Source organism: Lycium barbarum, chromosome 8 (genome assembly GCF_019175385.1).
Source record: "Lycium barbarum isolate Lr01 chromosome 8, ASM1917538v2, whole genome shotgun sequence".
Lineage (NCBI taxonomy): Eukaryota > Viridiplantae > Streptophyta > Magnoliopsida > Solanales > Solanaceae > Lycium > Lycium barbarum.
The window spans coordinates 115655936-115728024 of NC_083344.1; the positions used below are offsets into that span (position 1 = coordinate 115655936).

At 37.1% G+C, this 72089-nt stretch overlaps 1 protein-coding gene across 3 annotated transcripts; it reads right to left on the reverse strand.

Annotated features, from left to right (window-relative positions):
- Positions 1-42936: 42936 nt before the first annotated feature.
- On the reverse strand, positions 42937-47714 carry LOC132606814 (uncharacterized). 3 transcript variants are annotated; one of them, XM_060320451.1, is made up of 3 exons: positions 47246-47714; positions 46302-46637; positions 42937-45611 (listed from the first exon to the last, which is right to left on the reverse strand). In XM_060320451.1, exons 2-3 carry the CDS (start codon positions 46596-46598, stop codon positions 43197-43199), a joined length of 2712 nt encoding a protein of 903 aa, XP_060176434.1. In that variant the 5' UTR covers positions 46599-46637; positions 47246-47714; the 3' UTR covers positions 42937-43196. The 3 variants fall into 3 exon arrangements, with proteins under 3 accessions (XP_060176434.1, XP_060176436.1, XP_060176435.1); XM_060320453.1 differs by having other exon boundaries at positions 42937-45351; positions 46302-46480; positions 47246-47712; XM_060320452.1 differs by having other exon boundaries at positions 46302-46480; positions 47246-47711.
- Between the last annotated feature and the right edge of the window lie 24375 nt (positions 47715-72089).

A 72089-nucleotide genomic window follows, 5' to 3' on the forward strand; every position in this document is an offset into this window, starting at 1 on the left:
GGATGAAGAGCCTGATGGAGAACCTTGGTACTACGACATTAAGAAATATCTTAAGACAGGAGACTATCCAGAAGGCATAACCAGTGTTCAGAAGAAAACACTTCGGAGATTAGCAAACCATTTCTTCCTAAGTGGAGAAATCTTGTATAGGAGGACTCCAGATTTAGGGCTATTAAGATGTATTGATGCTAAAGAAGCGGCCCGGTTGATTGAAGAAGTGCATGGCGGTACATGTGGGCCTCATATGAATGACTTTACTCTGGCCAAGAAAATCCTTCGCGCAGGCTATTTCTGGATGACTATGGAATCAGATTGTATCCGTTTTGTGCAGAAATGTCACCGATGTCAGATTTATGGTGATTTGATTCGAGTTCTGCCAAATGAATTAAATGTGACGAGTTCTCCGTGGCCTTTCGCAGCTTGGGGTATGGATGTCATTGGTCCTATCGAGCCAGCCGCGTCGAATGGACACAGGTTCATTTTGGTAGCCATTGATTATTTCACAAAGTGGGTGGAAGCATCTTCGCACAAGTCGGTAACAAAGAAAGTGGAGCAACATTATTTGCCGATTCGGAATCCCGGAATCAATTATAATAGATAATGGAGCTAATCTTAACAGTGATCTAATGCGGGAGATTTGCGAGACATTTAAGATTACTCATCGCAATTCCACTCCTTATCGCCCTCAGATGAATGGAGCAGTTGAAGCAGCCAACAAAAATATCAAGAGAATATTGAGGAAGATGATCGACAATTACAGGCATTGGCACGAAAAACTGCCATTAGCTCTTCTCGGTTATCGCACTACTGTGAGGACTTCAACTGGGGCAACACCTTATCTTTTGGTCTATGGTACAGAGGCGGTGTTACCTGTTGAGGTAGAGATACCGTCTTTGAGAATTATCCAAGAAGCTGAGCTAAGTGACGCTAAGTGGATACAGAATCGATACGAACAGTTGATGCTCATTGATGGAAAGAGAATGAATGCGATTTGTCATGGGCAGCTTTATCAGAACAGAATGGCCAAAGCTTTCAACAAGAAGGTAAAACCAAGGCAATTCAAACCGGGGCAATTGGTACTGAAACGCATATTCCCGTGCCAAGATGAAGCTAAAGGAAAATTTGCACCTAACTGGCAAGGACCTTATATGGTTCATCGAGTATTAACAGGAGGAGTGTTAGTCCTAGCAGAAATGGAAGGCGAAATTTGGCCGAAAGCTATCAACGCAGATGCCGTCAAGAAGTATTATATTTAGGAGCCTTCTTTTATTTGTATGTAATATTCCGCGATACTTTTTCATGTAATAGCACTACTCTCCCGTGGCGGGATGCATAACAAACCTATATCGGGTTGGGTCTTTTAAGATAAGATTTCCATCTTTTCTGTTTGTAATTTGAACTACGCCTGACCTGATTCCCATGGTGGGATACGTAGGCGGCCCGCATAGGCCTCGGTCACATCACTTCAAAATCTCAATTTTATTTCTGCTTGTAATTTGAACTACGCCTGACCTGATTCCCATGGTGGGATACGTAGGCGGCCCGCATAGGCCTCGGTCACATCACTTCAAAATCTCAATTTTATTTCTGCTTGTAATTTGAACTACGCCTGACCTGATTCCCATGGTGGGATACGTAGGCGGCCCGCATAGGCCTCGGTCACATCACTTCAAAATCTCAATTTTATTTCTGCTTGTAATTTGAACTACGCTTGACCTGACTCCCTTAGTGGGATACGTAGGCAGCCTATGTCAGGCTCGGTCTCGTCATTGTTAAAGTCCCACATCGTACTATGCTAGAAACTGGGACAATTTTTTTTAGGGGCATCATCGCAGGCGACATCGAGAAATGTGAAGAGTTGGTCAGCAAACAGAGGAAAACTTCGGAAAAGGGGCATTCGCTTTGTTTCACAATGTGTCACGGTTCCGAGTTCAGCAGAAATCATTTATCACTACACACATATTTTACTATGTCTATTTTTACTTTGAAATAATGTGATTGTAGTCAGACTGTTGACTAGTTGGCCAAGACTTAAAATGAGCGGAGGTTACAAGTTCAGACGAAGTTGGAGGCGTAAAGCGCCAAGAGCCAGATCCTCAAAGTCAACGCGAATCAACCCCCTCCCAAAACTTACAAAAAATTCTTTGGATGCAGATTTCCGAGTTGCAGAAGCTAAAACATGTACAGCCTTGTAAGGATGGCGCGTCGAACGGTTTGAGCGTTCTTCTATCAATTATGCCCTCAAGTATCAATAACTTTCGACAATCACAATAAGCTAATCTTGCAAATGATTTTTTTTAAATGTATCAACGCACAAATATTTTTCTATTGCTTTCGAATGCATTGCTTTATTTATTTTCAAATGCCCCTGCGTATGCTCGCAGCCGCATTGCACTGCACCTGCATAAGGCTGAGCACCGCCTTTCATATGTTGCCTGGGCTGCGCACCGCCCTTGAAAATTTCTGCATAAGGCTGAGCACCGCCTTTCATATGTCGCATGGGCTGCGCACCGCCCTTTTAAAATTTCTGCATAAGGCTGAGCACCGCCTTTCATATGTTGCCTGGGCTGCGCACCGCCCTTGAAAATTTCTGCATAAGGCTGAGCACCGCCTTTCATATGTTGCATGGGCTGCGCACCGCCCCTTTGAAATCCCTGCATAAGGCTGAGCACCGCCTTTCATATGTTGCATGGGCTGCGCACCGCCCCTTTGAAATCCCTGCATAAGGCTGAGCACCGCCTTTCATATGTTGCATGGGCTATGCACCGCCCTTTGCAATTCCTTCATAAGGCTGAGCACCGCCTTTCATGTTGCATGGGCTGCGCACCGCCCTTTGTAATCTCTGCATAAAGCTGCGCACCGCCTTTCATATGTTGCATGGGCTGTGCACCGCCCTTTGGGAAATTCCTGCATAAGGCTGAGCACCGGGTTTCATGTTGTATGGGCTGCGTACCGCCCTTTGTAATCTCTGCATAAGGCTGCGCACCGCCTTTCATATGTTGCATGGGCTGTGCACCGCCCTTTGGAAATTCCTGCATAAGGCTGAGCACCGCCTTTCATGTTGCATGGGCTGCGCACCGCCCTTTGAAATTTCTGCATAAGGCTGAGCACCGCCTTTCATATGTTGCCTGGGCTGCGCACCGCCCTTGAAAATTTCTGCATAAGGCTGAGCACCGCCTTTCATATGTCGCATGGGCTGCGCACCGCCCTTTGAAAATTTTTGCATAAGGCTGAGCACCGCCTTTCATGTGTTGCATGGGCTGCGCACCGCCCTTTAAAAATTTCTGCATAAGGCTGAGCACCGCCTTTCATATGTTGCATGGGCTGCGCACCGCCCTTTGAAATCTCTGCATAAGGCTGAGCACCGCCTTTCATATGTTCCATGGGCTGTGCACCGCCCTTTAAAAATTTCTGCATAAGGCTGAGTACCGCCTTTCATATGTTCCATGGGCTGTGCACCGCCCTTTGGAAATTTCTGCATAAGGCTGAGCACCGCCTTTCATATGTTGCATGGGCTGCGCACCGCCCTTTGAAAATTTCTGCATAAGGCTGAGCATCGCCTTTCATATGTTGCATGGGCTGTGCACCGCCCCCTTGAAAATTTCCGCATAAGGCATCATACTGCATCTGCATTGCTTTGTTATTTTTTTTCAAATGCCCTTGCGTATGGTCGCAGCCGCATTGCACCGTACTTGCATCGCTTTATTTCAATATTTATTTACTGACTATTTTTTTATCAAGTTCAAAGTTTCGCAGAAGCTTTAGCGCAACGTGGAACTATTTCTTCTGCAGTGAACTGGGGCAATACGTCGGGAAGGATAAGCAGACTTCCCGACAAGGGTCAAAGATCTACCTCGAACACTCGGCTCCAATTTCAAATTTCCCGTTCGCGTTCCAGCACACTCAATTTTCAGAATTTCTATCACAATATCCAGTGTCATCATAATTCGACACTGGGACAATATTTTGCAAAATTTCGCACCAAATCGTGAGTTGCCAGTCATAGGTGTCGTAGCCATCCCAGAACTACACACGGCCTGATTCTCGTGCAACCCGAGATATGTAGGCGATTCAGAGACCAGAGTTCGGCCGTAATTTTCTTTACCCTTAGTCCTCCACAATCCTTTAGCCGAGACAGAATAGGCTACTAAGTCAACGTCTTTGCCCGAAAATTCTTTCATCATTACCAGGCAAAGAGGGACAAGTTGTTGACACCCAATTTTGTCCCGCCTCTCCTCCGAAATACCTATTTTTCGCCTCCAATATTTTGGCAACTTTTTTAAAATAAATAAATAAATAATAATTATTATTTGCATTTTTTCCTATAATTATTAGCTTTTATTAATACCGGCATTTCATTTTTTTTGTCATTATCTTACTACCATTATATCATTATTATTAGTAATTATTATTATTATTATTATTATTATTATTATTATTAATTATTACTAATTATTAGTATTATTGTTATCATTATTATTATTATCGTTTATATTATTACCATTATTATCATTATCATCATTATCATTATTATCATTATTATCATTATCATTATTATTGTTATTATTATTATTATTATTATTATTATTATTATTATTATTTGTTTGCGTTTCAGAATTTTTACCACCTTATGCACACGCATCGCATTCATTTCGCACAATTAAATGATAGCATTTATTTATTTGCAAAATATTATTGCACGGCTATTACAACGTCATATGATTTTATTACCTGAGCACTAATAATCACACATTTTTTATATTTTTTTAGCACCACTTAGTACATAATTAATTAAAATGGGTCTTTTATTTAAATTTAGAAGCCAAACTATTTCTTGCACTCAGCCCCGTATTTTTTTATTTATCTGACCCAAATCAAAGTCGATCGACTCATAAACATTTTTGGACCAGCCCATATTTTGATTCAATTTTTCAGACCAGTCCATGTTTAATTTACCAGCCCAAATTTTAGCCAACCCGGTCCATTAAATCAGTTGGACCCGACCCGATTTCCTTTCATTCTCTTCTTCTCCTCCGCCGCTTACCCCTCCCCTCTCTTTTCTTTCCCTTCTCCCTTTCTTTTCCTCTTTCATCGTCATCTTCAGCCCCACCACGCCGCACTCAACCCCACCGCCGCTCCCTTTTCGTCACCTCTTCAGTCCCACCACCGCCGTTCTCTCCCTGTTCCCCGCTGTCCCCCACTTCCCTTGTCCCCCCGCTCCTCTCTCCTTTTTCTTTGACTCAAACGAGCCAAAACCCTACAAATGGTGGCGGCTTGAAATCGTTTAGGGCAGGGCTAGAATCGCAGGAAATCACATAAGAATCACAGTTCTTGAACTGTAAAAACCCCCCTATTTTGTAGTTTTTTTTCGGGTCGCAAGAATCCGCTGAAGACAAAAGTTCTGAAATAAGATTCTTTGGAAATCCCGTTTATTCTCTGAGAAAAAGTTGGGAAAAGCCCTGGAACCCCAAAAAAAAAAAAACAGAGCTTGAATCCCAGAAATCCCCCTAAAAATGAGTTTGCAGTCGCCATTTTCTAAAAAATATTAAGTTTCTTCAACAGCCTAAATCCCCGACAGGCTTTTAGCCGCAGAAATCCCCTAGAAATTAAAGTTGAAAACCCCAAAGTTTCCAAAATATCAAGTTTGCAGTGATCATATAATTTGGGTTGTCGATTAAAATACACTAAGTCATTTTCTGTTTTCTCCTTGAGTATTTGTTTGTGTTCGCGCATATATAATTTCGGGTTTTGTGGTGTTTCGAGGCAGATCGGAGATTCGAGGCCTCACTTCGCTGCACCCAAAGAAGGTAATTCTCCATTCCCCTTTTGTTATTTCTGTTGCACTTTTGTTGTTTTTGCGTTATTTTAGTTTATTGTTCCATAATTCAAGTATGTTAATTTTAGTTAAGTTATTCTAGTTCGATAGATAAGTCCGTTTCTGTGTTAGTCTGTTTATGTGTTAAAACATGTTTATGTATGATAATTTAGTTTTGGTCTATTTAAGTATGTAAACAACTCTTCTTTATTTAGTTAATTTCTGTTTTAGCAGTCAAGATGTGTTCTTGTGTTTATATGCCAAGTTCGATTCAGGTTTAGTTAAATATGTATCTGTGTTGGCTTCTTATCCCAATATTTCTAGTAAGCTTATATTAATGCTCCCAGTGTTTATGCCTGTTTTATCTTTGGCTGAGTTTTATTTGTGTAGCTTATTTGCATACTATCTAGTTGGTTCATGGCTAGTGTTCTTGATAAAAGTTTAGACTAGTTTGAATTTGCTTTACCCTTGTTGTAAAATATATTTTGATGTATGCCTCTTCATTTATTTATCTCAGCCCATGTCATTTTGTTCATATGATTCAGTCTGCATCTGATCTAGCCTGATGTGATTAGGTTCATACAGCCCAATCGTGACTTATTCCAATTAAGATTGTCTGAACAATACTGTGGGAGCTGCTGATCAGTCTTGTACTAGTTTAAAATGTTGGTTGCAAATCATATAGGTTGGATTTATAACATACAGAATTTAAAGGGGTCAAGTATGCTTATTGATGGGTTCAGTGCACTGTTGATTCTGAGTTTGGTTTTAAGTGTATGTTAGCCCAGCTCTGTCTGCTTGTGTTTAATGTCCAAATGCCAACCATTGGCTTAAGCATAAATTTCACATGTCAAGAAGCTAGCTTGATTCACAATGTGGTTTGTTGCTTCTGGTTCCATCCCAATCAGTTCTGTTTTCTCTACATAATGTTAAGTTAGTGGCAGGCTTTATTTATGTGTTCTTGTTTGATTATGTGGCCGGTTGTATGTGCGATATAAAATAAAAATAGATCAACCATGTTTGCATGCTTAAGTCTTATATGGATCAGTTTAGTTGTGCAGTCTATTATTCTATAGCTAGGATCAAATCTGTGTTAATCCTCGTTTACAGTTGAGTTGGTTTAATCTCGATAGTCATGAACCCTGTTGGGGTCGAATCTGTATGGACCAGTTTAGTCTTATTGCACCTTAAGAGTGTTCGTGAACTGTTGCATTTGGGAAATTGGTTGCTGCCTCGCTAAAAAAAGAAAAGAAAAGGAAAACTGATAGTGCATTCGTTCCGAAACACTGACCTTAACTGAAATTTATTTCATGCCATCACTATGCTTAGGAAAATTTCACGAATGTGATGTTGATTTTGGAAAGTTAGTTGCTGCCTCCTTGTTTTCTTTTTAAAAAAATAGATACTTTACTTGCTTGACTGCTTTGCTGTTGCATCCTCCCATGCTTGTGGCATTTTGAGATTGGACTTGTTACATTCTAAAGGACTGGTGGCTGTGGGTAGATAAGCAATCGATGGCTACACTTGCCCCCCTTAAAAAATGGATACTAGGATTGTTGTAGTTCTGAGTCAAGTTACTATAATACTATTGGGCTGCCATCTTGTTGTTAGGTTTGCCACAACAGCTACTGCTTAGGGCTACCTACAGTGCTCTTTGTTACTTCATTTTTTTTTTGCTGCTATCTGAATTCACTATCTTCTTTCAAACTGAATATATTCTTTCATGATATAATCCTTGTTTGTTATTCTTTTCCTGTCATTTGGTTTAAGAGATTTTAAAATACAAGCATGAATTGGTTTAGTTCATCCCCCAACTTTGTTTTTTTCAATTCTGTTCAAGTTCAGTATAAAATCTTAGTTTAGTTTTGTTTTGAATTGGATACATGAGGTACAATTAAATATACATAGTATATACATAATCTACTGAGGTACACTTAAATATACATAGTACATACATAATCTACTGATTTGTTTTGAACTTATATTTTACATGTTTAATCTTGTTCGTTGAGCGGATACTAATCCTTTTCTTTCTTTTATGCATGATCATCGCATACGAGTCCGAGGGACTCATTCTTCTTCCGCATTCGGTGTTGGGCTAAAAGCCCAACGCAATCTTTTCGAGTCAACCCCATCAGACGTATAAAATGATGCTGGGCCGAAGCCCAATAAGCAGCAACAGCCCGTAGCAGCAACATATAAAATTTATTGGGCCTTAAGATGGACCAGATCCATTGCATCTTCTCTTTCTCTCTCTTCCTTATTTTTATTGTTGTATATTTTTATTTGCTTTGTAAGACTAACCTTATCTTATTTTTTTTATTAACTTAGATGAATCCTAATGAATTAGTAGATTAGTTTTTTTAGTAACGGGTAGTTAGTTTAAGGAAGACTAACCATAAATTCCATAAATCTTATTATCTTCTTTTTATGTTAAAACTATTTATAACGTCTAATATTTATATTTTATTCGGAATGATTGATTCGCAAAAATGGCATGACTATATATTTTTATCATAAACGTTTCAAGACGTCATTAATATGTCACTATAAACTCAAATATATTTTATAGGAAACTCATTCAAGTTGAAACAACATGCATATTTTTAGCTAAGCATAATTAATATAACATATTTGGAATCCTATTTATAAGTCTAGATTTTTCTATATTGCTACATTCATGTAACATAATTTATTCAAAGTTCAAAATTGCTAAATCTTTTTCTCAAAAGCTATTATTTATGGGCAAAATATCATAATTTCATGCAAGTCTTATCTTGAATAGCATTTATTATATTTTTCATATAAAGTCTTAGTAATATTTAAGCTTTATTTTAAATAGCATTTAAAATCCTCTTTTATGCAAGCTATTATATTTTCTACAAGTATTATTTTAAATAGTATTATTGTTGCTTTCATTTAAAAATCCAAGCAGCATTTATAAGTCTTATTTTAAAATAGCGTTTAAAGTCCTCTCTTGTGAAAAAAATATTTTATTTTTTTCGTAAATCTTAACTAACATTACTTTCCTTTAAAATCTAAGCAATATTTGTAAGTCGTTGTTTTTAAAATTTAAACATTATATTGAGCCCTAATTAATTAACCTAAGTTTGGCCGGATAACCGTAAGTTAACGGATTCTAAAGGATGCCTAACCCCTTCCCTTTAGGATAATATAGAACCCTTACCTAGAATCACATTGATTAAGCAAACTATTAACGGAGGTTTAGTTAAGCTTTACCTTAGTTAATAAATTAGGTGTCCTAATTCACCGTTAAATTAATTAGGTGGCGACTCCTTAAAACAAAACAATTTAGGAATCTCCAATATGTTGTACTCTACTTTAACTCCGGTTAAAATGGGGTATAACACAAGACAATCATAGGTCAGAGTTATTATGGGCCGGTATTATAGGGATATCTATTAGGCTTCGTCCCCATAGGCTGCAGAGAGTGTGGGCTCTTTTACGCGAGCACCCCTCACATCCTCGCGTGTTGGAGATATTGTTTCGGGGCGGCATCTACCGTTGCGTGTCCGTTGGTCGGGTACAGCATGATTGGGCGCTCATCACGGCCATGGTTGAGCGGTGGAGGCCAGAGACACATACCTTCCATCTTCGCACTGGTGAAGCCACGATTACACTTCAGGATGTCGAGATCCTCTTTGGATTGGGGGTTGATGGAGAACCACTGTACACTCGGGACGATCCTCCTCCTGGTCAGACGTGGGTGACAGAGTTGACTAGGCTCACCCACTTCGTGCCTGATGTCGCGGCCCAGATATCGGGACAGAGTCGGGTTCAGCTTAGTGCACTCTGCACTTATTTGGAGGGTCTGGATCCGGTTGATGACGGCACCCCGCAGGACGATGTTGATCGTCATGCCCATTTGTACCTGCTTATTATATTCGGGGGCATCTTGTTCCCGAATTCATCGGGTGCCTTTGTCAATTTACGTTACTTGGTTTTCTTGGAGCATCTGGACCGCTTGGGAGACTACAGCTAGGGCGGTGCTGTTTTGGCGTATCTTTACAGATGTCTGTGCCGAGCGTCTATTGGTGCTGTCAGAGATGTGTGTGGATTTTTTGCTCTTCTCCAGGTAATATTTAAGTGTGCGTTCCTTTAATGTCAACAAACCTCTTGAAAGGACGACTAAAAAATCGTATTTTCTAATATCGCTTACAGTTATGGGCGTGGGAGAGGATGCTGCCTTTTCAGCCCGTACCTAGACATCACCTCGAGATTGACATGCCTTATGCGAGGAGGTGGACAACGGGTTTTGACCGGGATGTCGATACACACCACAGTATTCTTCCATTCTGGGACCAGCTTGATCACATGACGGACGATGCGGTAAAACTATTTAAATTTACATTAATAATTTAATTAAACGTCTTTTCTACTTGGTGATCACTGATTTGTATTTATATGTTATGCAGCTATTTATATGGACGTCGTACGCTGCTATATTAGATGGTTTTCCCCCCTTCTGTAGGGTAGGTCAGGGGGTTTGGAAGTCGCGGTGTGCATTGATACACTTGGACATCGTAGAGGATCACATGCCCGGGCGTGTCTTACGACAGTTTGGGCATACACAGAGTATACCCCCTGATGTCCGTCATGAGCTCCGACACTACCAGCGGGACGATCGAGCTGCCGTTGATGATGATTTTTTGGCTTTCATGGGTGTCCAGCTCCACCGTTGGGAGAACAGGTTGGGCACTTTAGCGGTGGTCGACTATTTGATTCCCATTGAGCATTACATGCGCTGGTATCATCAGATCACACGCCGATTGATCGGCAACCCAGCTTTGCGTCCCCCTAGGGATGTAGGATATTCAACACTCGCGGGGCAGTACGAGGAATTGGTAAGTTTATCGTATTTAGATTTATCTAATTTCATTAATTGTTACGTTTTAAAAATAAACTTTTTTTTTCTGTTAAACACAAATGCAGCTGTTGGCCGTACGGCGTTTACGCATCTTGGGGTTAGAGCATATGCCTTACGCATCTTGGGGTTAGAGCATATGCCTTACCCTGGGTTTGCGGGGCTTGCCGCGGAGATGGTTAGGATTTCCGAGGATGGTATCCGCCAGGCAGGCGAGATTAGGCGCATGGCGGAGCCTGTTCCGGAGGCTGAGTATCAAGCAGCACCGGGTGCTCTCAGAGTAGGAGGCCGTGCTGGCAAAGGATGCCGTGTACGTAGAGGACGCAACGCTGCTGCTAGAGGACCTGGTGGTGGAGGACTGGTAGATGAGGCGGATGAGGCCGATCCCATTCCAGAGGGCGTTCACAGTCTAGTCCATCCGCAGCCCTTCCAGGCCGGTGGCAGCTCACTTGGAGACTCACCTACGTTTACGCTGGCGCTCTTACTTGCTGAGATACCCGGGTCTTCATCACAGCCGAGCCAGAATGCATACATGGAGGAGCGTGATAACATTGATTGAGCGGCGTTACGCGCTTCATTAGCTGATGAGCAGCCTGTGAGGAATTTAGAGGGAGCCCGGATTCTTGACTTCGATGAGTTTTTGATCCCGGTTAGTATTTAAAATACTTATTTGTTCATTTAAATTATTTATTTTAAATATATATATGTTACTCATTATTTAGTACTATTTTATATTTTAGGATTCGGCGCCAGCGGGTCCACCAGAGCCACCCACTCAGGCATTTTCTCATGGGCCTGCCGAGCCAGCGATGTCTTCTAATGTGAGTGTCGAGCCACATGTAAGATTTTAATTAAAATTAGTTTTATTCAATATAAGGTCAATATTTAATATACATATTTGATCATTTAAAGTACTTATTATTTCATTTTTTTCATATTTTAGGATTCGGCGCCAGTGGGTCCACAGGAGCTGCCCATTCCGGAGCATTCTCATCAGCCTGCCGAGGCAGAGGTGTCTTCTCATGAGACTACCGAGGCGCATGTAAGTTTTTTACTTAAATCTAATTTTATTCAATATAAGGTAAATATTTATTTAATTTTTATAACCTTTACTTGGACTTCGAACAGCATCTCGTCCAGGAGACTACTTTATATTCACCATCACACCCATCTCAGGAGCCTACTCAGGCGCCCGTTGATACACAGGTTTGATTAAATAAATAACGTTAATGTATTCAATATAAATAAGAAATGGTACTAATATTTATATACTTTTCAAGTTCATCCTTCGGCGCCTGTGGTGGCGACTCCTGACGAGGAAGAGGTCGAGTTTCCAGACCCAGCTCAGCCTGAGGTTCTGAGCGTGCCAGCGGGACAAGATCCAAGAAGAAGCACGTTCTAATTAAGGGCGCGAGGGCTAGGGGAAGAGGAGATGATCATGACTTGGAGCGCCCGGTTATTAAGAGGAAAAAGGGCGACGGAGACGATTGCGAGGGTAGTGGGGATGGTATGAGCCTTAGGCCTAGGGATAGTCTCCGGCATACTACATGTGGGACCCATCCTCGATAGTGTATATACATTAGTGTTGTACAATTTATCGTAAATATTATCTATTTTTTGCATATTTATAAATATTATCATTAGTCTTTATTATTGTTTATAGCTTCACATCCTAAATTGATAATAAAAAAACGTGACACATTCGAAATAAAGTTAAGCATTAATTTAAAAATAAGGCGAAACCCTAAAAGATAAATAACTTAAAGCTAATGACTACAAGTCTTCAAACAAAAAAGGACTTCGAGCACTTTTCAACTACTAAAACGACAATCCAAAGTATCACGTATTCTTGATGTGTTGAGCCTATTTTATTAATTGTACAAATATAACTAGAGTTCTATATAAAATATTGAAGTTCTGGAGTCTCAAAGCATGATTAATATACGGCTAAACTACGTAAAAAAGATAAATTATGTAAAGAGGAGTGAAAGTGTGATGGTGTTGGCAACGGGAAGAACTCCTATAACGCAGTAAAATAATGCGTTATAGGTGAGAGAAACTTTTGGATAACACATTATTTTACTGCGTTATAGCACTTAACGGCTCCGTCTCCGTTAATGCTATAGCGCAGTAAAATACTGCGCTATGGGTACTTTAGTAACTTTTTTTTTGTTGGGGTATTTTGGTTCAAAATATTCTTTTGGGGGGCATTTTGATTCTGGACTCGTAAAAATACTAGAGCACATACTCATGGGGGTAAAATTTGAACTAGCCAATCACAGAGTTTTCCATCTCAAGACAAAATGGATGAGAAGGGTGTACATTCCCCAATGAATGCAATAAAATTCACTGTATCAGATAGAGATACTACTAGTCCGGTTCAAACGGTAGCAGGTAAAGACTCATCAAATCCGCTAATGGCTGTCACTATGCCAAAAAGTGAAGATGAAGGTCCATCAACTCAGACGAGACAAAGACTACCCAGAACATTTGTACAAGGAGAAACATTAAAGAAGAAAAGCATAATTTCAAAATAGAAAAAAATGACAAAATTGAAGAAATGGTCAAACAGACATTAGAGAAGTTTTTTCAAGAAAAAAAAAATCAAGACAAACATATAGTAAAAAATCCTCCTCCAAACATATCCCCAATACATAGTTGGGAAAATGAAGAATTCAACGAAGACTTCCATAATGCTAATTTTCAAGATTCACAAGACTCAAACGATGACTCAGGGATGAGTTTCGATTCAATAGCCTTACACAATCTTGACACGTGAAAAAGGCAGCATACATGTAATGATAGCTAAGAAGAAAAAGCAGACCACTACGAAAGTAATAGTCGAGAAAGCAATAAAGATGATAAAGTAACTTTATTAAAGTATCTTTATTAAAACAACTACAGGACTAGCAAGGACAATAATACAAGCATCTTCTGAAAACTTCATGTGACGATGGGGCCCAAAGTGTACCCTGATGAAGTCAGAAAGATTCTTCAAGCAAAATGAAGTCCGTTAGAATATATAAATAGAGAGCTCTCATAAGGAACGAAGACATCAAGCAACATCCAGAGAAAACCATATTCCCTTCGCTTTCACCAATGCCAAAAATCACCTTCCAAATTCCCAACCTTGTAATATAAACCTTTCTTGTAAAATAATAGTAGTTTTAAAAACAAGTTTCCAAGTTTAAGAAGTCGTTTTTAGAGTTCCTCGAAAGGGAAACCTCTCTCCATCTTTAAGTCATGTAAGTCTTTATATTTTAAACTGTGTTTCTGTATTACTCTCCCGTTTATGTATATTATTGGGTTTCCTTTTGTAAAAATTTATTTTTATATAAATCCATGTTTATATAAATTCATGTTGTTATGGATTCATTCCTCTTAATATATAGTGAGTCTTTTAATTTTTTAATCATTTCAATGGATTAACCTGTAAATTCCTAGGTTTTGAGGCCTCGAAAATGTCCAGATTATAAAGGACTAAATGTCGGTCATGTTCGGGGTGTGATTAAAGAAGAGAGTTATTAAGAGTAAAGGCTAAGAGAAAGAGATGAACAGAGTAAGTAGAATTCCGACTTAAAAAAAATTATAATAAGAGGGAGAAAACACAGAAACATAGAAATATAGAGACTGATATATGATAAAAAGATACTTAAGGAGTGAGAAAGTACCGAGTAGGATTGTTAAAATTTTGATAAACAAAACAATCAGCCAAAAAACTTTTCAAAGTCTTTTCAAGTTTTTTATACCTGCCTATTATTTATATATATATATAGGGCATACCTCACCTATTTCAGTTCTAATTACTCCCTCCATTCATTTTTACTTGTATCGAATTTGCACACCCTTAAGAAGTTATAAATAGAATGACAATTTTACTGTATCAATCCTAATTATTTCTAAGTTATCTAATGATTGAAATAACAAAATACTTTAGAAGTTGTGCAGCCACTAAAAATTCCTTGAACTTTCCAACCCTATAGTTAATAATAAGGGTAAAATAGGTATGAAATGGTAAATTATCTCTTGATTTTTCAAACTGGACAAGTAAAAATGGACAACTATTTTTAGTATACAGGATGAGTAAAAATGGACGGAGGGAGTATCTAATATTCCTGGATTTTACTTGTCGTGCTTACTAAAAATAACTAGTGCAAAATAATTGTCATTTTAGGAAATCAAGAAATAGTTAATTCTTAGTTTCCACCTTTTGCCCTTGCTCAATAAATGTGGCAAAAAAGAGAGTATAGTCAAACCTCTATGTAATGACAGTGTCTGTCCGGAAATTTCATGGCTGTTATAGCGAGGTGTTGTTATGTATGTATACTCTCATTTGATATTCAGATCTCATTTAGCTGTTATAAGAAAAAATACGTAAACAACTATTTTTTCTATACTTTTTAGGTTACTAATTTATACGAACGTGCATTGCACGTTATTCCCTATCAATTACCACAAAAAAAGGTTAGGTAATAGTACTTCTAATTACATTACATTTGTTTGATGAGGTACAAAAATATTGTTAGACACTAATCGTTATTAGAAAATTTAACATTCCCAATATTATATAATAGTAACTTTTCAAGTTTTCAGTATATAGTGAGTAATACTTAATTCTTATAAACGATTGAAATAGAAATAGTACACATTCGATAACCTATCAGACAGTCATATATATATATATATATATATATATATATATATATATATATATATACACTTGCATAGAAGAAGCTCTAAAGAGAATTTTTTCTAAAGTGAAGTTACCTTCATAAAAATCAACTTCTTGAAATCTCTTTGGGTGATAAGCTCTCTTTTCCCCCGATCTTATGGTGATTGTTTGATGACTCTTTAGTTAATTATATTGGAAGTTATTGTTTGATGACTCTTTAGTTAATTAGATTGGAAGTCAAAATTGATGAAGTAGTATTCGTTTTAAACTCTATTTTCAACTGTAATGTTTTTTTTATATTTTCCAACATAGTCAATATAAAAAAAATGATAAAATTAGACTGAAAGGTATATAAATCTACCAATAATTTAGAAATATTTTTGCCGTTTATTATTGTTGTTGTTCTTGAATAAGTTTGCCGAATTCTGTTACCTTCTCTATGCAGCTGGACAAAAGTATAAAACTAATAATCCTTCAAAAGTTTATGATTCCTTTTTCTGAATAGATTCAAGCAACAGGTTAATATTCCATTATAATTCAAACAAAAAAATGGAAAGAAAATCAAGTTATTCAAAACGATATACAATCTGATAAATTTATGTTGGATTAGTCTTTATTGTGTTTATGTATTGCTGTCCAAAAAGAATTACAATTATGTTGTCAGTGAGTTATTTTGTCCAAAATCAATTAGAATTCACTTTGGGATAGTTTTCATTAAATTTACTCCCTTTTTTTCTTTCCGAAACTAATATTCTTATCGCTTAAACAAATAAAGTTAATCAACATATTAAAAATTTAGCATCTTCTATACTATTCAAAAGGTCCTCGTCCCCGGTCCCAAAGATAATAGACACATTAAGTTAGCTATGCTCAATTCTTTAAAGAACTTCTAGTTATGATTTTAAAAAAAAGTTGTGTAATATAGAGAGATCTAGCTGGACAGTTTAGATCTTATATTGCTATCACGTATAAAGGTATCACGTCCTATTCTAATTCTACTTTGTCTAAACCTCTTTGCTAGTAACGACACGGATGTGAATTACGTGATAAGCAAAGACTTTTAACATGCACAAATGTAATAAGTTTCAATCAGAAAATACTCCAAGGCAAAATAAGGCTACTGGTAAATGATAATAGACTTTTCAATAAATTAGATACAAAACTGAAATTCAGAAGTAGTATTCATTTTATATTGTGGTATTCCTATTTACCAACATAGCATCAATTGCACGTTAATGAAGTCGCGTACTGGTTCGGTCAATTATTTATATGCAGGCACAATAAATTTAATAAATAGTTCTTTTTAAATATGTACGGTAAAAAATGCAACAACCATCTAAATGTCAGAAATCAATGTTCTTACATTAGCATAATACATGATTTCAATATGATTGGATATTATCTGAAACAAAAATTATCAATTTAGTTAAGATAGATAATATTGTTCCCTGAAAAAATTATTTAAAATTAATTTGATGTTAATAAATAAAATATGAATATGTAAGAAATATAATACAAATATACCATGAATATTATCTCTTCGTCCACAAATGTCAACTGCATACGCGAAACATTACCTCTTGTATTTTATATTTGTTATTAGACCTTTTCCCCAATGACCAATACTTTTATTACGCACTAAACATCGGACTTTCTTAGATTATTTAGAGGCACGTATTCTTTTGCCAAATCTGATTCATTGCCATTTTCTAAACACCTGTAATAAGTAAGAAAAATTGCAAAAAAAAACTACTCGAAATATAAATTAATTTTTATTATCTAATACGGTTAATTTACTTTATTAGAAGCAACTATCTAATAATTTTCTAATTAGGAGAGACAACTTGTGGTGGCAATAGCAATTGACAAAGCAGTAGAGACCTCTAAACATAAATAATAAAGTTCAAAATAAAAAAATATAATAATAGAAAGAACTAATACCTTTTGAGAAGTTTGCCGATTTTTTTTTTCTAAAGTAGCAGTACCAAAGCTTACGATGAAGAATGTGAAACCATAGATTCTATGTTTGGCTCCCATATCAAATTAATTTAGGAGTACAATTCATATAGAAGAAGAAAGGAGATCAAATTGTTAGGACGCTCTGTTAGTTAGTTCAATAAACATAGGAATAGTTAGTACAGTTAGTAGATAGTTCAAAAATGGGATTAGTAAGTTAATATAGTTAGTAATAGACGACATTGTTAGTAGTAATAAAGTTAAGTAGTTCAATATAAATAGAATTTGTAATTATTAGTAACGTTAATCATAATAGTAAGGGATGTAGTTCAATCGAAATAGAATTAGTAATTAGTAACGTTAGTAGTAATAGTAAGGTATTAGCTTTTAATATTTTAAGGTTATTTTAGTCAACCAATATTTATATTCATGCTTTTATAATAACTAGTTTCTACGTACGTGCATTGCACGAAGATTTTCAGTCAACATAATATTTAAATTTAAAATAATTAGATATCATTTGAATCAACGAAAATGATCAATTTAATTAAGTTAGTTAGTATGTCTTGTGGCTTTGGTTGCTATGTCATGTTCGTAACTTTCTACTCTACATTGAAATCTCTCTTATAAATGCAATATAAAATTGTCTGTGTTGCTGCTAGCATAGGCCTATATACAACCTTTTGATATCGAGTTAATCTGAACGCAATTTTTTTGGTGCGGTGCATAAATTTATATGTAAAAATATACTAAAAATGCAATAAATGGTAGATATGAACCTATAATTCTAATGGTATAATGAGTTCAATGCTAAGATTCTAAGACGTTAAACCCATAATATTTAAGTCTTGGATCTGCCTCTGACCGCTAATACAGTACAACATTTGGGGATTGTTCGAACATGTCTTTAATTTATTGTCATTGCAAAAAAATAAGTATACTTAGCTTCAAATAAAGAGAAGACAATTCCTTCATCTTTTTTTAGATGAAAATTAAATTCTTCTATTAAATACATGCTTGTTAGCATTATTGGCACAATCTGCATGTGTAGCATATGTCATCAATAATCCAAGCAATTGCTCGAGGCCTCTGCGTTTTCAAATCCAATCTTCAATCAAGTATAGAGGTCGAATCAAGATTACACCTATAAAGCTAACTCAAGCGTTGGACCTTCCAAAGTTTAGCAATTTGGCAAGAATCATGAGCCCCTAGGATTGGTTTTTGTACAATTTACTTTCTAGCTAAGAGAAAAGTTTGAAGAAAAAAATAACCTTGGTTAACATAAAATAAAAGTTTTAACATTTATTTTTTTAAAACACAGTGAGGACCGCAAACACTTTTGAAAAAATAACGAACTTAGAAGCAAATTGAAGAAGTAGAATGAAGTAGCATGTCATGAGAAAACTCCTAAGGTTAACCGTGATTTCAATTCTTTTTCTAAGTATTTTACAGGTTTTCTATTTAATGAAAAAATAGAGCAGTGTATAAGTCGCAATTTTTTTTTTTTTAATAGGGAGTAGGAAAATAACCAACTTATGAAAGTAGTAATTGATAAGTATCTGATTTTTTGTAATGTGACGGAGAGAAAATAGGAAGTAGGCAATTTAATTAATTAGAGTTGTAATGAATGTCTAATTGATGGAGCCACCTCCAAGACAAATTAGTTGCGCCCTTTATTTAGGAATCAAAACCCTAAGGCTGAATTTATGTAGAACTCCAAATTTTTTTTTCCTTTATAAAAGTAGTTTATACATTTCATAATACTTATGAAATTTTTGTGATCATTAATATTAAAATAAAACGTTTTTGTTATTTTTATGAACGAAGTGCTGCAATGATTTGACCCACGTGTTTATCCATGGAAGTTTCAACAATGAAATAAGATGATTGGTCCTTTCTTGACAAACACAAATTAAGCTCTTTTCATTTGTCATGCCAGAATTTTGTTAATGAAGTTATTTATCTTAAAATAGTATTCACTTAATTATTTAGTGGCGTTTGGCCATAAAAATTATTCACTTTTTTCCGATTTTTTTTTTCATTTTTTTTACTTTTAGCGTTTGGCCATAAAAATTACTCACTTTTTTCCGGAGTTGTATTCCGGAATATTGAAAACAAGAAAAATTTGTTTTTCAAAAAATTTCAACTTTTTTCACTGTAGTACACTATATTTCACCAAAAACTACAATTTCAAAAACTATGGTCAAACACAACTCCAACTCCAACTCCAACTCCAACTTCAAAAAAATTTAAAAAAGTGAAAAAGTTTTTGGTATTTATGGCCAAACGGGCCCTAAAGTATGGGATGTATCGACTTCCAAAGACCCAAAAAATACAAGAAGAGGAGGCATGAAACTGGAGAATATTAAGCAACAATTACAAATCCAACCTATCTGCGTTAGTATTGTATTGCAAGTAATTTGGTAGATGAAATTTGGCAAAGGTTAAACAAAAGCTCTAAGTCTTTTAATAATATATTTAATCTACGATATTAATATTTAGAGATAGAGAGAGAAAGATCAAGAGTAAAGTAAAGAAGGGGGGAAGTTAAAGAGTTATAAGACAGTGTGCAATTGGGAACTCAATTCAACCCTCAACCTTTTAATTGTCTTTACTGTCTGAAACTTTTGTTAGGGTTCTGCAGTCATTTTTTACGGAATTCACCAGTAGCATAGAGTCAATTTCCACCATGAATTATTCAAGCGAATTTTCTTTGCCCCATGGGATCCCAAATAACAGTGCTCGATCGAGCTTTAGCGCAATTGTTTGTCTCTGACAATTTCTTCACCTCCACATGACTCTCTGTTTCTTCAATTTCCTTTAGTATTCAACTTTAAGCAATTTAGTGGAGCTAACAAATACTTTGATGAGCATATGGGAAGACTTGCCAGATTAAATCACAAGATCAACTTACTTTATGTACTTTTGATCTTTCACAGTTGGTCTCAGCCTTTTGGAGTAACATCTCAATCCCAATATCATTAGAATATATATATTTCCCAACATCAATAGGATATTCAAACTTTAGATCAATCCTTCCAGGTGCAGGTAAAGTATCATCTTTATTTCTTGCCATTATAACTTTTAAATTCATAGATTGGTCAAAACAAATCTACCAATTTATGCTACCACAATGAATCTAGAATTACTCCCTGGACCTATACATGATTGAACTAAAGAGATCAAATCAAAGGAAAGAAGAATAACATAATTATATTTTCGACCACCAAGATATATACAAATCTAATAAAATTATCTAGTAAAAAGTGTGGTTACCTCTAACATAAACATAATCCTCCTTAAAGATGAGAACATGCAAACTCTTATCCATTCGTGCATTCTTCTAGTCATTAGATTCTCAAATCACCGAATTCCCATAAAGTTGTTATAATTCCTTGGAAGTTTTTTCTCCCAAAATTCTTCTTCGGCTGAGAATTCCAATTAAAATTTTGCATCTTTGTGACATCTATATCGAATGTTATTCACGCTGTTGTGACAAAGTTAAGAACTTAACGAAAAAATCAAGAATGGAAGAAATAACTCTAAGCGATAATCAGTTTCAATTATGATTAAGAATAAATATAGGAACATGCATAGCAATTGGCTCTCCTTTATATATATGAGCAAGTTTGAATAATAAAATAAAATGTAGTACAACGAACTTTTACCATTATGCCTAAATCATACAACAATAAATAATGTAAATACAAAGTAAGAAAACATGAAAAGTAATGAAATACTTACATCCTATTAGCAAGGGGTGATAATTATACTCTCTATGGGAAGATGAAGTTCCGGAATAATACCTACTAAAAAAACCAAGAATAGATTAAGCTAGATTCTCCATAAAATCGATCATCAGTAAAAAAAAAATGGCTTTGCTACATGAACTGCAGCAGATAAGAGATATTTATAATAGTGTGAAATTTGTATCCTATTGAAGTTCTAATTTATTAATTTTAAGCTTTAAGCTAACTCTAGTTTCTGTAAGATATATTGCAATTAATATAATTCCTAACGTGAATAACAAAGTGCAAAACATGTGACCAAGTTCAATAAGGGATTCTTTTCCACCAAACTCATTATAATTCTAATTCCTTAATGAAAAATTTTACCTTTTTGTACATTAGTAATATAAGAATAAATTAACCTTTAAGGGGTATAAAAGTCGATCAATATTTAAAGGATATTTTGGTCAACCAACATTTATATTCATGCTTTTAAAATAGTATAGATATAGATAAACGAAAACAATATACTTGTTAATTTTACAATCTCAATTGATTTTTATACCTCATTAATTAAAAATTAAAAAGACTAATAAATTACTAAATAAATCCATAACTAGTTGTACCATACCGATAAAGAAATAAAATCTAAGGCACATATGCATTAAAATTAATTGAGAATTTAAATATTTCAAGGTTGACGTAAGAGTTCTACAATTGTAGCTAGGTTGTTACGTAAATTCCATTCTCTTATTAATAATATAACGCTTCAATTGACAAAGAATTTTGTCCAAACCTTCAGCAAAAGGAGCTCAACATTTGACTGTTCTATCTCACCCCAAGTAGCAGTAGGTTGAGCCTCTTCATCAACACTTTCGTTGTCACCTTCTACATCCGATGTCTCTTGAAATTTTCTATGTGCATGACATTAATGATGATTACCATAAATAATTCAATATTTTATTCTTATACATAATACATTTTTTACAAAATGTTAGTATTAGGCAATATTTGAGTATGGATGTTATAGAGGTAATTTTAAAAAGAGTGTACCGCTATAATGAATGTCATTGCTGTTACAGGTAGAATGTTGTTGTAGAGAAGTAAAATATAACATGAAAAATCAATCCGGAGAAAATCTGGCCGTTATAGTGAAATGTTGTTATAATGAATGACAATTATAGAGAAGCTTGATTGTAGTACAAAGAATAAATAAGAATAATCTAGTCAAATTACACTTTTAATTAATGTTTTCTTAAAGGGTGTGCAAAAGAAAAAACATGACAAGTTAAATGGACCGGAGGTAGTATCTCTCACAAGTACGGATAACTATCAAAAATCACCTAACGTTTTCTTATTTCTATTGAGATTTAAACTCTGGTTTCCCTTGAATTTTGTTTCAGGTAAATTAATTTATTAACTACTATGTCACATCTTCGGATGCGAGCCAAAGAATATATGTCATGCATGAGCAATATTACCATTCTTGGAAACTTTTTCAGTAAATGCCATACAACCCCACTCCTTTCTTAAAGCAGAACCTCTTGCAAGTTGCATAGAAAGCACTTTGCCACTTTATGCTAACTTGATATAGTGCTCTTAAGAGTATATTAAGACCACATATATATTTTGTCCCACAACCACATTGGCTCGGTGTTTTTATATTCTTACCCCTTTTTACAACAAGATTGAAGATTCTGATACCTTTCTTCAAATTGATTGCAGAAATTGCATAATTGTGTATTTAGAGTATCAACTAAAATAGCAGTAACAAAGAAATAGAACTAAAACGGGACCAGCTTCCCTTTGGACTGACAAAGATTTCTTTATTCTGCTTCTTTATAGGCCCCACAGGTTTATGAAATTAAAAAGATCCCTTCAAGCTTTTGATACACAAATCAAATGAAATGTGGAAAGAAGACAGAAAGTGGAGGATGTTAGATTATATTATCATCAGCAGTCAAAATACACGTATAATTTCCACATTAGAAAAGGATAATTAAAGAACATGCAAAAAGAAAGATTTTTCATGGGCAACAACTTGGTATCTTTATGCAATGTGTGTAGTCTATTCAGCTGAGATGGGATACAATTCATGGGGCGGCAAAATTAGCTCATGAAAGTATGAATCGTCTAACCCCTTCATGTTTGGAGGATTAATGATCCCTTCATTTATAAACGTATTATATTTTGATCCGTCCAATTCAGCCCGTTTAAAATTGGGCTTCGGTTAAATATGTAGTCCAAATTGACCAATGAAACACTTCGTCAAAATATTTTTAAAAGTCTATTTTTGTTTGGTATGTTATATTTAGTCATTATAAAAAGAAAGTTTTATTAGGTAATTAACTAAATTATAAGAAAAAAAAATTAAAACTTGTTAAGAGTTGCATGAATTCGACTACGACACATTGTTTAGCCTATCTTAGTTCAAACATCTCAACCCAAATAATCTTTGAGCAATTAATGATCCGTCCACTTGACACTCCTAGTCATGAGCCACTGCACCAAATAAAAATGACTCTTACCTGTCAATAAATACCAAAGCAGTACAATGAGGAACTAGTGATTGATCTGAGCTGGAAATGTAGTTAATCTACTTGTCATGTCTTCTCAATGTTGGTGAAACTTCGTAAGGAAGTTTCTAACACTCATCATAAGCCAAATCAATAGGCTACTTAGTAAATATATGTTACTCGGACTAATTTTGGATGAATCTATATTGAGTAATTTCGTTCTGTTGTTGCTAGCAAATATCGTTATTTTCTGTTTAGGACTTCCAAATCATTCCAGTAGGAGATTCGGACCCATTTTTTCCTCATCCTTAGAGAAAAAGATTCACTCTCTTCATAAAAAATGTAAAAAATAGGAGGTAGAACCAATAAAGATTTCTTTTTTGATTCACCTGGTCTCATCCAAGAATTTTTTCTGTCTAATCGCTATTCGTTTATGAGTATGTATCTGGTACGGTTTCGTAGAAGTATTTGATACATTTTGAAAAATCCGCAGAAAGTACCTAAACCTGTTGGACTTATGAAGGATCCGTGCAACATAGCTACTAATATTATACATGTTTCAGGATCATATCTTAGTTAGTCTTTTTTCAATGTCCTCAGGGGAAAGGGGAAGACAGTTTTGAACTCAAGAAAAATATGTGAATAGGATTTATAGTAAATCAAAGTTGAAGTTCACTATTTGTTGTATAAAATGGGGGGGGGGGGGGGGGGGGGGGGGAATTGGAAGGTGCTTGGGTGGGAAAGAGTAAAATCTTTGTAGTGTTTTGTTAAATTGTGGGTACCATGTTAACAGAATTGTATATGAAAGTAACAAAAGTCATTAACACTGAGATTAATGTTTTAAATATTTCTCAATTCATGATTGAGCAAGAAAATTACAGAGACAAGACTTAATGATGAACTGAAAGCCGAAGAAAAGTTAGCATTGGTGGAAGTTGAAACGTTAGTTTGGAGCTTCCAGCCTACTTGTGCATAGGTTTACTAAGCATGGCCGCGGATCCAAGATTAAAACTTGACGAGTTTAACTTTTAATATTTTTAGCGTTAAATTTATTGTACCTTTAAAATTACAGGTTCAAAGTTTAATATAGTAATTATTAAGAAATTAATTATTTTTGACATATGTATCTATATAATGTGTCAAAATACCGAGTTCAGTTGAATCAATTAAATATAGACTCTGTCCAGCGGTACCAGGCCGTACTGCCTAATATACAGACATGAGAATAAGTCCAAATTAGCCATGTTATTTATCATTCTAATAAATAATAATGTGGAGTGAACGTGATATGTTAGTCCACTCTAAATGACAAGCAAATGTATCCAGATATAGACTTAATTATTAGGGAAAAGGCAAAAGAACAATGAGAAAGACATGTAAATCTGCTGGCACAGTAAGGAGTTTCTTTTCTTTTAAGTTTCTCATCTTTCTCTTCTTCTTTTTTTTTGCCACCCAAATTTATACATCCATATTCATCCAATAGTTCTCCAAAAAGAAAAGAAAGGAAAATTAAAGCTGGTCTAATGTTTGAAAAGGGTCATCCATGATGGACCTGGCGGCTGGCGTCCATGCAACTTGTATCATTGATTATTCAGATCATTTAACTTAACCTGATTGTACTTATTTGAGCCAAAATTACCGGGTTCAAATGAATCCATAACCTTTGTAAATCTGGATCAAGGATAACTAACAGAGCAAACAAATTACTATACAAGAGGCTTCCCAAATTCCAAGTAGTAGTAACAATTACACTTTATCTCATTTCAAGTAATTGCACGGTTTGTCCTTCAAATGGGTTGGTCTTTAATTTTTGTCCTTCAAATGGCTGGTCTTTAAGTTTTGCCCTTCAAAATCAAATTGAACTTATGCCTATAGGGGCATAAGTTCGATTTTGAAGGACAAAAATTGAATACCAGCGGATAAAAATTAAATACCAGCATAGAATTGGGACAAAAGTGCAAATGACCCATCTCATTTTATATGATACACTTTTTTCTTTTAACCTATCTTTTTTGGATACTCACTATTTAATTTTAGCTTCTCCATTTTACCTGTAATGATTAGACTTATTTGTTGGGCCTTTCACTCCCCAACATTTAAATGAAATTCTCTCTAACCGCTCCTTTAAAATGCTAATTCTGAATATTTGGCTTACATGTCAAAATCTTAGTTAATTTTTTATATGTCGTATCCATTCAAACACTGTCACATGCATAAAATGGGGCAATGAGAGTAGGAACTAAATAAACAACGGACAATAAGATCAGAAGATATATTTTAAAGATCCCCTTTGAATATCTGCGTTTCTCAACTCCCTAAAAGAAAACAAAAGTAAGAAAAAGGAAATGATAGGAAAAAACACAAAAATCTTAATATTGATATTTTTCCAATCAGTGCCTGAAGAAAGAAAGTCCCGTGTTTCTGGCTCTCAAAGTTTCGAGGCCCAGTTTAAGTGAAGCTGGTATCCTGAACTCTAGCAATACAGCATATGTTGTAGACTTGTAGTTGTAACTATCTTGTCTTCTGTTAGCAAACCCAACTGGCCCCAAAATGGGGGTGGTCTTTAATTTTTGTCCCTCAAATTGCTGGTCTTTAATTTTTGATTCGTCTAAAATACCCCGAGATTCTGGGTTCGAATCCTGACTTAGTCATAAAAATCCCCGGCTTTGCCAAAAGTCTTAAGGCATAACTAAAAATCTGCAGGAGACGACAGACTTTGTCTTATAAGGCAAACTTTTAGTTATGCATTAAGGAAAAGTCTGCCGCATAAGACAGACTTTGCATTAAGGCATAACTAAAAGTCTGCAGGAGACGACAGACTTTACCTTATAAGGCAGATTTTTAGTTATGCCTTAAGGCAAAGTCTGCCGCACAAGGCAGACTTTTTGCAAAGCCTTGCCTTGCGAAATTTTTATTTTTTTTACTTGAGCGGGGGTTCTAAACCCAAAACCTCCGGGTATTTCGGCCACCTTTTTAAGCGAAGGACAAAAATTAAAGACCGGCAATTTGAGGGACAAAAACTAAAGACCACCCTAAAAGAAGGCCAATTCGCGCAAAAATATGGCCAAAATGATGTGAACTAAGTTTGAGCTCAAGCCAGCCCAAAACCCTACATGCATATCGATCTCCTTGAGTCCAAAACATCATATAATTAAGTGAAACTTACACAAATAGCTATCTTTTAATAGCTTCTAACTAGTTATAGCTACAAATTGAAGATTTACAATTCGTAGTTGCTTTTGGCTATATTTCAGTTGTATCTCGCATTTTTGAAATACAGCGAAATACAGAGAAATACAAAACACGTTAGAGTAAATTTAGGCTCTATTTTTGGAACATATTTAAAAAAAAAAATTCTAAGAGAAAAAATAGGCTATATTTTTGGAACATAATATTCTTTTCCTTTTTAAATAGTAAGTCGAATTAAATCAACCATATTTCACACAAATCCCTGAAGAGTAAAATCAGGCTCTATTTATGAAATAGTTTTTTTTAAAAAAAAATTATGGGATTCAATTTAAAACTTCCCATAAATCACGCATAACAGTTGTTCTTCCATAAAAGCTTACGAATCTCTCTCAACTTTTATCACAATCAAAACTTTTTGAATTTAAAAACAACTAAAGATCTAAAAACTTCCAAATCCAGAAAAATATCCACTGAAATATAATGAAATATGGTTTATTGTTTAAGAAATATAAAGTTGTAGTATGCGTATATACAATGGAATACAATGAAATATATCAGAAACTGTTTCATAAATTAGAAATACAAAATGCAGAAATACATTGAAATACAGCGAAATACAAAAGTTGTGAAAACAAAGTGTAGTAAAAATAGGCTCTATATTTGGAACATTATCTACACCAAAAAAAGATAAATGCATTGAAATACAGCGAAATAATGTATTGAAATATACTGAAAATTAAATGTATTGTTTGTTAATACACTGAAATATGCTGAAACATTTTATCAAACACTTGGTGGGCATGAAGCTCCACAACTCTCATCAATGGTGTTCTTATAGGAAAGAAGCGAGTTGTCTCAGATTGCTACAAAAAAGACGTTATCCGGAGATAAAAACTTTCAATTGGACTGGTTAATAAATCTTCACTCCGTCGTCTTTCACCGTTGTTAGAGCTTTTTTTTTTCACTCCGTCGTCGACCATGGCTGCTGCTGCTACTACTGCAGGATTCTTCTGATGTGTAAGAGAAAATGAGATCTAGGGTAGGTGATGGAATAGAAGCATATGGAGTTCAGATCTGAAGAACTAGAACCTTAAGGTTTTTTTCAAGTTTGGATGAAGATGGTAGTAATAGTGGTGGTGGTGTTGACGGCGGCGTGAGTGGTGGAGATAGAGAAAGGAGGGAGGGGTAAGTGAGGGGAAGGAGAAGAGAGGCTGGAGATAGAGTAAGGGAGGGAGAGAGGCGGTAGTGAGGGGAAGGAGAGAGAGGAGAGGGATTTTGTTTTTTTTTAGGATTTGAAGAAGATGATAAATCTTAAATGTATAGTGAGGGAGAATAGAAAGGTATATGTATTTCAAAAGTTACTGGACCAGTTATGAAATGTAATTTGGAGAAATAAAGCTACGAAAATTGAATAAAAAATAAGATAGTTATTATTTATAAATAAATCTTACAGGTAGCTATGACAAGTAAATTTTTCTATAATTAACGCGTTTAATGTTTATCATCTTCACATAATCCCTGATATATTGACTTATGGAATAAGAGACCCAAATGCAAATTTTTTACACACTCATAGCCCCCTCTACTTTGGTGCCCCTCAAAATATTTACCCATGTGCCCTCCATTTCCCATTTTCTTTTTCGCGCATCGTTGCATGCAGTGTACTCAGCGGTATTTGTTGCTTTTTGTCCCTTTCATTATAATTTCTTTGTTCTTTCTTTTTTCTTACTTTAACTTTTTGTTAACTTATCCTTTCTTTTTGGTCTTTTTATTTTACTTTTTAAAAATAAATATAGTAGCTAACTATTTTTAGACTACTAAAATATTTTAAAATTTTAATAATTAGACTACTACAAGAAGTAATTAAGAAAAAAATTAAAATCGCTAGATTATTTATTAAAATCTAATTTAATAAAAAAAAATTATAGATTAAAATTTTCTTTTTTCTCCTTTTCTCATTTCATTTTTTTCAAAAAAAGATTCTGTTTTTTCTTTTCATAATTTAAGTCTACATACATTTAGCCTATTTTATTTTCATTCTTGTTTTCTATGTAAAAAGATAATTGATATAGTACTTTTTTTTTTTTCTATATCTCAAAAAAAAACTTATTCTAGCATATAGTATACCAAATCAATAACAGTTGAAGTATACTGTTGCAGTATACTATAATTCCCCCGTGGTATATTATATAAGGAATGAACTGTTAGTCCTTTATGATACCCTATATACCACATGAGTATCGTAGAGGATTGAGTAGCTTATGATACCAACACGATATAGACCATATACTGACAAGGTATCATAAAGGACTGATTCATTTATTCAACAAACACACTCTTCAGTCCTCTATGATACCACATTCATTCCTTCAAGATCCTCTATGATACCCACATGGTATGTATCATATACTATATACTGATAGAGTATCATAGCGGACTGGTTCATTCCTTCAAGAAAAACACAACTCAACCCTCTATGATACCCACATGGTATATATCATATATACTGACAGGGTATCATGGATAATTGACCCGTGATATATCATATACTCAAAAGATATCATAGAGGACTGAGTGTTTTTCTTGAAGGAATGAACTGTTAGTCCTTTGTGATACCTTATAGACCATATGAGTATCATAGAGGATTGAGTAGTCCATGATACCCACATGATAGATATCATATACTGATAAAGTATCATAGAAGATTAGATTATTTCTTCAAAAAATATTAATCAGTCCTCTATGATACCCACATGGTATATCATATACTGACATGGTATCATAGAGGACTGACAGTTCATCCTTGGCCCCATGTTTGTGTGGTGGTTTCCCGTGGTTCATTAATGTATGGTTTTCTATGAAACCACATTTGTTTTCATTATTCTTAAAATTATGTGGTATGGTGTTATAAACCCATGGTTTATCCCATGGTTATATAACCATGAAAAGTTTCAATTTTTGTTACCACAGATTTGGTGATTTTTCCTTGGTTACGTATTTTATTTCCCCATTATGCCCCTACTTATTTTTAAAATTCCTATTTTATCCTTTACCCTAGTTTTATTAATATATATAAACTAGATGTTTAATTTTGCCTCCAGCTCTCTCCAACGACTGAAGTCTGTTCCGCCTCCAAATCCTTCAAGCTTTATATTTCTTGTATTATTAATAATCATGAGGAGGAAGATCAAGATTATCCCTCTTTGCAGGCAACAATGAGAAGAAGAAAGAATGAAGACTCACTATTAGGGCAGTAAAAAATCAGCAGCACACGCATGGATCAAACAGAGAGAAATGAAAGCTTTTTTGGAGCGTTAGAGCTTCATCTAGCACACGCAAGTTTTTTTTTTTTTTTTTCTTTAAAGTAATTCACGCAAGCTTTTTTTCTTTTTATAAAGTAATTTGAACAAACAATTTTTTTCGAGGTTATAGAGTCAAAGAAAAAGAAGAAGAGATGAGAGTCCGGAGCCTAAAGGGTATAAAAATATACGGTATAAACCAAAAGGGGGTAGCCTTTTAATTACATAGCAAAACCCAATTTTTTTTTTCCATTGTCAGATGATCACAGAAAAAATAAAAAAAATAAAAATTAAAAGGTATAACGTGGACTGATCCACGTTATACAAAATTATTTGTATAACGTGGATCAGTCCACGTTATACCTTTCATTAATTTTTTCCCCCAACGTTTTACAAATAGTTTGTAAGACGTTGCCTCTATTTAAATCATATTCAGCTGTGTTTTTAATAAAACAATTTTATTGATTTTTTTAATTTTTAAAGCATATAGTTAATTTCAGTGATTAACTCAAATAAATATTTTAACACATGCAATAATTAAATATGTGTTATATATGCGAACAGAAATAAAAAAATAAAATATAAGTTAAATAAACGTCACACATTAACTGAGTAGTAAATGTTAAATTACATACTAACTATTAAACGACACAAGACATGTTATATATTCTTGGAAGATTACATAAGGAAACAACAATCGTACAACTTAAGAAAAAACATAAAAACCAACAAGCAACAACAACTACTGATTTCTGTCGAGGCAGCGATTCTTGTTATAACCTGTTTGCTTGCACGTACTACACTTTCTAGCCATGCGAGCAGGAGCTATATCCATTTCATTCCTCCTTCTAGTTATAGTCCGCGCTCCTGAAGTTCGCTCGTATTCAGTGTTTGCAATTAAACTGAAGGGAGAAGGTGGCCAATATGCCTCATCACCCAACGGTGAAAAATTTCCACTGTACGTTTGCTTGTAAAACCTGCAACTGTAGTACTTGCTAACATAGGTCTTTGGTTGAATTCCGCGGATATCACAAAATTTAATTGCATGTGAACATGGCATATGGTAGTTTCTCCACTTCCCACACGAACACTTTTTCCCTTCAGCAGAGACTTTATGGATATTTCCGCCCTTACCTTCGTGTGCAAATGTCAGAATCTCAAAGACCCCTTCAGTTGCATTGTATTGCTGCATGTCAGTATGCTTTAGTGACCTCTCCCAGTATTCATCAAACTTCTTTTCAACAGCGCGCGGCCAAAACTTTTTATCTGCAATCAACAAATCGGCAAGGGTGCTTCTCTCAACAAACCGATCAATCAGATTTTTAAACGTATAACGGACCATGGCAGTAACGGGCAATCCACGAGCTTTCTTCAATAAATCGTTGTAAGACTCGGAGACATTCGTTGTCATAGCCCCCACCTATGACCGTTGTCCTTATGCAATGTCCATTTCTCCTCCGGAAGAGCTTTTAACCACAGATGCGCTGGAGGTGACATTGTTTTGATTTGTTCCATCCTCATTTTATACTTCTTCTTCTGGTGCTCTGTAGCCGCCAACCACATTAGCTTCTCAAGGTCACTGCTGAGGAACTTTTTATTGAAGTTGCTTTTCAAATGCCGAACGCAAAACCTATGGTGTGTGAATGGTGGTTGTAACCAATCATGTGTTTGGACACATTGTAACATGCCCTGATGACGGTCAGAAATAAGTCCAATTCCTTGTCTCTCATGAACAATATGTCTCCACAACAACACAAGGAACCACATCCAAGACTCAAAGCTCTCACGTGCAACAATAGCATATGCAAGTGGAAAAATGTTATTGTTCGCATCAATTCCAACAACAATTAGCAGTTTCATCTCATACTTACCGTACAGATGAGTACCGTCTATTAAGATGATAGGCCTGCAACTTTTGAATTCATCGATGCTTGGTTTATAAGCCCAGAAAAGAAATTTGAAGATGTGTTCACCTTGCATTGTAGTTGATTGGTGCTCCCACTCAACAACGGTCCCCGGATTGAAATATTTTAAGGCAGCCATGTATCGGGGCAATGTCTTGAAAGAGGTTTCAAAATCACCAAATACCATTTCAATAGCATTCTTACGCCCCTTTTGTGCTTTTCTATAACTAGGAGTAAACGTATGCAATCCTTTTATTTTTTGCTGAACTGACTTAATACTGATGTATGGATCGACCATAATATATGGTATCAACGTAGTAGCAATTAGGTGACTGTTCAAATTGGAATGATCCTTTCTGTAATCATCCGTGAGACAACTGTGGTGGAGAACCGCTTTGCCTGCCTTCCACATACCACTTGAAATTTCTCTAAAACGGATCATCCACTCACATCCCAACATATGACGCTTGCAAATAACCCTCCGAAATTTACCTTTGGACTGATCACAAATGAACTCTTTCTTTTCTTTGAGACAATATTGTCTCACTGCGCCTTTCATTTCCTGCTTGTTCTGAAATAACATACCTAATTGCATAATACAAGGAAAATTATCAACCCCCTAAAAATGGGCCAACAAATAAAAAGAATATTCATTGCCACCATACTAACCTGATCTGATAAATTCAGGTTTTTTACAATCCCAAAGTGCAGATCGAACTGGACCGTTATCTCTCATGAAGGCAAAATCATCCGGGCCTTCTTCTGTGTTATCCAAATATGGAATCGCATTAGAATGGTAGCTAACGTTACCATCACTTCGAGTAGTAATGTCTTCATAAGAATGACCGACTTCAGATGAGTGATCATCGTCTGTTTCTGTGTGATCTAATGGGATATCACTATCTGACTCATCGGATTGATCATTAGCTACATCATTATTGCTCACAATTTGTGTGAGATGAGTTAATACGGGATTTTCTTCAAAATCGTTACACCTACAAACATAGGAATATTCAAGGGGTTCAAATCTCAGAAACAATTAGTTAGAAGTCTCCTAGTTTAAGCGAAAAAAATATCGTTATATTTACCTTTCTGTAAATGACTCCACTTGAGTAGGGCGATATCGAATTATACTTCCGCCACCTAATTCACTTGTATCTGGAGCACTACTCGGTCCAAGAATATCACAGCTCTGCATAGTCCAACCAAAGTTATGTGACTGGCTACCAACTCCTACCATTGTTTCTTGTTGAAGTGTACCTCTTTGAAGCCCAATATTCATAGCGGGAAGATACGTAATACCCCGAATAAGGGGAACCTGCGCCATCCAAATAACTTGGCCACGCCGACACCACTCAGGGAGTCCATTAATGATGGCCTCTGAATAAGGCTGCCACACAAACTACGATAGAAAGAACATAAAATTACATGATAATAAAATAAATAAATTACACATAAGCGTAACTATTATATCAAAACGCCATTAACAACCATAATTATGATAAAATACCTGACCATCTGTTAGGTTGTCCAATACATCCCTACATATGGGTAGCACAACACGTGCCTCATTTTCGCGAGCTTTACGATGAGTCCACTTTCGTGCAAGAGTCGTTTGTGGCTGAAGGGCCCTGGGTGGTGGCTGCATCGGTAGAATTCGCTCCCAAGCCTAAACCTATATTAAAAATTTAAAATAAATACATAAAAACCTTATAACTATCAAATAGGACAACCAAATAAAATTATATAATTTTAAAGGTCACATACCTGCAATAAGGAAATGAATCCACACACATCCTTGGCTTTCTTCAACGAAGCGCGGTATAAACAAGTATACAAATATGACAATGCAGCCGCTCCCCAAGCTTGTCTACTCATTGCTCTAAGGTCACGCATGTCAAGCAAATAGTCTAAATTAAGTAAGTCACCGGACTTATCCGGAAATATCGTGCCGCCACAAAGCCATAGCAAGTACAACCTAACCCGCTATTGCACAACAATTTCTGGGGTCTGATCTGTAATGTTATCTAAGCCTCTAATATATTCAATTAATTTATTTAGTTCTAACCTACTAACACCATTAAAACAATCCAGACCGCGTGCCCAAACAATAAGCTCATGGATTAATTGTTGCCACCCAACAATACTTATATTTCTAGCATTAATATCATTCAAGGGATTACCATCAACAACCATGCTAAACATGCTTGTAATGTGATGGTCGCCTCACCCGTACGCAGATGAAAGGTGTGCGTCTCAGGACGCCATCTCTCTATAAGTGCAATGATGACTGCCTAATCATATGATACACATCCTACCTCTACTACTCCCCTAAATCCACACAGGCCAAAGTAGTCAAGGATGCGAGGATGAAAAGGATGACGCTTCACGTGCTTCGGCACGGAAACAGGCATCCGGTCGATCCTCTCAAGGCACCATCCCACACAGCCTGTGATCGATGCTTCTCCTGGAGTGTTAACACATCGTACACTTCTGGCCCCGGATGTACGCATACCCGTGGAAGCTCCATACCTTAGATAAAAAAAAAAATTGAAGTCCAGATCAAGCTATTTGGAGTAACTTACTATTAAAAAAAGATATATTATTCCAATTTTAGCATAACAAATATGCACTGGCTAGATAAAGCCAACTTCCATACGCCTTATTTAGAAACCACTGATAATGGACCACATTAATACCTATAAGGTATAGACAAAATAATTGTCCACCCACTTAGACTTAGGTCCCATATAATAAAGCATTATCATGACATTTTAAGTATATTTTTTTTGGGCTACTGAGACATCAATTAAGTTTCACTTTTCTGGCTATATAAATATCACATTAAAGGTACAATGAAAAACAATTAGTTATTCAGATCTTTTATATAACAATCCACAAAAATAACAGTAACATAACAACAAATTTCTTCAAAAGTGCTACTAAACAAATTGGACCTTTTATATAATAATGCTTCTAACAATCATATCTTAAGTTCAAATTAAAATAACACAAATAACACAAACATATATCTTATACGTATTAAAATAACACAAATAAAAAATAACAATTAAGATATATAAGGCAAACAGATATCTACATCTACTATAAATATACAATATTATATGAGTTAGAAAAAATACCTTAATTTAAATAGCAACAAAAGATAAAGATGAAGATGTTGCTCCAAAAATTAGACTGTAATGCAGGGTTTAAAAAGAAAATAAATGGAGGAGAAGGAAAAGGAGAAGGAGATGGAGACGAAGTTCTGTAACTTCAAAAGATGGAGGAAGAGGCGGAGGAGAAAGGAGAGAAAAATTAGGGCAACAATGCACAATGAGTCGTGGACAGTACCACGTTTCACAAATATATGTTGTAAAACGTGGACTGATCCACGTTATACCTTTTAATTTATTTTTTTCTGTGATCATCTGACAATGGAAAAAAAATTTGGGGTATAACGTGGACTGCTCCACGTTATACCCGTTTTGGTATGTAACTAAAAGGCTACCCCCTTTTGGTTTATACCGTGTATTTTTATACCATTTAGGCTCCGGTCAGTTATTTATTGTCTTTTAATTGGGATTATCCTAGTAATTGTTGATATTTTTAATAGTTATATCAGTTAAGGGTATTGTAGTAAACTTACATGTTATTATACAGTACCATACAGTCAAACCAAATAGTAAAAATGTTATTAAACCACAAGAAACGATACAGTGTATCCAAACATTGTGTTCATTAATACAGTACAATACAATACAATACAATATCATATTGTACCATACCATACTTTACATTAATGAACCACGGGAAACAACCATCCAAACAGGGGCTAAAGAAAAGCACTCAGTCCTCTATGATACCAGCCTGGTATATACCATATGCTGGGTATCATGGATGACAAATTCATTCTAACATTACTCAGTCCTCTATGATGCCCGCACGGTATATACCTTATACTGACAAGGTATCATAGAGGACTGATTCATTTCTTCAACAAGAACACTTTTTAGTGCTCTATGATATATATCACATGGTATATATCATATCTTATATATTGATAGAGTATCATAGCGGACTGGTTCATTCCTTCAAGAAAAATACAATTCAATCCTCTATGATACCGACATAGTATATCATATGTTGACATGGTATCATAGAGGACTAACAGTTCATTCCTTCAAGAAAAATACTCGGTCCTTTATGATACCAGCCTGGTATATACCATATACTAAGATGTTATCATATATGATAGATTCATTCTAACATTACTCAGTCCTCTATGATGCCCACATGGCATATACCATATATTGACAAGGTATTATAGAGGACTGATTCATTGCTTCAACAAGAACACTCTTCAGTCCTCTATGATACCCACATGATATATATCATATATTACTGATAGAGTATCATAGCGGATTGGTTCATTCCTTTAAGAAAAATACAATTCAATACTCTATGATACACATATGGTATGTATCATTTAATATATACTGATACGGTTTCATGGAGGACCCGTTCATTCCTTCAAGAAAAAAATTGCAAGTTAAATTTTATTTAAAAATTTACAAAAAAATAGAGTCACTATTTAAATACAAACTTTATTTTTATTTGCAAAGAGAAAAATTTCATAAATATATATTTTCAATTAATTTAGATTTTAGTAAACAAATTAGTGACTTTAGTATTTTTATTAATTACTTTTTGTTGTGGTCTAATTATTTAATTTTTTTTTTTGATATTTTTATTATGTTTCCTATATTTTTATATTAAAAACAAAATCCAAGACAAATAGAGAAAAAAGACAAAATTAGTAAATGACAAAAAAAGGAAAAGAAAACAGTAACTAAAAAGAAAACGAAGGGAGCGGGAGACGCATGAAGGAGTACAGCTCGCGAAAGAGTTTTGATTGGTGTAGGTAACCTAACGTCAAAGGTTGACAGCTTCGGTCAAAACGGGGGTGGGGGCATATTCGGGTAATTTGTTTAGGTTTCTTAGGCCTCATTTGTTTGCACTTAATGAAGGTCTGAATCTGAATGGTTCAGACCTTAAGTCATTAAGTGCATTTGTTTTACATTAAGATCTAAGCACTTATTTGGTTTGAATAGGTCTTATTCATTAAGATCTTGAACCAAGTCTTAATATCATTAAGAGGCACTTTGTATGGATAATTTTTAACACCAGCTCCACCCCACCCCTCATTCCCACTACCCACCTCAAACCTCCCCTACCCCTTCACCACCCACCCCAACCCTCTACTACCCCCACCCCTTCACCACCCTCCCCAACCCTACACTACCCCTAACCCTACGCCCCACTCACCACCACCACTAACACCACCCCCACCATTACCCACCCACCCCCATCCCTACAACCCTCCTAAGTCCTATCACTACCGCCCAGCCCCCACTCCCATCTACCTTACCCCAACGACCCCCACTCCCGCCACCCACCACCCATCCCAACCCTTCACTACCCCACCCCCTATACCAACCCCCAACCACCCACCCCAACCCTACCCCTACCCCTACCCCACTTACTACCAACACCACCCTAACCCTCCACCTGCCCACCACCACTACTATCCCACCCCCACCACCACCACCCACCTACCTTACCCCCAACTACCCCCTCACCACCACCCACCCCCCACCCTACCCAGAACCGCGGCACCACCACCACCCACCACCACTCACCTACCCCACCCACCATCACTACAAAGCATCTCCGTCATTACTAGCGAACATAAATGTTTTAGTTTTTATCAAATAATAATTTTATTTTATTAAATTTGTATTTATGTTCTAATATTTAGTTACTTTTTATTTGAATTTTATATTTATAATATTTAAATAAATATATTATGGACATTCAGATGTTGAGAAACAAACAGTGTTAATCATTCAGTGTTTAGATCTAGAGACAACATCTTAATCATTCAGATGTGCATTCAGATTCAAACGTTTTTATCTTAATGAAAACAAATGAAGCCTTAGGTAACCTTAGTAATTAATAAGGATGGGGGCATATGTGGGTAATTATTTTGCTTTTTATGGGCAATTTGTGTTGTTTTCCCAAGAGAGTACAATTGCTCAATGTGCTCCGTTAACAGCTGGTTTTGTCTCTTTCTCAACACCGTCCGGTTCTTGGCCCTCTCCATAGACGGTCCAATTAATAGCAGCATTAACTCTCTAGGCAAAATTAATTTATGTTGCTCGGACCCTCTAAAAAAAATTCTTGTTTGTTTTTTTGGGATTTTTCAAAAATTGCATATATTTTGAACGATTCGACACACAAACGATAATATGTTTTACAAATCCGAGCAACGTAGCTATCAATCATCGCCTAGCTAGCATTTGTGCAGTAGGACGTCAACGATAAAATCTACTTGGACAATGCAATTAGGGCAGATGTAATAGTTCGGCAAACAGTTCAACTAGGGAAAAAAGTTATTTGCACCCGATATTTGCAACAAATCATATTAATTTATCATGGTTAAGTCATAAATCTATATATAACATAAAGCTAGGCATAGACAAGGTGATGTGGCACCTCTCTATGGCCTAGAATGCCATTTATCTTCTTTTTTTTTCCCTTTTTCGGCTTTTTATCTTTGTGCTTCTATTTATCTTATTTTAAAAAAAAAAACTGAAAGACTCTAAATATATTATCCAATTAATGAGACAAAACTGAAAGTCTCTAAATGCATTACCATTTAAGTGAGGAAACACGTTCCTTTGGGACATATCTCTTAGAATTAAAAACACATTCAACTGATTGGAAGAGAAAAAAAACAACCTTTCATTTTCCAAAACGTTTAATTAGCATATAAAATTAAAAGGCTGAAGACTTGGAGTATTTGTAAATTGTAACCAACAACAATGGATCATCTCACAGCAAATTAGGAGGAGAAAATGATATGGACTACTTTGTTTTGTAATTAAGATGAAATGTTGTTCCTATAGGCCAGAAGAATGAGTTACGAGCGGAATAGCAAATCCGACAAAGTGGAGCCGAAATTGGTGCCAACATTATTTCTTTCTATTTCTTTATTCTAATTCCTTTCTCCTTTTATTTTTCCATAAAAGCGTTGTTCATTTTAATTTTTTCATATGTATTTTTAATAAAAATTAGTGTTTTTAGCATTAATTTTAGAATACCAAAGTAAACAACCAGTAAAGTTTCTTTTATGCCTTTAACCTTTTCTAATAAGCTGCAGGTAGAATAGATGAAAATCATTTTTTTTCATAATGATTTGAACAAAATTAGTTTAGTTCCTTAACTTTTTATTTAATATTCATTTTGTTATATAAAGTTTTCAATTGTTACAGTTTGGTAATTAGTGAAGTACACGATCAATTACTAGAAAATAATTTCTTTTACTTTCAATATTTAACAGAAATAAATTTGCAGATTGATAATAAGGAGAGTTTTGAATCTAATCTGAGAAATATATACCGTCTTTTTCAATGACTGCGCGAAGCGCAGTTAAATTTTCTAGTTAAGATGATAGACTATAGTTTAATGATAAGTGTGTGTGTGTGAAGATATGTGTCATGTATTCATCGAATTGATGTAAAAACAGGATGCTATTAAGTTAACTTTCACCATTATTTACTGCATGTATTGATAGTATGAACATGATATTTCCTTCGGTTTTGTTGAAAGTAGGTTCGTGGAGGTACATTATATAACCCTATGATTGCCCTCCATGCACGTTTCAACAATCTTGAATATATCTAGAGCAATAATGCCATCTTAACCAACTCTAATGTAACGTTTAGCTACTAATTGTTTTCTTCCTCCTCTTTTAATTTTTGCCCTTCTAATTTAAATAGTATCTTCTGGGAAACAATCTTCCCAAGTCAGATTGTGCTAGTTCATGCTGTTATTTCCTCTTTTAGATTATTTATACTACCTTTTATGCATTATTAATAGAATCTAAACTGTTTTCTGAAGGAAAAAAAGACTTATAGAAGGCACACTATATCAATCTATTTATTAATTTCTGGTAAAATTAGAACTTTAATATTCATAATTATATAAGTTGAAGTATTAATACAGCATTATTGACAACAAATTTGCATTAAGTTAAACATTATACATAGAGCCTTGAAGAAAATAATAGTGAAAAACAAATTATCTTTCAAAAGTAAATTGTACTATATATTACGCGCAAATGCAGTGACAAAATTAATGAGGCAAATAGAACACTACCTAACTAATTACAAGTAGAATTCCCGTCAATTTATTAAGAGTAACGCTACGAATTTATCGACATCAAAATGAAGATATTCGTACTAAGTTGGTGAAATGCAGTCCATCAACTATTTCTTCTAAATCAAGCTCGTACCGGCGGATACTGTGTCAGTATCTTACACCACTTCTTTGTGACAAAATAGGTTCAGACTTAGGGTGTGTTTGAGAGGGAGAGAAAAACAAGTTCCTTGAGGATTAGGAAATAATTTCCCTTATGAGACTGGGAAACAAAGATGCGGGAAGGGAGGTTGAGGTGGTTCGGTCATGTGCAGCGGAGATGCGCTGATGCGCCAGTGAAGAGGTATGAGAGGATGGCAGTGGTGGGCCTGAAGAGAGGGAGGGGTAGGCCAAAAAAGGCCTGGGGAGAGGTGATTCGGCAAGATATGGCGCTACTCCAGCTTACCGAGGACATGACCGGTGATAGGAGGGGGTGGAGGTCGAGTATCAGGGTGGAGGGCTAGTGGGGGCCGCGAGGTTTCCTTTCTCATATTAGGAGTATTTTTACCCTGTTATATGTGTTAGGTCTTGTCTCTCTTTGTTGTTTATCATGACTTTCTTGCTCTTGCTATTTCTCATTTTCGCATTGTTTTGATTTGCTTGTCCGTATCTGACTCTTTTCCCTTGTTTTCTTGTTTTCTTTTGAGCCGAGGGTCTTTCGGAAACAGCTTCCCTGGCTTCCAATGTGGGGGTAAGGTCTGCGTATACTTTACCCTCCCCAAACTCCACATTATGAGATTCAACTGGGTATGTGGTTGTTGTTGAGACTGGTGAAAATAAATCTTATAAATGATCGATATTCTATGTTAATCGCCTTCTCCCACTCTGCAACCCCTCCCCTCCTCACACACACTAGTGGTAGTACTAGGATTCGATTAAAAAATGTTACACATGAGATTTGAACCCTCATATAACACAATATAATTTTTCAACGAAAAAAAGAAATTTCATTTAACTCCCTCCTCCAACCTAGGTATGCCCCTTCCCCGCACACACACCGTCACCTTCTTACTCGACTAGATTATATATAATGAATGTTCTTGGGACAATATTTTTAGGTTATTTCCCAAATATCAGAAAATAAGTAAAACAATTACTTATTTTTCAAGAAAATAGTTTTCGTGGAAAACATATTCCTTCATACTAAACACACCCATAATATAAAGACATATTATTTTTAAAAAAATTATTCAATTACATAACTCGAGCACAAATCAGTAAAATGTTTTAGTATCTAGTTGCTTCAAAATTAAGGGGGTAAATACGTGAGTTAAACACCTGTTTGGTCCACAGTCAATTGATCCTACTGACTGTTAAATTACAAAATCAATAAAGTTTCTACTGGTCTTATTAAATTACAGTAGTAGGTTAAGTAGGTTTAATCCTTCTTCTTTACTAGTAATATCTTCTTCTTTTTTCCCTTTATCTCGTCAATTCTCAATAAATAACCAAATTTTACCATCTCCCCCGCCACAAAAAAATGAGCAATAGAGTGAGTATGAGCCATGAGCATGATTATAACAAGCCCATAAAATTTCCTACTAACAAAAAATCAACTTCATCTATTTTGAGTATTCAAAGAAATTCTTCTTCAGGATTTTCTCCAATGAGTTTTTTAAAGGATATAAGAACTAAGGTTGCTAGTGCTCTAAGTTTGTTTTCAAAATCCAATTACAGAAAAAGGTGTTCACGTAAAGTCTCTTCGACAAGCTTGGCAAGGTCGCATTCTTATGCAGAAAGATTTGATTGTCAAAGAGCTGAAGCCATTGAGGATTGCATCCAGTTCTTGAATTCCTCCTCTAATTCACTCCAGAGATCCAATTCTGTTTCCTAAATTTGATTCCTTTTCTTGATATTTTTTTTTATCTCATAACAAAGTGATGTAAATTAACAACAACCAAAGGTTGCGACGGGTGGTAAGTACGGGGGGTGAATCTATAGTAGAAGTTAGTAGCTTTTGTCCAGACTCTATATTTATGTTAAGTAATCTACTTCATACGTATAAGCTATCCCTACGCTAGTAAGTAAAAATGATTGTGAGTTCAGAGCCTATAAACTTTAAATCCTGAATCTGTCTCTAGGTGAGTACTCCATCCTCACCAGATGTCATGACGTCGAGTCTTGGGATCGTTGTCGTCTTTGGTAGGCATCGTTTTACCCTTAAAGAGAAATATCAGGGCATGAATCCAGATTTGAGCCTCAAGAATGGAGTCGCCTTTGATAGGGAACGTTACCCCCAATGTGAAACTTACCAGCGCCAATTCAAATTATTAGTCGGGTCTATTGTGGGTACCGGATACTGGGGAAACAAAAAAGATAATCCAATTGATAACAAAGTGATGTAAATACAGATACTACGATATACTGTATATGCAGAGTTTCTTTTGGAATCTATTTAGCTAGGTATAGGATAGGAACTTCTGTCAGCATAGATAAGAATATTTCTGTTACTGTAAGGCCTTCTTTCCTATGAATTTTGCATAGTAATTTGTATCTATTTATTTCTTCCAACAATTTCCTGCTACATTTTGTGTCAGGTTTTCGCTTTTTCATGTCCCACTTGACTATTTTACTCAATTTTTCTGGATGACTGTCAATTCCTCGCAACACAATGAAAAAAGTTATTAACTTTTAATTTAAAGTAGCTAGTAAGTGACCGGCAGACTGGATATATGAATTTTGGTTGGTTTCGTTCATGAAGATATCTATGAGATCCAATATTGAACATACATTATTAGCTTTTTCGAAGCAGATTGAAGCTTTACTGCAGTTTATAGGCTGCTTTGCTGCAGTTCTAAATCAAACATTTACTCTGGCTTAAAAAAAGAAAAAAAAAAAAAAAAGGAAAAACCATGAGCACGTGTTGCACTTCGTTACCAGTGGAGCGCTATGGCCAGTGGCCACCCCTATCAAAGTCTTATATCTATTCTGCTTTTTGTCCTGTAAAAGTTGCATTCCCTAGCGCGAGCCCTAGAAATCAACGGGAAAACTACTCAAGAAAGCTAAGGTAAGAGGATATGTGGACTTCCCAAACAAAGAACACCACTGAGGAAGCTTCCCAAGTACCGTTTCAGTTGGGGAAGTTATTCTATCAACGTCTGTCCGCAGTTTTAGCAAGGGTTGTTCTGTGTTGCTATTCTTTTTGTAGGACTTATGAGTATGATTGTTGGCCCAGAAAAGAGTCAGACTGAATTTTCTTGGTGCTTTCTTCCCTCCTGAAAACTGAATTATGTACCATCCATCTGCATTGCTCTTATCGCCAATTGGAACCAACTCCTCAGGACCGTCTTTCAACTGGAAATCCTCCACTTCATCAGCGTTGATACCCAGAGTCCAGCGTGTGGAAACTTTTGTGTCAATGGATACCCGTGTAACTCTATAGTCACTCTTGATATCATTCTCAACACGAATCAGAGGAATATCTGGCTCATGCCAGCCAATATTAGCATTTCTGTCGCTCCAACAACCATACTTGACCGAAATTGTTACAAAATCAAGAGGTTTATCAGTGCCGCAAGTAAATCCTTCTCCAATCTGTTCAACCTCCTTCACTAGATTTCCTGGAGTAGTTGAAAATAAGGAAATGTGAGAGGTTGGTTCTTGCTTTTGGCCATTGGCTCCTGTCATATCTACAACATGCACAACATTTACAGCTCTGGCAGTATCTTTACTAAATGGTGGAACCACACCTAGTTGAATCACAGCGAGCGAGATGCCAAACAGTAGACAAGTCGTTATAATAAGTGGCACCTTTGCACCTGAAATATGAATATATGACAAAAGATATACCAGTGTCAAACATACTATGGCAGCAATAAATATTGCAAGTATTACATTGCCCAGCCACTCAGGGTTGCTGCCAGGACTCTTTTCAAGTCGAACAGCACTGCCAATTAGTGTGGCAACCAGATGAATAATTATGCCAGAAGAAAGCAAGAAAGGCACAGATAATCCAATCAGCAAGGTGACCGTTTTGAGTGGTTTTGGCAGCCGTGCTGGTGACAAAGTTGCTTCAAGCAATCCATATGCAAATGCAGGAGAGGCTAGCCAAGCAAGAGCCAAATAAGAAGATCCTATCTTGTAAAAGTTTCCCACAATCAAAAGAACAAGCCACTGCATTAAACCTGCTTTAAAGAGCCATCTCTCAGCATCTAACTTTGCCAGATCATCTTGCACAACCAAAGGCAGATTCACATTTCTTTTTGAAAATGTCTTTGTCAGATACTTCAACAGAATGAGATAACCCATATGTTGACCACTGAAAGCCCCGAGCACAGCAGGTGCACCGAACAAACCAACTACTAGCCATGGACTTGAAGCGAAGGGAATGGGTGAAGATGATACGAGGGGAAGAACAAAGGCAACAAGTACAGAGAAACTGATTGCGCACATCCACATGAGCATGAGACTCAAGGATGATAAGGCCAATGATACCATGGCAGAATATCCACCCATGAATAATGATGTCGTCCATATTAAAAGTGCCTGTAATATTACCGAATTGTAGAGCATACTGGCAAAATGCTGACGGAATACGAACATGTATGTTCCCAAGATGTCAAAATATATACCAGTATCCTGGCCAGATTTTCCATGGGAAGTTGTCCCCTTGCCCTTGGGAAGATTAGTAGAAGCACCAGCCTTAAGCAGAAAGGCAAGCATATTTTCTCCAAGATGTTGAAGAGAACCAGGTTTCAAAAGCTTTAATTTGTCATTCTTTGTGTGGTATACTGCAGTATTATCAGCATACGCAAAGTCCAGACCAGAAAGACCGGCAATCTCTTGGTACACTTGGAAATCAGTAACAGATTTTATTGCCCCGGATTTAAATATATCCTGTGCAACTATTTGGCCAGATGGATATTTTGCTGCCAAAGCAAAAGTTTCAATTGCCCATGGCTGAGGACCGGCCTGAAATATTCCTGACTTCCCTCCAACACCCATGGCCTCCAAGTCAATAGCCATTGTTACAGTATCACTCCAAGAGTGCTGCGTTATAAAGCTGTGAGCACCATTTAAGCCCTCCTCCTCCCCTGTGTTAAACAAGAAAATTACAGCACTTTTGAACCCATGAGCCCATTGAGATACTCCTCGAGCAAGCTCCAACATAACAGCTACACATGAACTGCAGTCTCCAGCCCCTTCAGTGGAAAACACGGTATCAATATGGGAAGATACTAGAACGGCATTTTCTGTTGCTTCAGGTGCATATTTTGGCGAGATCCTTAGTACAATGTGATTCAGATCTGAATAAACAAGAGTTTTCCCCTTGAAAAGTCCACCAACCATAATATTAGCACCAGATTTAGCATGAAAAAGATCTAATTCTACATCAACTTCCCAATGAGCTGTTTCTTTAATAGTTTCTATGGCTTGCAAGACATACTGCATTAGAAAACAAGAGAAAGAGCACAGAAATTAGCAACTTAAGCAATAACTATAAAACTTAAGATTCCTTCTCAACCATAAAAATGAATATTGAATCATTTAGGTGTGTCTATGCCACAAATATTAGGGATGATCAATGATAACACTAGTTAGGATTTTGGTTTAAGGTAAGAGTGATGAGGCTAGTAAAGCCTTTGCATTAGGCCCCAAGATTTTGATGTCCCAAAAGAATTTTAATGGTAAATGTTAGTATGATTTTAGTTTCTCTTAGACAATATTGAAGAGTATAAAAGAAGTATAAAACTTATATAAAAAGTAAAGAAAGAAAAAATACTTACGTTCTAAAGAGAAATATTTTAGAACTTTGAACTGAACTACCCAAATCTCCATATTAATAAAGAAAGTTTTTACAATAACATCCAAGGTAATGTATTGGAAACACATGACTAATATCTTATTAAGTTGAATTAATCCTTATTATTATAAATAATAATATTGCTTTCACCAAGAACTAAATTTTTTTATTATATGTAAGCATTTCAAAAAGATGTGATAAATGTGTAGTTATGATGTAGTTATACCTACGCCAAGCAGTCTAGGAATGTAAAGGAATAAATGTTTTGGACGCACATATGATGTCAAGTAAATAGCGACTTCTCAGAAAATTAAACTGAAAAGCCAATATACCTGCAAGGCATGATCGAGTGCATCTGAACCAACAGGATGTGGACCCAATTGAGTTAAGGCTTCAACATGTTTGATGGCTTGATGCTCCGAGAAACCCCTCTTACCAACCTCTTCCACCCCAAGTGGCTTAGGTAGATTGAGAAACTGAAGTTGATACACAGACCAACTCCCATATGCCGCTAGCACAAACAATGCCAAAATCACATACTTTGATCTTTTTGCTAACAAAACCACATTGTCTGAATTGCGTCTACTAGATGGATTAGATTGTGTCGAACCTTTAGCCCTCTGCCTCATTTTCTTCTACCACTTAGTACTATCCAATTAGCCTTATACCTTATAGGTGATGAATGAGAATTTTGTAAGATAGAGAATAATAATAAGATAACACAATCAAGAATGTTAAATACATATAATTCTAAAGCCTGTGGTTGGACTTTATTTATAGAAGTCGACCCAAACTATTTCCTCCATATTAATCAGATGTAATTTAGCAGCAAAATATATTGTGTTAGACAATAAATTATTGTTAAATTCCTTTTTCTTTATACTTATTATTTCTTGACAATCTTTGAATAAAATATAACTTCAAGACAAACATATTTTATTTATCATCATCAAGAACATACTCAACAGTATACAACATTTAGTTAGAAGTATAACATAAATTGCTTTTCCCGGGTGTTCACTGAACAAAAATCGGTGCATCATTATTTATCACCAAAAGGTAAATACATGCATGCATAGCAGGCGTAAGCTTAAATCACCATTCAGGCATTGTTTACAGTTGATCATCATCAAGAACAATTACGCGTCAATACCAAATAAGTTGAGGTCGACCATATGAATCCTCACTTTATTTATGATCAGCTCATATCATTATTATAATAAATAAAATAAGTGAATATAAGTAGTACAACAACAACAATATTGACGGAACTTACCTTGGACAGGGGCGACCAACAGGAGACTAGTATATTGACGGAAGAAGCAGCAAGCAGAAGCGAGAAGAGCACACTCTATTTCTTCTCCCTTTAATTTGCACGCTTTCAAATTGGGATTCTTTAGCAGAAAGAGCCGATAACTTACCCTATATCCCACCCAGACCTTTGTGGAATTTTACCAATATATTATTTTACAAATTAGGGATTCTTTAATCCCACCAATGCCTCACGTTTTTATTTAAAAAAATAAATTAAAAAGAGTTGAAGGACGGCGCTGTTTTGTCTGTTAAATTAAAAAGGGGGAAAAAACCGACCAAAGCAAAAAAGGAAAAACTTATGCGTTTAGCAGGTTCGAACCTGTTACCTTGGGCTGAAGGTGAAGCCCGTTTCAATTTATGTCAAAGGGATTCAAAATTAAATATGTGTACATAAATAAATAGATAATTTTACCTTATAAACATAGTATAATTTCCCCCTTGCACTCCTGTAGTTCCTCCCTTAATTAAATAGCAAAATAAATTGTAAACTGATTGCTTCTTTAATGAAGACGTTTGGCTTTTTTAAAGGTTATTTGAATTTAATGAAAATGCGAAGGAAAAAAAATTAAAAATTACAGGGGAAAAGCTTTTTAAGGAAAGGAAAGGAAAAATCCGGACAAAAAAAATGTAAATAATGATCTAGGGAAATGTCATAATTGTTATTGGATCGTAGCTTGGTTGCCCTCTTCCAAAGACATGCTTAGTTACCCGGAAGAATTAGCTATAGGTGACCTTTTAGTTGTGAAATTAGTATAGGTGACTCATGGGGACCACTTGAAAGCAAAATCCAATTAAATTTGGAATTAAGAAAATTAGGATCCAAAATGTATTTTCAAACTTCTTAATCTATTACAAAATATAAAAAGACCCCAACTTAATCCAAAAAACCCACCAACCCTCTTCTCCTCCTCCCACCTCTCCCCCGCCCCACACCCCCACCCCTCAATTTTTTTTTAAAGTTTTGAATTTTTTTATTTGCTTTTTAACTAGCCACCCCTCCCTCCCCCACTAAATTTTTTTTTGAAATTTTTTTATTTTCTTTTTCACCAGCAGCCCCGTTCTCCTCCTCCCACCCCTCGCCCCGCCCCCTCCCCCCCCCCCCCCCCCTAATTTTTTTTAAAAAAAATCTTTTGATTTTCTTTATTTGTTTTTTCATCCTTCTCCTCCTCCTCCCAACCCTCCCCCTCCACCCGCCCAAAAAAAAAATTGATTTTTTTACCAGCCCCCACTCCTCCTCCTCCCACCCCTTCGCCCCTAATTATTTTTAAAATTTTAATTTTCTTTATTTGTTTTTTCACCCCCACCCTCCTCGTTGCAAACCCCTCCCGAAATTTATTTTTTATCAGCCCCTACTCCTCCTCCTCCCCCCCCCCCCCCCATTTTTTTTAAATAATTTTTTTTAAATGATTTTTTTTTTACTAGCCCCCACTCCTCTTCCTCGCCCCAAAAGAAAAAAATTTGATTTTCTTTATTTGTTTTGTCACCCCCCCCCCCCACCCCCAATGTTTTTTTTTTTTAATTTTGAAAAGTGTTTTTTTTTTTGTTTTTTTGCACCTCCCACCCTTCCCGAAAAAAAAATTGTTTTGAAAAAAAAAATTTTGAATTTTTTTATTTTATTGCATAAACACCCACCCACCCCCACCCCCTACCCCAACAAAATGATTTTTCTTGAAAAGAAGTTTTGATTTTTTTTTTTTGGTTTCTTACTTCCCCCACCCACCCAAAAAAATAATAATTTTGTTTTAAAAAAAAATTGAAAAGTTTTTATTTTTGGTTTTTTGCAACCCCCACTCCAAAAACAAATCTTGAAATGAAGTTTTGAGTTTTTTTTTTTTTTTTTTTTTTGGGTTTAGGAAAAGTTTGGATAAAATCTAGGTTGTTGTTGTTATGTGTTTGTAGTGAAATAGATGGGTTTTCTGTTGTTGTCATGGTATGGTTCAGGGTTTAGGAAAATATATCCAACAGATAGTTTTTTTGTTCTTGTCCTGGTATTTATCTGGTTCTATTTGTAGAAGATAACCAACAGATTTGTAGTTGTTGCAACAAATTCTACACTTTTTGCAACAAGTAGACAATCTGTTGCAACGACTCACTAATCTGTTTGACATAGCTTCAGTTATTTGCTGATGTTTGTAGAAGATATCCAACAGATTTTTAGTTGTTGCAACAAATTCTACACTTGTTGTAACAAATAGACAATCTGTTGCAACAACTACAAATCTGTTAGACATAGCTTCAGTTATTTGCTTATGTTTGTAGAAGATATCCAATAGATTTTTAGTTGTTGCAACAAGTTCTATACTTGTTATAACAAGTTGACAATTTGTTGCAACAACTATAAATCTGTTGGACATAGCTTCAGTTATTTGGTTCTGTTTGTAGAAGATATCCAACAGATTTTTAGTTGTTGCAACAAGTTTTACACTTGTTGTAACAAGTAGACAGTCTGTTGCAACAACTATAAATCTGTTGGACATAGCTTCAGTTATTTGGTTTTATTTGTAGAAGATATTCAACATATTTTTAGTTGTTGCAACAAGTTCTACACTTGTTGTAACAAGTAGACAATCTGTTGCAACAACTACAAATCTGTTGGACATAGCTTCAGTTATTTAGTTCTGTTTGTAGAGGATATCCTACAGATTTGTAATTGTTGCAACAAGTTCTACACTTGTTGCAACAAGTAGACAATTTATTTATGAATCAACAAATGTTGAGGAAAGATATAGTTAAATTGACAGCCAAACTGACAATCAATCGTCAGAAAGAGATGAAGAACAAAGCCAAGAAGCAGTATATACAAATGAAGAAAGTGAAGAAAAACTAGAAGATGAAGAAACTGATGATGGAAATGAAGGAGATGAAGTAGATCAAGGAAATCTGCTACACCCCAAAATGTAGTTGTTGAATAAATTATTACTTAAGTTGTGGTATTTGGAGGTTGTTGAACAATTTTTTTTTTTGTCCGTTATGTTATTTGTAAATGATGTTTATGAACTTATTTATTTTGATTAATTGTGGTACTTGGAGCCAAGGTGGCTGTTGAACAATTTTTATTTATGAACTTATTTATTTTGCTTACTACTTGTTTCAATAGATGCATACAGTAGAATTGCTTAGTTGCTTAGTTGTTGCAACAAATTACTCACCTTGTTGGAAAAAAAATCAAACAATTGCTTAAATTATTGTAAAAACTAAAAAATATGTCGCAACAGATGAGTTAATTGTTGCAACAGATCATACACTTGTTGAAGAAGTTGCAACAAGTTACTAATCTGTTTCAACAGATGGATCAGTTTAAACAAGTCACTAATCTGTTTAGACAAGTTGACTAAATGATTGCAGCATATCATACAGTTGTTGAAGAAGTTGCAACAAGTTACTAATTCGATCCAACAAGTAACTTATCTGTTTAAACAAGTTACTAATCTGTTTAGACAAGTTGCCTAAATGATTGCAACAGATCATACAGTTGTTGAAGAAGTTGCAACAAGTTACTAATCCGTTCCAACAAGTAATTAATCTGTTTAAACAAGTTACTAATTTGTTTAGACAAGTTGCCTAAATGATTGCAACAGATCATACAGTTGTTGAAAAAGTTGCAATAAATTACTAATATGTTTCAACGGTTACTAATCTGTTCCAATAAGTAACTAATCTGTTTAAACAAGTTATTAATCTATTGCAACAGATAGTACAGTTGTGGAAGAAGTTGCAACAAATTACTAATCTGTTTCAACAAGTTACTAATATGTTCGAACAAATAACTAATATGTTTAAACAAGTTACTAATGAATCAAGTAGCTCACACCAATTCACTCCAATGATCACTCCATTTAGTGAGTATTGAACTTAGTCGATCATTTATCCTGACCCAAAACACCATTAAACTGCTTAAGTATATATATTGATCACTAAATATGGTTGATTTCCATTGTTTATCACTAAATATGGGTGAATCAAGTAGTTCACATCAATTCACTCTAATGATCACTCCATTTAATGCGTATTGAACTTAGTTGATCATCTATCCTGACCCAAAACACCATCAAATTGCTTAAGTATATATATTAATCAATAAATATGGTTGATTTCCATTGTTTATCACTAAATATGGGTGAATCAAGTAGCTCACATCAATTCACTCCAATGATCATCCAGTTTAGTGTGTATTGGACTTAGTTGATTATCTATCCTGACCCAAAACACCATCAAATTGCTTAAGTATATATATATTGATCAATAATATGGTTGATCTCCATTGTTTATCACTAAAGATGGGTGAATCAAGTAGTTCACATCAATTCACTCCAATGATCACTCTGTTTAGTGCGTATTGAACTTAGTTGATCATCTATCCTGACCCAAAACACCATGAAATTGCTTAAGTATATATATTTATCAATAAATATGGTTTATTTCCATTGTTTATCACTAAATATGGTTTATTTTCATTGTTTATCACTAAATATGGTTGATTCCCTTTATTGATCACTAAATATGGATGAACCAAGTAGCATCTGTTGTAGCAAGTATAGTATCTGTTGGAACAACTGTAGTATCTGTTGGAACAACTGTAGTTGTAACACCCCGTAGCTTTAACGAAAGTTTTGACCACGATCCTAGACTTAGAACATCAGATAAAGAATGTGGGAATTGAAATTTTTCCGTTCAGTTGTGATATGGTACTTTACGCCCATGAACAGTGGTCGTATTCCAATTTACTACCATGAACAGTGCCCGTAAACTGAAACCAAGAATTTCTGAACATTCTGAAATTTGACATTTTGAGGTCATATGGTTAAATACGGACCGTATTGTATGTTACGGCCCGTATTTCAAAACGTGTTTGGAATTTGGGAAAACTTCCTTGATGAAAGTTGTATAGCATTGAAATACCTTTCCAACGGTATCTTACGGGGGTCAAACGGACATCTGTGCAAAGAGCTATGGCCATTTTACTGAAGAGATGCAGTGCAGTCCATATGGCAGAATACGGACCGTATTGCAGTTTACGGCCCGTAAACTTAAAATACGGCCAGCACAGTGCTGGACGTAAACTGCATTTTCCAGAACATTATATGTTCGTTTATATCAGTTCAAGTCATTATTTTTCACTCCCTCAAACCCTAGAGCGACCTCCTACTCTCCTCCAACATCAAGAACACCAAGGTAAGTCCATTCTAATTATTCCAACTCAATTCTAACATATATCATTGTAATCTAAACAAGAAATCATCATTCCTAATCTAGGGTTTTCAAGAAAACCCGAAAACCCATCTCAAGATTCAAGAATCAAGATTTAGGAAATCTTCTTCAAAATCCAAGTCTTTAATTCAAGTTTTTGAACAACTAAGGTATGTAGAACTTCCATCAACATGAGGGAATCTCTATGTTCTTCCCCATGCTTCATTTCATTGATATCCATGAAGTTCAAATCTTACGGCATTAAACCCAACATATTGGTAGCCCGTATTTACGTATTTATGTACATGAAGTTTGTATCTATATTCGTTGTTGTATTCCTAATCTTCCATTACGGTTATTAGGAACCCCAGCTTAATCCATGAATCATGAATTCTTCCTCATGTGTTCTAATTATGTTTATATGAAACTTATTGATTTTATCTATCAAGTACAAGCATGTTTTCAAGTCAATTATATATATGATCACGAACTATTGTTATTACTCGTGAATCAAGAACACGTTTGAAAAGAATATGACAAGTTATCTTATGAAACTACACTTCAAGTTATTTCATGAAACCATGTTTACAAGTTATTTTATGAAATCATGTTTTCAGTTCTTTTCATGTTCGGGAGTTGTATTAATACCGAGAAGGCTCAGATAGCCTGAAACTACGTATGCCAACGTAGGATAAGGATCGCTCTGCCCAGTTAGGACGATTCCTTCATATTTTCCCCATTGAGGGATTTGGATCCATTTATGTCAGATTCATGTCTCGTACCCTGGCAAGGTACGAGATAGCTTAGCTGATCGGGCAGAGATAAGACTCCACGTTTCTCCCCGTGGTGGATCATGTCGGTATTATAGATTATTACAGATTATTACTGTTATGTCCCGTATTTTCGTATAACGGGAAATCGAGAAATAAAGAAGACTTGTGTGCGTTGAGGAAATATTTTGATTTTGGTGAATATGAACATGTTGGTTATGGAGTCATAAATGTCAAGACCTCGGGGAAGGCCGAGGGTAAATTTGGAATTTTGGAAATTTGTTTCGGGAATTACAAAACGGGACGTTTTATGCATTGGGCCAAGAAATTGAACAAGGAAATCAAGCCCAAGACCTTGAAGTGGCCGGCCATTGTGGAGGCCCAAAACCAATTTAAATGGTCATGTGCTATGCACATGACCTCTATGTAGTAGATATATACAAGCTTGAGTTGGAATTATCAAGATTAAGTTCAAAAAACAAAAAAAAATCTTGAGAAAGCTCTCAAATAGCTCTCGGCCGAGAGGGTTTAGGAAAGAAAAAAAAAATTGGCAAGCTTTGATCTTGGCCTTAAAAATCTTGAGTTTTGCATAGTTATGAAGTGCTAAAGACGCTCTCCGACGTAAGACAATTAGTTTGGCGTAAGGTGCTCGTTTGCGGCAAATCGGAATTTCAAGAAAAAGGTAAGATTTTTATGTTTTAATGTCATGAAATGAATATGTATGTGTTGGTGATTGTATTAGTGTAAAGATTATGGGATGGAGTTGTGTTTGTGTGTGGCGTGTGTGTGTGAAAAGAGTGTGTTTGGCCGTGTGCCTTAAGATAGGAGAACAAGTGTGAATTGACTTTGTTTAAGGTTGTTAGTTGTGTTGTCATGACCTTTGTATCGTAAGTGAATGTTTGGAGAATCGAATGGGTGTTAGAAAATGATTTCGGACGTTATCGGAAAAATGTATACCTTTGGGATATTGGTGTATATCATAGTATATTTATGACACTAAAGACCTTAAATAAGGTTTATGGTTGATATTAACGAATTTGGAATGAAACGACGCAAGTTAGAACGCTCGTCGTAACTTTTGGTGTTTTGATTGAAAATTTGAAAGTAATGAACTTTGGGGGTGTTTGTATGTGGTTTGGGACTTGTGTGTGGTGTGTTTGAATAATGGTGAATGAATACACTAATGTGGAAATAGATTTGGACTTTTGAAGTTGAATCAAGAATTGTCAACTTATGTATTAAAGTGAAATTTTGAAGTTTATGTAGTATAATTGTGGGTTGTATGGCTTAATGACGTTTGGGTTGCTGTTGTTGTTGTATTCTGAGCCGAGCTAAGTCTCGGGGGTGTTATAATTACAGGGGAAGTGCTGCCAAAATTTCGGTAGCCAAGTTTAGCCCCAAAGATGAATATGTTAATTCTCATGAATAGTAACTGGTAAAAGTGACCATTTGCAGTTTCTGGACGAAACGGGAACTGCGATTTGAGGAGCGTAAGGCGCCAACCAGGTATGTAAAGCCTACCTCTCATTCTTTTGGCATGTCCTAGACCTACTAGGTAAATTTCAGAATCTCGGGAATAACTCTGCTCCCGGAAATCGAGGTTCAAGTTCGAGCACTATTCATTCAGCGCGATTGAAACCTTTTGGTCCCATTTGGGTAAAAGAATGCTCGTACCTCCATAACTTGTGCTGTTGAGTCCGAAACTCTTCGAAACTTTTGTAAATGACTATATGAAGCCAAAAACCTGCGATTTGTGTCCGCCGCCTCAATTTGACCCGAGGTGGGCCCGCGAGCCCCGAGGCTCCCCTTATCCAGTTTGATTGATTCGTTTGTGTCTGTTTTAATCTGCGACTGTTTGTTTATGACCCAAGGATGCGTTGGAAACTTCCTGTGCCATTAATGCACGTTCTGTACTTGGGATGATGTGAGGATTCCGAAAGAGTGACTCATGAACAGTGTTCTTACGAATTTGACGGCTCGGAACTTCGTAACCTCTATATGCCTACTTTTATCAATCCGATTCCTACTCCGAGCCTCTTGGTGTCAGTGTATACTTATATGTAAATTATATGTTGAGTTCGGTAAATTATTTTTGATATGCATATGGTTTCTGCACTACTCTGTTCGTGCTGTCGGCTATGATTTCGTTCGTCGGTACCCGGGCCGACTTTGTGATCGTGCGCACTATGTTATATTCGGGAGTTATGATGTGTTACGGTTTCCGAGGCCTCGCCATAGGGCCGGTTACCGTTTATGGAGTTATGATGTGATATGGCATTTGATATGTTCTGATGATATGATGTGTGTGTGATATGATGTGTCTGGAGATTGTACGGAGATTTGAAAACTTCTGGAGCTATGATGTGTTGTGGCACCAGCGTCGGGGGGTGACCACGTTCCTAAACCCTATACATGATTTGATTTGCATTTGTACGTTCGCCTCCCGCACAGGTTTGCTTTGTTTGCGATAACGGTGTGTTTGTTCCTTCTGACTCCCGCTGTGTTTGTGATTTCTGTACCCTCTGCTTTACATACTCAGTACTTCTCCCGTACTGACCCCCGTTTCTTCGGGGGCTGTGTTTCATGCCCGCAGGTACAGAAGCTCGTCTGGGTGGTCCTCCGATTTAGGCTACTCAGTCTGCTGTGTTGGAGAGCTCCCCTTGATCCGGAGCCTACTTTTGGTACATATCTTTTGTTGTGTCTGTATTCTGTATACTTGGATGAGTGGGTACGGCGGGGCCCTGTCCCGTCCTATGTTCATATGTCTTATGTTCTGTTTGTCTAGAGGCCTGTAGTCAGATTTGTGGGTCGTGGGTCCGGTGTGTTCGCATGTGAGTCAGTTTTGTGTTCTTAAGCGGCCCGTACACTACTATGGCCAAGTCGGCCTCTGATTTTGTATGTATGTGTATGCTTCTGGGGGCGATGTGCATTCCGCCACCCTTCGGATGTGTGTGTGTGAAAATTTGGCGATGTATTTTCCGCCTCTTTTCTGATTTGTGATTTGTTTGATTTGTACGGGCGACTGCTTAGGATAAGTGTTCGGTAGATGTCTGATTACGATGATCTGGGTGTGAGTTCGTTTGGGGTGTCCCAGTAGGGCACCAGTCGCGGCCCACGGGGCTGGGTCGTGACAAAAGTGGTATCAGAGCGGTTTGTCCTCGGAATGTCTACAGGCCGTGTCTAGTAGAGTCTTGTTTATCGATGTGTTGTGCACCACATCTATAAACAGGAAGCTACGGGACATCTAGGATGTTGTGTTGCCTTTTCTTTGAAATCTTAGATCGTGCGATAGAGCTGTGTTATTAGGGTCATTCTGATCTGACCCGTTGTTGTGTTTGCAGTGATGCCTCCGAAGAAGGCAACGGCGGCCCAGAAGGGCAAGGCGAAGGTGGGAGAGACCAGTCAGGCACAACGGGCTACCCGGGCTCGTGTTTATGATTTGCCTGAGGTTACACCTCATTCTGAGGGGTCTGCTACACCCCCATTAGTACAGCCTGGAGCGGGACCTTCAGCAGCTCCAGAGGTCCATGTACCCGCTCCTGAGACTCCAGCTTCTCAGCCAGGGGCGGAGGATAGGACCCTGAGGGAGGTTGTACAGTTGTTGACCACGATTGCAGCCGGACAGGCTCGCAGGCGCGGGCGGAGGGACGATGATGATGAGGACAGGCGGGAAAGCCTGAGAGTTCGGGAGTTCTTGTTATGCGGCCCTCCAGAGTTTTTCGGGTCTAAGCCCGACGAGGACCCCCATGATTTCATTCGGGGGATGCGGCGTGCCTTAGACTTGGTCAGGGCGTCAGAGACCGAGTCAGTTGAGCTAGCTTCGCATAGACTTCGGGACGTTGCCGCGCATTGGTATGAGACTTGGGAGCTATCCCGGGGTGAGGGTGCTCCTCCAGCCATGTGGGATCAGTTTGTGACTGCTTTCACCCGCCACTTTCTGCCCCCAGAGTTACGTCGGGAGCGAGCTGATCAGTTTTTGCATCTGCAGCAGAGGGGTCGAAGCGTTCGTGAATATAACTTGGAGTTTGATTCCCTGGCCCGATACGCCCCTGCCGTGGTGGCAGATATGACAGACCGGATGCATAGGTATGTTATGGGGCTGGATCGTTACTTGATTGACGGGTGTATGGCGGTGTCATTGCAGACAGATATGGACATCGCCCGTTTACAGGCCTACGCCCAAGGGATGGAGAACCGGCACCGGGCAGATCGGCCCAGTAGAGAGTATGATGGGAGACGGCCCAAGAGGGCCAGATCAGCAGGGTATTCTGGAGATTCCCGGGGCGGGCAGCCTCAGTATCAGTCCAGTGGGTACTTTCCTCCGTCAGGCCGGGACACACAGTTTGCGGGTAAGAGGTTTGATGGAGCGGGACCGTCCAGGGTAGACCAGAGTTCCAGAGCCCCAGGTCCTCAGGCGAGCAGGGGTCCCAGTCAGTCTAGGCCACCCATACCCCAGTGTTCGTATTGTGGAAGGTCGCACCCAGGTGAGTGCTTCAGGGCCACGGGGGCCTGTTTTGCTTGCGGCCGCCAGGGCCATATCATGCGGGATTGCCCGTGGGCAGGTGGTTCCGGTAGCGCAGCACCGCCGATGAGGTCCGCTGCTGGTTCGTCATCTACACCTTCGGCCACGCGCTCTACGGGGCGAGGTATGCCAGCACCAGCGGGCCGCGGTAGAGGCCGTGGTGGGGGTTCAGATTCTAGCGGTCCCTCGAACCGCATCTATGCTTTGACTGGTCGTCGGGACCCAGAGGCACCCCCAGACACAGACCCAGGTATATTACTAACCCCTTTTCTGAATAAATATGTGCAATGATAGGTTTGTACCTCAGTATTATGCGGTATCCTTTTTGTGTGTGTCAGTAAAAGTAGGGTAAGAATCCGAATTGATGAAAATATCCGAGGCAGTTATCTGTACATGTGGGAGGAAAATATATGAGATTTGGAAGGCTAGAACGATAGACCACTCAGCTAGAAGAGCAAACGACCTCTTTGAGTCAGAGTGGGACCCGCTATGAAAAATTTCCGAAAAATTTGCTAAGACCCCGTTTGGCCTAAAATTTCGTGACAAAGGTCGTGCGGGGCAATTGACAAAATTATATCAGCCCTAACGCGTCAAAATACGTAAAAGTTTCGAGGTTAAGCGTGCTCAAGCCAGAGCAATTCTGGGATGGGTGACCCCCTGGGAAGTAATGCAAAATTTTGCACAAGTGTAAGTATGATTAATGTAAATGATAATTTGGGGTAACCAAAGGTAAATAGAGTGTGTGGAATAATTAGTGCCCTTTCGAGAGTCGCGCGGAACGAGGCGGACTAAATGGGCAAAGAAAAAAAAAAAAAGGGGGGGGCACAACGCCTCTTGGGAAATTGAACAAATTTGAATAACAGCCAGAGATGTTCGCTAGTAAGGTATGAGTAAACGTGTGTATGTGTATGTGTATGTGTGTGTGTATGATTTTCATTCAGGGCCACGAGGGCTAAGAGCCGAGCCCGGAAACTAATGTTGTGATAAATAGAAGATAAGCAGTGTGAGTAAGTGGAATTTTGAAGGAAGTCGATACGTAAGACGCAAGACGAATTGTGTGATGACTTGGTGAGTGAGTTTGCAAATAAAGGGAAATTCTCATGAATTATTGGAGCCTTAATATGAATAATTTGATCCTAAATTGACAATCTATCTGTGGTGCTTCTGCACTCCCGATTCCGATGAGGCTCTGCCTAGTACGCCTCTGCATTCCTGCGTTCGACTGTGTTCCGTCCGATGAACCTTTTGTGCGTTTGATTCTGAATCCGTTTTTGTCTGGCACACCTCTGTGGGTCTGACTCTGGATATACATCCATCTGATATGCTTCGGTGTGTTTGATTTTGACCGCCCGTATGTTTGATATGTTTCGGTTTGTCTGATCACGACTCTGTATGAAACAATTCCGTATCTTTGATTCTGATTTTGGATTTGTTCGATGTGAGTCCGTACGTCTGACTTCGACTGTGAATCTGTTCGGTATGAAGTGTCTGATAGGAAGTAGAGTGAGATTACGACGATGTGGTAAGGAAACTCAGGAGTGTGAAAAGAAGATGATATTGACGATGGTGTCTGGAAAGCGTCCGTCCCTTACAAGAATATAATGCAGAGTTCGGTGATTACGTAGAGTATGAGAAAAGGTACTATGAAGGTATTTGAGTCAGAGATGTGAAACATCTACCCTAGTATTGGTAAAGAAGACATGTCAGAGAAATCAATAAAGGACAACTATCAAGAGAACCCTCCCGGAGTAGTACGACACCCATGAGTTCGATTCAACATTCGAGGACGAATGTTCTTAAGGGGGGAGGAATGTTATGTCCCGTATTTTCGTATAACGGGAAATCGAGAAATAAAGAATACTTGTGTGCGTTGAGGAAATATTTTGATTTTGGTGAATATGAACATGTTGGTTATGGAGTCATAAATGTCAAGACCTCGGGGAAGGCCGAGGGTAAATTTGGAATTTTGGAAATTTGTTTCGGGAATTACAAAACGGGACGTTTTATGCATTGGGCCAAGAAATTGAACAAGGAAATCAAGCCCAAGACCTTGAAGTGGCCGGCCATTGTGGAGGCCCAAAACCAATTTAAATGGTCATGTGCTATGTACATGACCTCTATGTAGTAGATATATACAAGCTTGAGTTGGAATTATCAAGATTAAGTTCAAAAAACAAAAAAAAATCTTGAGAAAGCTCTCAAATAGCTCTCGGCCGAGAGGGTTTAGGAAAGAAAAAAAAAATTGGCAAGCTTTGATCTTGGCCTTAAAAATCTTGAGTTTTGCATAGTTATGAAGTGCTAAAGACGCTCTCCGACGTAAGACAATTAGTTTGGTGTAAGGTGCTCGTTTGCGGCAAATCGGAATTTCAAGAAAAAGGTAAGATTTTTATGTTTTAATGTCATGAAATGAATATGTATGTGTTGGTGATTGTATTAGTGTAAAGATTATGGGATGGAGTTGTGTTTGTGTGTGGCGTGTGTGTGTGAAAAGAGTGTGTTTGGCCGTGTGCCTTAAGATAGGAGAACAAGTGTGAATTGACTTTGTTTAAGGTTGTTAGTTGTGTTGTCATGACCTTTGTATCGTAAGTGAATGTTTGGAGAATCGAATGGGTGTTAGAAAATGATTTCGGACGTTATCGGAAAAATGTATACCTTTGGGATATTGGTGTATATCATAGTATATTTATGACACTAAAGACCTTAAATAAGGTTTATGGTTTGATATTAACGAATTTGGAATGAAACGACGCAAGTTAGAACGCTCGTCGTAACTTTTGGTGTTTTGATTGAAAATTTGAAAGTAATGAACTTTGGGGGTGTTTGTATGTGGTTTGGGACTTGTGTGTGGTGTGTTTGAATAATGGTGAATGAATACACTAATGTGGAAATAGATTTGGACTTTTGAAGTTGAATCAAGAATTGTCAACTTATGTATTAAAGTGAAATTTTGAAGTTTATGTAGTATAATTGTGGGTTGTATGGCTTAATGACGTTTGGGTTGCTGTTGTTGTTGTATTCTGAGCCGAGCTAAGTCTCGGGGGTGTTATAATTACAGGGGAAGTGCTGCCAAAATTTCGGTAGCCAAGTTTAGCCCCAAAGATGAATATGTTAATTCTCATGAATAGTAACTGGTAAAAGTGACCATTTGCAGTTTCTGGACGAAACGGGAACTGCGATTTGAGGAGCGTAAGGCGCCAACCAGGTATGTAAAGCCTACCTCTCATTCTTTTGGCATGTCCTAGACCTACTAGGTAAATTTCAGAATCTCGGGAATAACTCTGCTCCCGGAAATCGAGGTTCAAGTTCGAGCACTATTCATTCAGCGCGATTGAAACCTTTTGGTCCCATTTGGGTAAAAGAATGCTCGTACCTCCATAACTTATGCTGTTGAGTCCGAAACTCTTCGAAACTTTTGTAAATGACTATATGAAGCCAAAAACCTGCGATTTGTGTCCGCCGCCTCAATTTGACCCGAGGTGGGCCCGCGAGCCCCGAGGCTCCCCTTATCCAGTTTGATTGATTCGTTTGTGTCTGTTTTAATCTGCGACTGTTTGTTTATGACCCAAGGATGCGTTGGAAACTTCCTGTGCCATTAATGCACGTTCTGTACTTGGGATGATGTGAGGATTCCGAAAGAGTGACTCATGAACAGTGTTCTTACGAATTTGACGGCTCGGAACTTCGTAACCTCTATATGCCTACTTTTATCAATCCGATTCCTACTCCGAGCCTCTTGGTGTCAGTGTATACTTATATGTAAATTATATGTTGAGTTCGGTAAATTATTTTTGATATGCATATGGTTTCTGCACTACTCTGTTCGTGCTGTCGGCTATGATTTCGTTCGTCGGTACCCGGGCCGACTTTGTGATCGTGCGCACTATGTTATATTCGGGAGTTATGATGTGTTACGGTTTCCGAGGCCTCGCCATAGGGCCGGTTACCGTTTATGGAGTTATGATGTGATATGGCATTTGATATGTTCTGATGATATGATGTGTGTGTGATATGATGTGTCTGGAGATTGTACGGAGATTTGAAAACTTCTGGAGCTATGATGTGTTGTGGCACCAGCGTCGGGGGGTGACCACGTTCCTAAACCCTATACATGATTTGATTTGCATTTGTACGTTCGCCTCCCGCACAGGTTTTCTTTGTTTGCGATAACGGTGTGTTTGTTCCTTCTGACTCCCGCTGTGTTTGTGATTTCTGTACCCTCTGCTTTACATACTCAGTACTTCTCCCGTACTGACCCCCGTTTCTTCGGGGGCTGTGTTTCATGCCCGCAGGTACAGAAGCTCGTCTGGGTGGTCCTCCGATTTAGGCTACTCAGTCTGCTGTGTTGGAGAGCTCCCCTTGATCCGGAGCCTACTTTTGGTACATATCTTTTGTTGTGTCTGTATTCTGTATACTTGGATGAGTGGGTACGGCGGGGCCCTGTCCCGTCCTATGTTCATATGTCTTATGTTCTGTTTGTCTAGAGGCCTGTAGTCAGATTTGTGGGTCGTGGGTCCGGTGTGTTCGCATGTGAGTCAGTTTTGTGTTCTTAAGCGGCCCGTACACTACTATGGCCAAGTCGGCCTCTGATTTTGTATGTATGTGTATGCTTCTGGGGGCGATGTGCATTCCGCCACCCTTCGGATGTGTGTGTGTGAAAATTTGGCGATGTATTTTCCGCCTCTTTTCTGATTTGTGATTTGTTTGATTTGTACGGGCGACTGCTTAGGATAAGTGTTCGGTAGATGTCTGATTACGATGATCTGGGTGTGAGTTCGTTTGGGGTGTCCCAGTAGGGCACCAGTCGCGGCCCACGGGGCTGGGTCGTGACAATTACAGATTATCTCCTGCTTACAGTACTCATGTTCATGTTCAGTTCCAGCACTCAGTTTCAGTTTCAAATTTCATGTTTATGTACTCATGCTCATGTTCATGTCCAGGTTTTCAGTTTCAGTTCTTATCATGTTATTTCATGTCTCATGTTATTTCATTCAGTTGTTTTACATACCAGTACATTCAATGTGCTGACGTCCCCTTTTATTGCCCGGGGGCCTGCATTTCACGATACAGGTACTGATATACAGGACGACCCATCTGCCCAGTAGGACAACATTCGTATCAGCTTATTGGTGAGCCCAATTTCATTCGGGGTTTAGTAAACTTTTGTTTTATGATTAGTTATGCATTAAAGGTATGCTGGGGGCCTTGTCCCAGTAAGTATGTTTTCCAGTCAGATCATGATAGAAGTTTCATAGACTAGACAAGTCAGTTATGTTATGTCAGACATTCAGAGTCGTATAGCCATTTTTGGCTCATTCATGTTATTTCTGCACTCATGTTTAAACAAGTATTTTTATTAAGTATTATGACTTATCACGTTTTATAAAGGCTCATCATGCATTCACGTTATATTTCCGCTCATGTATGCCTCATGATAGTTCAGCAAGCCATGTGGTTCGCTCGGTCACATGCAGTCAGGCACCGAGTGCCGTGTTACGTCCAGGCCATGGTTCGGGGCGTGACAAAACTTGGTATCAGAGCCTAGGTTCAAGAGTCTTTAGGGAGTCTATGAAACTGTGTCCAGTGGGGTCACTTTTATATGTGTGAGGGCCCCATACATATAAACAGTTGACCACCAAGACATTCAGGATTGTCTCATTTCTTTCTACTCTAGATCGTGCCATGAAGCTTAGAGCGATAAGTAACTTCTCTTCTTCTCGAATTACCTACGTTTCGAATGCGCAGGAGATGAACAGGTAATTCAAGGTCCAAGTAAGGATGTTTACCCATAAGGGGTACAATTGTGCAGTACTTACTGGTAACGAATGAGACTTCAAGTGATATTGAAAGTGGAATACAATGTAAGTTGCCCGAGAAGGGGTGTAAAGGAATGAATGGTATGTTGAATGATAATGATGTTCTCGAGAAAGGAGAATGGAATACAACAGGGAGAGGATATCAAAGAAATTGGAAAAGGAGATAAGTCAACAGGAAAAAGGTAAATCATGGAGGATCTCAAGGAAGTGGTGGCAGACAGTATTCTACCGGAGGTCATCAAGACCCACTCCTTCTCCAGTTAAAGATTGAAAGGGGAAAATAAACAAGAAATTGTAACAGGTACAGTTTGAGTTGGACATATGAGGTAAGTTCATCATTTTTATACCGTTGTTGAAATTGGGAGCCCTGTGTGGCTATGATATGATATGATATATATGTATACATGTTGGCCTTGTGAGGCATTGTGAGGCATTGTTGGTATTTCCTGCGTGCAGGTTTTTGGGATAGTAAGAAATACAGAGGAAACTCTGCCAAAATTTTCCTAGAAATAGAAGGAGAATGAGATATAAGTTTGTAATATGTCTAGAAAATCCATGTCAACAGTAATGATAAGATTTGACTAAGTTACGAGTACGGCTGACTTTGAGAAATATGATTTGATTTCCTATTCAGATGAACACCTTGAGTAGGTGACAGTTCGGATACATCCGAATGTGTGTTAGAAACCAAGGGCTTACGTTAAGCGTGGAGTAGAGTGATTAGTGAAAGAAGAAATCAGCTAAACCGTAAGAGAGAAAACTATAGAAGAATAGCCTTTAAGAGTTGTCAAAAGGGGTTGACCTAAGATTTACAATGTAAGCAGAGTAAAGTCATTAAGATGGAGTACGCCAATTATGAATACAATAGCAACTGCTCATGTAAGTAAATTTGGTTTTTTCCCCATGAGAAATTGCTCAAATGGGAGTCGAAAGATTCATCAATGTTGTAGAGTACAAAGGAATTACAGAAGATAAGGAATGTTAATTGGATCCCATCAAAAGAGAAGAATTTGTAAGTATAACATGTTAGCCTTGGTCTAAGGGGGAGATGCATAAATCGCCAGTATGTCACAGTGAGATAATTGAAGACCCGAAGGGTTAGTATGAGATATGAAGAACCTCAGTTCAGTTAGGTTGGCATAATGAGATAGTCTCCATAAGGGAATATGCCTCATCTTAGAGAAAACCAGAAGTGAGTAGAATGATCGTCGAACGGATCGTGTCAAGTTCAATTACTATCGATTAGGCGATCACAGAAAAGCTATAAGATCATGCCTAGTTATGTGTCAAAAGGGTAGTGCCATTGTACAAGACTCTAATCTTTAGGGTGCTAGTCATAGACTTAGCGCACAACAGTACTATGAGTATTTTAGGAAGTATCTAAAATCAAGTATGGGAAGTATGGCTCATGATTTAGACAGACAAGAGAACTATGGTGAAAGAAGTTCACCGCTTATCCAAGCTAGGAATTCGACTTTCGGCTCCGAAGTAGGTGGAGTTGTTGCCCAGAACATGGCTTATTCCTCCTTAGTCATCGAAGTTAGAGAGAAGTAGTTTGGTGATTCCTACTTACTGCAGATGAAAGAAGGGATTCATGAATAGAAAGCCTTAGCTTTTGAACAAGGGGGAGATAATGGTACCTTGAGATATCGAGGCAGATTATGCGTTCCAGATGTAGATGGGCTCAGAGAGTGAATCATGTCAGAAGCTCACAACTCTAGGTATTCCATCCACCCAGGTTCCACTAAGATGTACCATGATCTTAAGGAGATTTATTAGTGGAATGCTACGAAGAAGAATGTAGCAGAGTTCGTAGCTGAGTGTCCGAGTTGTCAGCAAGTGAAAGTCGAACACCAGAGGCCTGGTGGCTTGGCTCAGAATATTTATATTCCTGTCTGGAAATAGGAAATGATCAATATGGACTTTGTATCAGGTCTACCTCGTTCAGCTATGAGGCATGATTTAATTTGAGTGATTGTGGACAGACTTACGAAGTCAGCGCACTTCTTGCCAGTTAAGACCACAGATTGAACAGAAGATTATGCCAAGTCATGTGTTAATGAGATTGCCGGATTGTTTGGGACCCTAGAGTCCATTATTTTAGATTATGGTGCTCAGTTCACAGCGAACTTCTGAAACTTCTTTCAGAAAGGATTGGGTACAGAGGTGAACCTTAGCACAACTTTTCATCCTCAGACAAATGGTCGGATAGATACGCTATTCAGATCTCATGTTATGATATTCATGTTAGTTCAATACTCAGATATTTATGTCAGCTTAGTACTCAGATATCAGTCCAGTACTCACGTATTCATGTCAGCTCAGTATTCAACTAATCCAGTATTCAGTTAGCTCAGTATTCAATCAGCCCAGTTTTCAGTTAGTACAATAGACATTCAGTTTAGTATCTCAGCAGTTTAGTAATCTTGTATTCATTCAGTTTAGTAACCAGGTGTCCTTGATTTCAATAGTAATTGGGATGACCACCCGTCTCTTATTGAGTTTACTTACAAGAAAAAAAAAAAAGGGATTACCATGCTAGTATTGGTATGGCACTGTTTGAAACCCTTTTTGAGCGAAGGTGTAGATTACCAATTGGTTGGTTCGAAGTTGGTGAAGCAGAGTTGTTAGAACCAGATTTAGTTTATCAGGCTATGGAACAGGTTAAGTTAATTCAAGAGCGTTTGAACTCAGAGTCGTTGGAAGGCTTACATGGATGTGAAGCGAAGGGACTTAAAATTTTCAGTAGATGATTGGGTGTTCCTTAAAGTCTCACCCATGAAGGGTGTCATGAGATTTGGCAAGAAAGACAAACTCAGCCCCAGACATATTGGACCTTACAGAATTCTACGAAAGGTCGGACTAGTAGCTTATGAACTTGAGTTGCTACAAGATTTGACTGTTGTACATCCCGTGTTTCATGTATCCATGTTGAAGAAGTGTGTAGGAGACCCGTCGTTGGTTGTTCCTACTGATACTATAACAGTTAAGGATAGTTTGACGTATGAGGAGATCCCCATAACCATTCTTGACCGTCAGATTTGCAAGTTGAGGACTAAGGAGGTATCCTCAGTGAAAGTCCAGTGGAGGAGTCAGAAAGTTGAGGAAGCTACATGGGAAGCTGATGAGGATGTGAAATCCATGTACCCGCACTTGTTTCAGCCCGCAGAAGAGATTTATGATGAAACACCAAGATTTTGAGGTATGTAAGCTTTCTTTTCATGCTTTTGGTCGTGTGTGGCCAATTTATAGTGCTATTGTGATGTAGCCCTGTGAGGCAATGATATTATGGGCTGTTGTGACAGGTTGGTAGTGTCCATATTACAGGGGAAACTCTGGCGAATTATTTGTAGAATCCCGAATGTTATCATTTGAGGACGAATGTTCCAACAGAGGGGGAGAATGTTACACCTTGGAAATTTCCCTGTTAGCATACCAAAAATAGACTCACGAAGGGTATGACGTATACGACATGTTGATGAGTAAGAAGTAATATTTATGATTCTAAATGAGATTTCAAAGACATTGGAGGTAGGAGACAAAAGCTGTTAAGGAAAGCAAGGTATATGTTGTATGTCAGGCAAGAATTACGAGTATCGAATTAATGATGGCTTAATGACATTTTGGAGAAGAGTTATAATGTCCCTTATGTATTCATGCCTCACGTTTCATGTTCAAGTTCATGTATTCGCTATTCATGTCTCATGTTTAGGCACTGATGTTTTCATGAAACTATGTCATGTCAGTTTCTATGCCTCATGTCATATTATGTCTCATGTTTCACGCTCATGTCATGTATCCAGCGCTCATGTTTCATGTCTCATGCTTCAGTATCCATGTTTCCATGTAATCACACATTCAGTTCTCATGATCCATGATCATGCTCCCACGTAACCATGTCAAGCTCTTTTGTTTTATGTCATCTTTCATTCATGTTCATGTATTCAAGCCATGTTCAGCCATATCCTTAACCATGACCCATCATTCGAGGACGAATGATCCCAAGGGGGAGATATTGTAACACCCCGTAGCTTTAACGAAAGTTTTGACCACGATCCTAGACTTAGAACATCAGATAAAGAATGTGAGAATTGAAATTTTTCCGTTCAGTTGTGATATGGTACTTTACGCCCATGAACAGTGGTCGTATTCCAACTTACGACCATGAACAGTGCCCGTAAACTGAAACCAAGAATTTCTGAACATTCTGGAATTTGACATTTTAAGGTCATATGGTTAAATACGGACCGTATTATACTTTACGGCCCGTATTTCAAAACGTGTTTGGAATTTGGGAAAACTTCCTTGATGAGGCGCTACCGTAAGGGGTAGACAAAAGTGACTGCAAGGTCGCAGGTTCGAAGCTCTGCAGAGTGTGCGAACTGGCTAAGCACCCTTTCACATACAATGGCTGAGTGTTACATGTCATGTACGCATGTTCATGGAGGGCAACCCGCAGCATGCATGGGTAACACCTGCGGATCCTCAAACATAAGTCACCTTTTTTGTGAGGACCCCACACCCCTTGCGATGTGATGACCCCCTGTGCCAGCCCCTTACAACTGGACACACATGCTTGCATGACATATTGGGGTATTGTATGGCAGGAAATCACACCAGTTCGCTACGCGCTGCAGCGCTTCGAACCCGTGACCTCAAGCCTTTTGTTCTCCCGAAAGAGACGACTCTCACCAGGGGGTCATCACATCGCAAGGGGTGTGGGGTCCTCACAGTAGTATCCTTTGCAACAACTATAGTATCTATTGTAGCAAGTGTAGTATCTGTTGCAACAACTGTAGTATCTGTTGCAGCAACTGTAGTATATGTTCTAAGAATACACTTAGAGTTGCCCATCTAAATCATGAAATTACTATCTAATCCATTAAGGATGTTAGTATATATATATATATATATATATATATTCATCACTAAATATTGTTGATTTTATTTGTTTAACACTAAATATGGGTGAATCAAGTAGTTCACATCAATTCACTCTAATAATCACTCGATTTAGTGCATACTAACTTAGTAAATCATCTTTCCTGACTCAAAATACTATCAAATTGATTAAGTATTACATATTGATCACTAAATATCGTTGATTTCATTTGTTTATCACTAAATATGGGTGAATCAAGTTATTCACATCAATTCACTCTAATGATCACTCGATTTAGTGCACACTGACTTAGTAGATCATCTTTCCTGACTCAAAATACATCAAATTGATTAAGTATTATACATTGATCACTAAATATAGTTGATTTCCTTTGTTTATCACTAAATATGAGTGAATCAAGAAGTTCACATCAATTCACTATAATAATCACTCGATTTAGTGCATACTGAATTAATAGATCATCTTTCCTGACTCAAAATACTATCAAATTGATTAAGTATTATATATTGATCACTAAATATCGTTGATTTCATTTTATTATCACTAAATATGGGTGAATCAAGTAATTCACATATATTCGCTCTAATGATCATTGGATTTAGTGCATATTCCTGACTCAAATTACCATCAAATTGATTAAGTATTATATATTGATCAATACTTATTATTGATTTCATTTGTTTATAACTAAATATCATTGATTCTCTTTGTTGATCACTAAATATGGGTGAATCAAGTAGCATCTGTTGCAACAACTGTAGTATCTATTGCAACAAGTGTAGTATCTGTTGCAACAACTGTAGTATCTGTTGCAGCAAATGACATAGTTGTTGAACAAGTCCTTACTCTTGTTGGATAAAACACAACAAGTTACCCACTTTCTGCAACAAGTCACTCCACTTGTTGGAAAAACCCCAACATGTAACTTAGTTGCTGCAACGGATTGCTTATTTGCTGGAAATCTTTTAGCAGTTGGATAAAAAACAAGTTACTAGTTGTCGCAACAAGTCCTATTACTTGTTGGATAAAACCCAACAAGTTACAGAGCTATTTCTACATATTCATTACTTGTTGAAAACTGTTCAGCAATTTATTAACAACAATACACACATTTGTGATTTGAACACGATCAACATATCATATAAACTTAGTTCACAAGCACCAAGAACAGAAATTACCATTCTAAAAAAGAATAACATTAAAGTGTCATAAAATTCCAACAAATAATTATTATTACAACACAGTGCAATTAACAACTATGGAGCATTTCGGCTTGGACAACAACTACAAATCTGTTGGATATTTTCTACAAACAGAACCAAATAACTGAAGCTATGTCCAACAGATTTGTAGTTGTTGGAACAGATTGTCTACTTGTTGCAACAATTGTAAATCCGTTGGATATCTTCTATAAACAGAACCAGATAAATACCAAGACAATAACAAAAAAATCATCTATTGGATATCCTTCCTTAAACCCTGAGCCATACTAGGACAACAACAGAAAACTCTCTATTTCACAACAAACACACTACAACAACCTAAATTTTATCCAAACTTTTCCTAAACCCACCCCCCCCCCCAAAAAATCAAAACTTCGTTTCAATATTCTTTTTGAGTGGAGGAGGGGGTGGTGCAAAAACAAAAACTTTTCAAAACTTTTTTTTTTTCAAACAAACATTTTTTTGGAAGGGTGGGGGTGGTGGGTGCAAAAAAACAAAAAGAAAAACTTTTCAAAACTTTTTTTAAAAAAACAAAATTGGGGGGGGGGGGGGGGGGGGGGTTAGTGAGGGGTGGAGGAGGAGGGGGGACTGGTGAAATGTTTTTAATTTTTTTTAGGGGGTGGGGGGGAGGGATGGGAAGAGGAGTGGAGACTGGTAAGAAAAAATCAAAACTTTTTTAAATTTTTTTTGGGGGGGGAGGGTTGCGAGGAGGAGGAGGACGAGGGGTGTGAAAAAATAAATTTAAAAAATCAATTTTTTTTGGGTGGGGGTAGTGAGGGGTGGGAGGAGGAGCGGGGCTGGTGAAAAAACAAAAAAAAAATATCAAAACTTTTTAAATTTTTTTGGGGGAGTGGTGGGGGGGCTGGGGGGTGGGGGGTGGGGGGAGGGTTGCGAGGAGAAGGAGGGAGAGGGGGGTGAAAAAACAAATAAAAAATCAATTTTTTTAAGGGTGGGGGGTGGGGAGGGTTGCGACGAGGAGGAGGAGGGGGGGGGGGGTGAAAAAACAAATAAAGAAAAAAAAAAAATTGGAGGGGGGGTGGGTGGTTAGGGGGTTGGGAGGAGGAGGGGGTGAAAAAATAAATAAAGAAAATAAAAAAAAATGACGGAGGGTGGAGTGGGGTGTAGGGGTGGGGTGGTGGCGGGGAGGGGCATGGGGGGCATGGGGTCCGGGGCGGGGTCTGGGTGGGGTTGGGTCAAAATGTTAAAAATAAAACTTGAGTGCAAAGTGTTAAAAATAAAGTTGAGGGTCAAAGTGTCAAAATGAAAACTTTTGGGCAACTTTAAAACCCTTAATCACTAATAGAAAATTATCACATCTACCTAATAATTAAAATTTGAGTCACCTCTTCTAAAATAAAAAATTAAAGAGTCATCAATAATTAAATGCCCCTAGTTACCCAATACATTGGATCTTTCAATTTAAATCCGAAATTACATGCACCTCAACTTTCAATACTCGGCTTCTGCCTTTATATACTAACTAGTTAATTTGACCGCGCCTCGCGCGATCATGGTAAGCTGCAAGTTTATTGTGATTACCAACCTCTATCCTGTAATGTCTTTCTTTAAGAACTTGTAAGGTGCAAATAACTCTTTTTTCTTACGTATTTCAACTATATAATAGTAAAATTAATGTGACATTGTCAATAGATGAGGCTCCATTAACTCCAAAATTCTCTATATTATCAATTTCAAGACTAATTTCATTTAATTTGGAATATAAAAAATAAATAGTTCCCGAACAGTTCAACTTTTTTCCCATGGTAATGAACTTCGCTAATCCCTGCGCCCTCCCCTCCCCCCCAAAAAGAATATATCATTTCCTTCAGACATAAAAATAGAAATCATAACTAATTTCATCTAAATCTCAAAATAAAAAATGATTATCATCTAATTCACGAATTAGGAGAAAAATGTTAATACATTGTGACGAAGATTAATAGAATGAAACTAAACCTCGATTTCTTTAACGGGAGAAGTTGTAAGCTCCTAAAAGTGTGAGTGCTGAGTAGTAACACATTCCTTCTCAAATTTATTTGGGGCTTTCAAAATCTTTTTGTCACCTTTCTACTAACTTTTAATGAGGATATTATTAACTGTCATATGTAGTTCTTCTTTTTTATTTTTTGTTTTTGCAACTGTCGGCATACTTTGCAAAATGCGTATGTAGTCGTTCTTGTTAAAATAATTTTCTATGCACAATGAAAAATATAATATTGCTTTGGAGAAAAAAGTTAAAGAAAAATACAATATGACCAGGCTAGCTGCTCATATGCGGCACCGTAAAGCATAATCCTTCCGATGTACATCATAGTATGTTTCAAAACTGAAGTACTCAACCTATACACACTTAATGTTCAGTACTTTTGAGCCTTCAACCGAATTCAC

Excerpts from the sequence above, each read along its gene's own strand:
- LOC132606814 (XM_060320451.1), bottom strand. The coding sequence starts at position 46,598 with ATGAGGCAGAGGGCTAAAGGTTCGACACAATCTAATCCATCTAGTAGA. Across the intron at positions 45,612-46,301 it reads CACTCGATCATGCCTTGCAG|TATGTCTTGCAAGCCATAGA; the intron begins GTATATTGGCTT and ends TTTCTAATGCAG.